At 41.1% G+C, this 72,089-nt stretch overlaps 3 protein-coding genes and 1 long non-coding RNA gene across 11 annotated transcripts in view; 1 reads left to right on the forward strand and 3 right to left on the reverse strand.

Annotated features, from left to right (window-relative positions):
- Window positions 1-1,046: 1,046 nt before the first annotated feature.
- Window positions 1,047-6,455, reverse strand: LOC306828579 (uncharacterized protein; the record flags this gene model as incomplete). Its single annotated transcript, XM_079351100.1, has 3 exons — window positions 6,242-6,455; window positions 5,372-6,029; window positions 1,047-4,555 (listed from the first exon to the last, which is right to left on the reverse strand). Exons 2-3 carry the CDS (start codon window positions 5,745-5,747, stop codon window positions 1,047-1,049), a joined length of 3,885 nt encoding a protein of 1,294 aa, XP_079207226.1. The 5' UTR covers window positions 5,748-6,029; window positions 6,242-6,455.
- A 1,693-nt stretch (window positions 6,456-8,148) lies between these two features.
- Window positions 8,149-57,617, reverse strand: LOC306827892. Of its 2 annotated transcripts, none has more exons than XR_013779685.1 (3): window positions 57,547-57,617; window positions 56,454-56,528; window positions 8,149-8,910 (listed from the first exon to the last, which is right to left on the reverse strand). It is a non-coding gene; the product is annotated as an uncharacterized lncRNA (long non-coding RNA). The 2 variants fall into 2 exon arrangements; XR_013779686.1 differs by lacking the exon at window positions 8,149-8,910 and adding an exon at window positions 10,753-10,792.
- On the forward strand, window positions 47,855-55,255 carry rgmd (RGM domain family, member D). The gene is made up of 3 exons (XM_079350363.1): window positions 47,855-48,134; window positions 50,929-51,440; window positions 53,528-55,255. The coding sequence occupies exons 1-3, from the start codon at window positions 48,041-48,043 to the stop codon at window positions 54,224-54,226; spliced, it is 1,305 nt and encodes a 434-aa protein (XP_079206489.1). The 5' UTR covers window positions 47,855-48,040; the 3' UTR covers window positions 54,227-55,255.
- A 3,998-nt stretch (window positions 57,618-61,615) lies between the features above and the next one.
- The window catches only part of celf5a (cugbp, Elav-like family member 5a), a 176,047-nt gene continuing 165,573 nt past the window's right edge, over window positions 61,616-72,089 (reverse strand). For 4 of the 7 annotated variants that reach the window (XM_079349918.1, XM_079349915.1, XM_079349920.1 and 1 more), the window contains 5 exons: window positions 71,057-71,269; window positions 70,659-70,751; window positions 69,642-69,785; window positions 66,534-66,697; window positions 61,617-66,089 (listed from right to left, as the gene is read on the reverse strand). In XM_079349918.1, coding sequence (XP_079206044.1) covers window positions 66,570-66,697; window positions 69,642-69,785; window positions 70,659-70,751; window positions 71,057-71,269 — 578 coding nt within the window. In that variant the 3' untranslated portion in view covers window positions 61,617-66,089; window positions 66,534-66,569. Of the gene's footprint in view, window positions 66,090-66,533; window positions 66,698-69,641; window positions 69,786-70,658; window positions 70,752-71,056; window positions 71,270-72,089 lie in introns of all 7 variants that reach the window. The other 3 variants (XM_079349921.1, XM_079349917.1, XM_079349916.1) reach the window with 2 other exon arrangements.

The raw sequence follows: 72,089 nt of genomic DNA on the forward strand, positions 1-72,089 counted from the left end.
TGCAGTGTTGCTGCAAATCAGGTTGATCTGGGTCACATTGACCCTAGTAAAACACGGTGTGTGTGCTGCATGATGTGAAGTTGACCTTTGAATTCTAGATACATCAACCAAAAGCCTATAAATTTCAAGAATGATTAGTTAACTTGTGAAGTATATGACCTGTATGTTCTTATAATAGCAATGACAAGAAGGATGTAGCACTTACAAACAGTTCTCCACTAGCTAGAATGAAATGGACAAGTAATAGGAAGAAATGTGTTTTTATGAAAAGCAGATGGAACTAAGAAGATTTAAGTGAATACACGCCTACAAGAATCCAAATTATTTATCCTGACAAAAAACAGGATAGATAAAAAACGTACAGAAAGCAATGTCTGTGTAAAAAATTGCAGAATACAAATCAAAGAGTACTTAGCATTACAATTATGGGGACTATTAACTGCAGAATGCATTGTGTAATGGTCTCACTAACTGCTGAAGCTAGCTCTCCAATCAGCTAAACAGTCTCAATAACTCCACGGTGAAGAAGGTTCGCAGACGTTTATTGAGGTCCTTTATATTTCTTATTTTTTGTGAAACTGAAACACAATACAAACAGAATGCCATTGTGAGCTAACAGTATTGAACCAAGAATGAAAATGCAAATATATTAGCTCAATAGCCTAATGCTAACGGCGTTAGCTTAGCCACGTAGCGATTAGCATGTATATAATATGCATTTAAACACTACTACAAACACAAGATATACAACGGTTAAAGTCAGTATATGTTGTCAACATAGTATACTCACAGACGTTGCTTGAGCAAGAGGCAAATGAAGAAACCCATGTACAGTAGGGAGCTAACGATCGCTAATAGCGGACATCGCGGACTTTTCTACTTCCGGTTTAAACAATAAAATGACAGGAAGTAACACTACTAACCAAGATACCTGCAATGAACATACCTGACCACAAGGTGGTGCTGACACAAAGAACAATTACTCAAACAAGCTTAAACTGGAGGCATAACACTCCTCGCCTGGGGTCGTTCAAGAGCCCACATACTTAACTACTAGAATCAGTCTTTGGAGACAGAAGCAGGACCACTTCTGTCACAGGACGTGAGAATGTCTTTTTGATGCCGTCCTTAATGACAGCCACTTCAACCTTTCGAACAAGTCCATCTCGTCCTAGTAATGTCTTTGTAATGACAGCCATAGGCCATTCGTTCCTTTTGACCTGATTGTCCTTCAAGAGAACGACGTCATCTTCTTGGATGTTTGACCCAGCGGCTATACGCTTGAGCTCTTCCACATAGCATGTGCTTTGGACGCTTTTCACAATGCACACTTTAGCCCTTGACAACTCTTCGACTGTAGGATAGCAGATGTGCCAACCATGACAGTTACTATGGACGGAGTGAGAGAACGAACGGGCTATGTGAATGAGTCGTGCCATTGCCGTGACAAGAGAGCTGAAGCTGGAGAAACGTTCAAAGCGCAGAGGGTGGACTCCACCTCTAGCAACATGTGTGAGACTTGCCGTTACTTGTGGGCGTATTTCAGAGTCTGTGGTAGGACTAATGAGGTCGTAAGTCTCTTGAGGCTCTGATGTGTGCAAAGGTGCATCCTGAAGGAAGCTTGGTCCTGTGAGCCACGTCGAGCTGCCTAAGAGAGCTGCTGGTATGAACCTCGATCCAATGTCAGCTGGATTCAGATCTGTATGGACGTACCTCCACTGGTCGGGGTGTGATGATTGGTGGATGCGCTGGATTCTATTGTGGACGTAGACATAGAACCTCCTTGATTGGTTGTGGATGTAGCCTAGCACGACCTTGCTATCCGTATAGTACTGAATGTCATCGAACTTCACGTCCATCTCGCTGACTACCAGCTCAGCAATCTCTACAGCGAGTACGGCAGCACACAGTTCCAGTCTAGGAATGGTTAAACTAGGCTGTGGGGCTAACTTCGCCTTTCCAAAGACGAAACCAACTTCAGTTTGTCCATTGTGGTTTGTCACCCTTATGTAGGCCACAGCTGCAATGGCCTTCATTGATGCGTCTGCAAACACGCACAGTATCCTTTTTTGTGCACCTGCGGTGGAGAATGATGTATATGGACGCGGTATCTGGAGCCCTTGCAGGTCTCTAAGGGACTCTTTCCATCTGGTCCACTCAATTTCCATGTCTTTGGGAAGTGGTGTGTCCCAGTCCTCTGCTTGGAAGGTGAGCTCTCTGAGTATAAGCCTGCCATGAACAGAGACTGGTGCGACAAACCCGAGAGGGTCGTACAGACTGTTGACCATTGACAAGACCCCTCTGCGAGTAAAAGGCTTGTCATCGTTTGCAATCTGAAACGTGAAAATGTCTGTACAGATGTTCCAGGACAACCCGAGGCTACGTTGGAGAGGCGGGTCATCAACGAAGAGGTCTAAATCCTCAATGTCTTTGGAGCGATCTTCAGGCGGAAACGCCTCAACGACCGCAGGTCGGTTAGATGCAACCTTATGCAACCTGAGGTTGGATGCTGCAAGCATCTTCTGTGCACGTTTAAGAACACTGATGGCTTGTTCCTCTGTGTCAAAGGACTTCAGTGCATCGTCGACGTAGAACTCACGCTCGACCAATGCCCTAGCGTCACTGCCGTGGTCTGCCTCGGCACTTTGAGCTGCTCTCCGTAAGCCATACGTGGCCACAGCAGGGGAGGGACTGTTCCCGAAGAGGTGGACCCGCATCCTATATTCCACAATATCACAGGTAAGATCATTATTTCTGTACCACAAGAAGCGGAGGAAATCTCTGTGGTCCTCCTTCACTACAAAACAGTGGAACATGTGTTCGATGTCAGCAGTGATGGCTACCCGTTCCTTTCTGAACCTCATCAACAAACCTAGCAAGCCGTTGTTAAGGTCGGGGCCCTTTAGTAGAATGTCGTTGAGTGACACACCTGCATGCGACGCACTTGAGTCGAAGACCACACGTATCTTGTTTGGCTTCCTGGGGTGGTATACTCCAAACAGCGGTAAGTACCAGCACTCTTTTCCGGGTTGCAGAGGTGGAGCAACCTCTGCATGTCCTCGTTGGAGCATGTTTTCCATGAACTCAGTGAAATGAGCCTTCATCTGGGGCCGTTTCTCCAGCGTGCGACGGAGTGAGATGAGACGGTCATGTGCTTGTCTCCTGTTGTTGGGGAGTCGTTGCCTTGGAGACCGGAAAGGTAGAGGTGCGACCCAGCTGCCAGAGTGGTCTTGGTGGACCTCTGCATCCATGATCTGAAGAAACCTTACATCCTCCATCGACGGTGCAAGTTTGTGGTCATTATCAGTACGACTGAAGATGGTTCCACCCAGGTTGTCTCCAACTTGCGCTGTGCTGGTGTAGGTGGAGATTAGTGCTGGATGCTGCTGGTGCTTGGGTGTCTGACTAAGCATCTCCTTCACCCTGATCTGGCTGTTGCATGGCTGTAGGTGGCTTGTACGACCATTCTCTAGGATGAACGTTTTGTAGCTGCTCACCTGTGATGGTCTGTGGGCACCTCCAAGGCATACGTCCCCGATGACGACCCATCCTAGGTCCATCTTCTGGGCGAATGGTGCATTGTCCGGACCATTAATCTGTGTGCGGACTTTATGTGCCCTTAGGATGTCCCTGCCCAGTAGGAGGAGTATGTTCGCATCTGGATTGAGGGCAGGAATCTGATCAGCGATGTGTCTCAGGTGAGAGTGATAGCGAGCTGCGTTTGGGGTGGGTATCTCAGACCGGTTGTCTGGAATGTGGTTACACTCCAGGAGTGTAGGTAGAGGAAAGCTTAACTCTCTGTCTGCAGACTCAATGATGTAACCATAGGCTCTTCTCCCTGTTGTTTCTTTAAGCCCGGCGCATGTCTTTAACGTGTATGGGTAGGAGCAACCAGAAATTTTAAAGAGATCGAAGAACTCAGACCGTGCGAGGGAGCGGTTACTCTGTTCATCCAATATTGCGTACATTTTCTTGGACTCTTCTTTAGATCCAGCTGGAAACACATTGACAAGACATATTTTAGCGCATGCTCTTGCACTCAGTCCTTCACCACATACTTGCGTACACTTTGAGGTGACTTCTTGAGAATCTGTCTCATCCTCCTCCCCGCCGTGCTCTGTAGCAGGAAGGGATGGTTTGAACCTCCAAGTGGCTGGCCCTGGGTGCAGTGCTGATACATGGTTAATACTCTCACATTCAGTGCATTTTATCATGGCTTGGCAATTCCTGGCAATATGATCAGCAGAGGAGCAACATCGGAAACAGATTGAATGCTCCTTTAAGAACTGTTTGCGTTCATCTAAGTTCTTACCTCGAAAGCTTCTGCATTTTTCCAAGGCATGAGGTTTTTTGTGCAAGGGGCAGTATTTATTTGGTTCAGCTGTTCTATTGTCCTTCCTAGCCTCAGGATTATCTACAAAAGCCACTTGTGTTTTGTGGACAGATATCTTTGTAGGTCTCTCCCACTTGCTTCTTCTTTCTGCTGGGAGTTGTGAAGCTGTGAAGAGGTTGAAGCTGGGGTCTGTGCGAGCCCTTGCCTCTCTGTAGATAAAGTCTGTAAACACACGAAAAGGGGGGAAACTGACCAAATGTTCTCGTTTGTACCTGGACCCAAAGGATATCCACTTCTCCTGGATGTTGTGTGGCAGTTTCTCAAGTATTGGGTTAACTCCTCTAGAGGTGTCTAAATATGAGAGACCCGGGAGGGAGCCGTCTTGCTTGGCTGCATCGAGCTCTAACAGCAGGTCTGCTATATCTCTGAGTCTCTGTGGGTCTTTCATGGTGATCTTAGGGAAGTTTTCTAACTTAGTGAAGAGGGCCTGTTCAATGGCTTCAGGTGACCCATATGTTTCCTCAAGCCTCTCCCATGCCATTGTAAGTCCAGTGAGAGAGCTTCTGATGTTGACTGCCTTTATTCGTTTAACATGCTGTGACGACTCTTTTCCGAGATACTTGATTAATAGGTCGAGTTCCTCTGAAGCAGACAGATCTAGGCCGCTGACAGCATTCTGAAACGATGTCTTCCAAGCCCAGTAGTTAATAGGCTGGTCATCATACGTGGTAAGTCCTGACGTGACTAATTGGCTGCGGGCAAGGTATTTGGCCAGGTCGTTGGTGTTTTGAGAATGCACATAATCAGCTCTATATGATGTATCAACAGGCTGCTGCGCAGGAGTTGGAAACTGTTGATATGACGCTGCATCATGGCGTAGAGCATGAGGTGAGTGCTGAGGCACAGTGTAGACAGGATCTGCGTTATGTGCTGGCAGAGATGGAGATTTATACTCAATCACATTTCCAGTTGACAGCGTGCTTGAATGGGATGATGTAGGGTTAATAATGTCGTTTTTTATCTTGATGTGTGGACCACCTGAATGTGTGCCGGCCTGTTCTGCCACATAAGCTGCTGTGCGCTGGTGTTGGCTGCTGCGCAGGGTCTGATCTGGAGCTCTGCTGGATTGTGCTGTGTCTAGTACAAGAAGCCCGGCTTCCAGTGTATTTGCTTCTGCTATGGCAGCATCTCGCTCCTTTTCATCTTTTAGTGCTTCAAGAGTAGCTTGAATGCGTGCTTGTTCTACTTTGAGTTGAATCTCCCTCTGTGAGTGTGCAGCTCTGACCTGGGCCGCTTCAGCTTTGGCTTTAGCGACGGCAATAGCAAAGCCTACCTTTGAGCTGGATGTTGAAGAGGTTGAGTGCGATGCTGTAGAGCGATTGTCGTCATTAGCTTTACTGTCTGGCTCAGTCATTTTGATTTGATGTGTTTAAAACATCAACAGAAGAGTTAAGCTGGCGTAAAGGCTGTCTTGCTGCTTTGTTTGCCACTTAGCTCTTGGAATGGCGTGCTGTAGCTCCGTAGGATGGCTGTTATCTTAACCACCTCGTGCTGTATTGCCGTCTTTTCACTGTAATGGTCTCACTAACTGCTGAAGCTAGCTCTCCAATCAGCTAAACAGTCTCAATAACTCCACGGTGAAGAAGGTTCGCAGACGTTTATTGAGGTCCTTTATATTTCTTATTTTTTTGTGAAACTGAAACACAATACAAACAGAATGCCATTGTGAGCTAACAGTATTGAACCAAGAATGAAAATGCAAATATATTAGCTCAATAGCCTAATGCTAACGGCGTTAGCTTAGCCACGTAGCGATTAGCATGTATATAATATGCATTTAAACACTACTACAAACACAAGATATACAACGGTTAAAGTCAGTATATGTTGTCAACATAGTATACTCACAGACGTTGCTTGAGCAAGAGGCAAATGAAGAAACCCATGTACAGTAGGGAGCTAACGATCGCTAATAGCGGACATCGCGGACTTTTCTACTTCCGGTTTAAACAATAAAATGACAGGAAGTAACACTACTAACCAAGATACCTGCAATGAACATACCTGACCACAAGGTGGTGCTGACACAAAGAACAATTACTCAAACAAGCTTAAACTGGAGGCATAACACATTGAGTACATAAAAACATGTGAATGCATTGAATATGCAATTTTTATGACTTCTGTCTGAATTAACTACATTTTAAATTAAGTTTAGTAAAGACCCTGTGTTATGACCAAGCATGTTATATTAGCGGAGAACTGAATAATATGACCAGGTGCCAAATGGAGTGCCAGGGTCATCTGTAATAAAATCAAATCAGAAGAGAACAGTGATAGCAAAGGATGGGAGGGAAACCAGTTGTGTCCATTATGCATCAGACAATCTGGGAGAGACGCATTGTAAAGTAAGCTCCTTTACATTAAGACACAAGAAAGTTGCCTAGTGGAAGTGATAGAAGTAGAGAAATGTTTGTTTTTTTAACCCCTGAAGTGGATACATCCCTCATAACTTTGTCCATTGACTCATAGTGTTTCATTGATGTAGAGAAATGTTGTACTCATTGCTGTACATTTTGATGCATTGTTGGCTTTTTACTTAGCAGATATGAAAACAAAATATAACCTCATCTCAAAAAAAAGTACATTTACCAGCTGCAATCATGACTTTAACATTATTGTATAAATCTAGTCCAACATAACCTCATTTACAATGACACTCAGAGTACATACATAATTGACAGTGAGTTGAAGCTACCACAGGAAAAAGAAACAAAATAACACTAGAGCAATAAGAATAAATCAAATCCAATAAAAATGTTCCAGGCAGATATTGGGCGATTAAAAAGAATATTCCTTAAGTGCTCAAAATGGGGCTTTTAGCTGCATTTTGGGGTTTTCCCACATTTAAGAGCAGAAGCAAGAGACACATTTGAAGTGTTCAACATGTTAGCAGGTTGCAACACAATGCCTGTAGCAATATGGGACTCTATGGAGCTAAAACAAAGCATGTTCTTTGGGCTGAGTTATTAAGGATTAAGTTATTTGCAATTACCTGAGAGGGGAAGAACTTTCCTCTACTCTCATAGCTTGCTACCAGTAATATGTAGCTAAAAGGTTAGTTTAAGTGTTAGTCACATGCAGCATTCTGCATGGCATACTGACAGCTGACAACAGCAGGGAGGAGAACCAGTATTTTCTAAAGTCTGACAACAGCCATAAGATGTGCCTGAAGAGTTCAGTACATAATCTGAGTGAACACGGGTGATCTATTATAAAAGAAACGGGCGGAGAAGAAAAGATTCGGAAGGATGGAGAGAGTGTGTTGAGATTAATTGAGGAATTAAATGGGTTTAAAGTACATCTGAAGGAGGGAGAGGAAAGTTGGAGATATAATGTGTTGGAGTGACGTGTAAAGTTTATTAAGAAAGTTAACAGTTTAAGTCAAACCTATAAATCCTGGTCACGAGGATAATAAGTGCTTTTAAGTCCATAATATCACGTCACAAAGCAACATCAACAAGTGTCTTCAACTGATAGGAACAACTCTTGACATGTTTGAGTGAAATGTCTTCAAATAGCTTTGTTGAATCGTTCACGCATACAATCTTAATTTTAAAAAAACAATTATGCTCAATACCATACCTGTCAAAAGGGCGCGAATAGAATATTTTAAACGTCCACATGAGGGCAGTAGTGCCAAAGTACTGATGTTAGACTTCATCCTACCTTCCAAACCCAGTGAAGTCCACTTAAAGTTGAGAATGAATGTAAAAAACAAAAAGTACTGTATTTGATGTCATTTAGCACATTACTTTGATTTTTTTTTTTTTTTACATTGAATACTGTCCTTCCCCATATGAATACTCAAGCCTCCTTTTCTTGTCTTCTATGCCCCCTTGATTTCTCTCCATCTTTATTCTTCTCTATTTCATTTCTTTTCTTCTTTCCAAAGCCGGCCCAGCACAGTAGGTATTGCAGACTTCCTACTGAGCAGGTCTTTCTCAGTGGGTTCCTTTGTGTCTTTGTTCATCATCCCCCAAAAGCACTGCAGGCTTCCTGTGAAGCTGTTGGCTCAATCCATCCTGGTGGTCTTTTCTTTATTGTAATACACCCGAGAGGTTGTACCCTGCTGATACAGTGGTGTTCTACTGTATTCCCAGTGTGAGTTGTCATTGTCAAAATCAAAATGCCTTGCAAGAGAAAAAAATAATTTGAATATCCGAGGACCAGAAATAAGAGCACATTGAGTCTTCAGGAGCAAGAAGAAGTGGCCTTGAATTTCTAGCAGTTTTGTGAACTTGTCAGTTTTTTGTTGGCTTTTGATCGTTATGAATGACGGTGGGACGTGATTGCAATACATGTTCTTCTTGTCCTTATCTTGACACTTGTGATGATTTGAGAGGTTTGTGGTGACGGTATAATCTCCCTCTAGATTCTGTTGAATGAAGCTTTTAAGAAAAAACCTCTCCCTTCTTTTCAGTCCTGTCTCTTCTCTGTCACACACACACACTCAAATGTGGTGGGGCCTCCTCAGGAGGAACGCAGGCAGTGCCTGGGAGAACAGCCAGAAACACCTGCAACAGATTAGTGTTCTTAATGCTAGGTAATAAATCCTCTCACCCTTCTCTAGCATCTCCATCTCCACCACACACGGCTCTTATAGGCTGAGGAGCATCCACCCACAACCCTCACTCGAACACACATGCACTCAATATTATATCAAACATTAAAACTTTCATGCATACATAAATCCACTTTTTATCATTCTTGTTTTTTGCCCTTCACTGCTATGCATGTTAGAAGTTAAACCTAATGACCCTGACATAATTTCTATCTTGTTGGTTCAGGCGTTGGTTCATGGCGTTTTGTTTTTGTGTTTAAGATAACTTTTGGGGCTTTTTTGACTTTATTAGATAGGAAAGCTTGAGACAGACAGGTAATGGAGAGATAGTTTGGAGGGGCCGGTCTCTACGTTTTTTATTTGGTGCACCAGTAGCCTCATTGCTAGTGCCCACATCCCTTGTACAGAAGCTATAGTCTTCCAAGTAGGCGGCCAGGGTTCAAATCTGACCTGTGGCTTAAAAACCAAAGCGGAGGCTGGTTGCTTTACTGACTTCACATCAAGCTTAAAATATGTCAGATTGGCCTTCTTCTTTCAGAGCTTTGAATTCTGCTTTAAGGCTGCTGTGAGTCACATTCGGTTTCATTTCATTCTTGGTGACCCCTATCAGCATGTCTTCTTTTGAAACACTCAAACAAATCACTCTCCTTTAAGCTTTGCACTGGAAAATGTAAAGAATGGCTGTTTTGACAGCGTGCAGTTAATCACCTTGTCTCCTGCCTGCCCGGTTGCAGCAGTAACAGACACTGAAAATAATTTTATAGAAATAGTCAATCTTATTGCTGATGGTCTTGGTTGCTTTTGCAGGTCATAAAGATGCTTCTATATTCATTTCAGTCTGTTTCCTAACCAGCAAAAATATCCTCTCAAGAGCTTTAATACATGTGACACAGCATTTTTTTAATCTCATTTTCCCCACATAAGAAAAGAAAATCTATCTTTGTGCTACAGTATACAATTTAGTGAGAAGGAAAAAAAATCCCGGTGGCATACAGAGTCATCTCATTTTTATCTTATTTTTTCAACATTTGCTGTGGCAGCAAAAAAATTTAATTTTTCAGATCATAAATAGACACCTATAGCCGAAGTGATTCGCTGCACCTCGAGCAAAATGCAACAGTCCCAATTTATGATGCTCTCTTGTCCTGCTTCTTTGATCACAAAGGCCACAGCTCCACAATTCTCTGTCCAGCTTAATCCATCAGTTACTTTGAGAACTAAAGAAAGAAAGGCCTTGATGTAGCTTGTGTGTGTGTGTGTCTGTGTGTGCACGTACGTACGTGTGTGTATGTGTGTGGTGTTTAACATTTATCGGCCACTAGCTTCAAAATGGGTGACCAATGGTTAAAATTGGACTTAGGTGAAGAGGCTTGTCAGGGTTAGGGTTGTCATAGAAAACCATGAATAAGGGGGAACACTGGGATGTATTATCTATGAGTGTTGGTGTAAGCACACTTAGTGACACATGGAGACAGTTTTTGTGGATGCTCAAGTTCTTATTCTATATATTTGTAGATTTTCCTTTTTTCTCCAAATAATTCATGACTCATAGCACCTCTTGGTTTGAATATCAGATTCATAATAATTTTACTGCAATTCTGAAAACTACTTTTATACAATCTCCTTAATGTGTTCATGAAAAAGTGCTATAGACTGAAGTTGCATAACCACATGTTCAGAATGTCATTGGCTAGAAAAAAAGTAAGTTACTGGCACAGTCATGTGTAATTGGCCAGGGACAGATCCATCAGAAGAGGGGCAGGCACTTCTTCTCACTCACACTTGAAAGGTGAGATTCCAGTTGCCATTGTCACGTATCGCAGTCGAAAAAAGTCCTTCATAAAAATGAATTATTACAATAATTACAGTGGGAAACCAGGAACAGCAGTGGCAAATTTGTCGCAATCTGTGAGTCTTAATAGATGTAATGTGTTCAAATTAAATCTTTTTACTGGATTTGGATTGTGGGGACCCTTGCCAATGCAGCAAGATGGTTTTTGCAAGGTTAAATCTGCACACACCGTGTGCACCTTCTTGTTAATGGGCATGTGTAATATCCTCATGAGGTCACCATAATGCAGAGTGAACGAGGGAAAAAAGCTGGATGGATCAAGATCTGTAATAGCATTAATGGTTACTGCAAGTGTAAAAGACAAATAGTTACATTACTTTGCTTATCTCGTGTTACAAATAAGAACATGTACCAATGAATGAAAAAAAGCTGTTTTTTCCCAACTTCATTTTAAAATGACAGAGGACAGTGATAAGAAACATTATTTAACCCTTAACAAGAAACTGTCGATGATTTTGGTCATCACTACTTGAAGGCTTTTTCAGTGTACTTCAAGTCATCTTTAAAGCTGTTATATTGAGTTGCAGCATGAAGTGTGTTTGTATTATAACGTGTACTTCAGCAAAAGGTTACTAAAATGGCAACTAAAAATAAATGAAATTTAGCAAATTGTGGTGCATGTGCTACAATGCAGTTTCCTTTTATCTTTTGGCACATAACATTGAAACCAGCCATTTATCTGTTGCTGTATAAGCTGATTAATTTTGAAAAGAATGTTAAGCTTCCTGAATACAGAGCTTGTGCATGACCTCTAAAAAGTTTTCACAAAACATTGAGCTATGATAACAAAAGGAGGGAGTGTACGAGGGGGGCGAGATGAAAACCTATGAAAGGGAGCGTCAGTGTGAATAAAAACTGTGGGTGTGAGAGGTGGCCCTATGACCCCTGACCTCTTCCCCAGGTCCATTCAGAGCGGCACAATGGTTGACACCTGTGTCCTTTCAGCGCTGGAACTATTATTATTTACATCAGTCGGTGGGAGAGAGAGACAGACAGAAAGAGGCCAGAGGTGCTGTGAAGCAGAGCGAACCAGCCTCATGCCCACAACACCCTCTCTTCCCCTCTCTTTCACAGACAGGTGCCCTCCTCTCTCTCTGTCTGCCAGTCTCTTCCTCTTAATTATTTCAGATAACTCCAAACACACCAGCGGAAGGATGAGCATCCTCAAGGAGGAGAGACAGGTTGTTTTTACATCCTGTACCTAATGGTCTGACTTTGCTCTTCTGTATCACCATTAACACAGAGGGCATCAGACGATGCTGTGTGGGGGAAAGAGGGGTTGTTATGTTTTGTTCAAAATAAACTGCTTTCTCTTTTGATGATCTTGCCGAAGAAGAAGAAAAATGTCACCCAATTAACATCCAATTACACACAAGTGGGGTTTTTTTTGCAACACACCCACAACACTTTGAGTTGCACCCAAAATGATTCACGACCGAGAGTTCGAGTTTAATGACGCTTACAGGACAATCTTTTTGTTAACTTTTTGTCATTTATCCGCCTCTAGCTGATCAGGCTGTTTGGGGGGAAATCACAGGGAGCATGGGTGGCAGGCTGGGGGTTACATGAATTCGTTTTTTTTTTTTTTTCATTGGGGGAGAGAAAGCCCAATTAACAAAGGATAAGAAGTGAACCGTAAACACTCTCAACAAGGCCCAACAAACCTACAAGAACAAGAGCTCTCTCTCTCTCTCTCTCTATCTCTCTCTCTCTCTCTAACCCCCCTCTGCTGACCACTCCTCCCCCTTCTTGCTCACTCACAAAAGGAAGGCTCAGAGCTTACAAAGTGCCAATTAACACTGAATGTTTGCCCCTCGCACCTCCCTCTCTGAACTGCTGACAGCTCTGGTGTTTGGGTTAATACCAAAGGCCTGCAAAGAATTATAATTCTCTTCCTTGCCCCATCCCCCCTTCTCTCCCTCTCCTATCCTTTTATTTTGTTTCCAATGGGGTGGTTTTACAGTTCAATGCACAGTCAAAGGGTGATATAAAATGACTTTCCAAAGAATTTCATTTAGGGAGAAGAGGGGCTGCTGCATTGGAGCAGCCTGGGGCAGGACCAGGGATAGGGTGGGGGACCTATCTGAGGCAGGGAAAGAGAGACAACCATAAATGCATAGGTGAAGACAATGAAAGAACACTTTAGGTAAAGAAACACTTAACCATGCTGTCATAATATATACTACAATTCCCTTTTATAATCCCCCCCCAAAAAGACGTTATCCCTTTAATTTAATGCACCGAGGAAAACACGTAGATGCTTTGTTACTTGTCCCTTTATCTCCAGCACATACTGTATGTTAAAAACATACATATATACACAGTGGGGCGGCTATGGCTCAGTGGTAGAGTCAGTTGACTTTCAACCTGGAGGTCAGGGGCTCAATCCCCAGCTAATGCAGTCACATTTCAAAGTGTCCTTGGGCAAGATGCTGAACCCTAAACTGTTTACCCTGCCGCGGTGGCGTGTGGATGTGTAGATTACTATTGTGCTATTATCTGCCTTTTACCAACAAAAATTCAACCACAAACCTATTTATTATCACACATATTTACAAGCACATTCACACTACCTACTGGAACTCACTCTAACCCGTTAGAACTACAGGTCCCACTTTAGATGAAGATAGCAGCGTAGGTCATTTATCACAGTGTGGCCTGATGGCTGCACTATGCTTGTTTTTCTCCCTTGTGAACACCAATAAATCAGTGTACTGAATAAAAGAGCGGCCAATGAGCAGAGGTGAGAGGGTTAAACTCTGGGAGAAACAGAGACCACATGAGTCTTTGAGGGAGCTTCTGCCTGGACTTAATTCCCTCTCCAAACTGGATCTGCCTGGACAATTTATGACCTCCTGGGACCAACCTCTCTACTCTTTCTTTTCCTTTAAATCTAATGTGCCCAATTGAAGTATGTTTTTTCTTCTTCTTGGAAATGGAATAAAGCTTGGATTGTATTAAGCCTAAAGGTATAATGGATCAAATCACAAAACATGTTGAAACAACAAACTAAATACCAAAAAAAAAAAAAAAAATTAAGATCAAACCTGTTACAGTTCTAGGGAGAGCGACTACATTCATTAGACATCAGACAGAGAGGTACAGAGGTTGATTAAATTCCCATATTTTAATTTGCTGGCTCACGTTCAGCTTGAAAAAAAAAATTGTGGTTCTGATTTGGCAACTTTGAAGACAGACAGACAGACAGACAGACAGACAGACAGACAGACAGACAGACAGACAGACAGACAGACAGACAGACAGACAGACAGACAGACAGACAGACAGACAGACAGACAGACAGACAGACAGACAGACCCAGTGATGAGAGTTAGCTTTTTTGTTTGCAAACAACAAAATCATTTGTCCATTGGCATTAGCCAAATGTATATTCAACGTAATTATTTAATTCCTTGTGGTGACAGTGGCTGCTCTTGAGCAATCATTAACTGCCTCCGTGCTATTAGATGGAATCTGCTAACTCTACAAATGAGTGTGAGGTGTACTCGTGGTGTGGAACCAACCCAGACTGGTTTTATTTACATTCAAGAAAGGAGAGCTGAGCAGGGAGCTGACATGACACGGTTCATGGTTCCACCACTGAGGGCTGTCTGGGCCTCAACCTCAACCCCAGGACCTCGGGGTCAAAATGCTCTGCAGCCTCTGGGATGAAGGTGACTGAAGAAACATGTGACTCAGGCCTCTGTTTATAATCCTCATTTCTGGGATTTAGTTAAGGATTGCAAAATGGGCAGTTATAACTTGAGTTGTGAGTTAAAAAACTTATGTGGGAGAGGGAAAAAAAAATATGCGCAAGGAATCCAATTTCCACATATCAAAACATAAGACCAAGCAACAGTAGATCATTTTTATCTGAAGATTTATTGGGAAACAGGTGCTCCTGCTCCAGCCAGCTGGGAGCCCTCTGTTTGCTTTCTGTAACATCTGATTCACATGAACTATAATTTCTGCTAGCCCAATCCAAAGGTCATTGTTGTGGCTGTGTCAAATGAGGGTCGTGAGAAACTCAGGAAGAAGCACGTGCCTTTCACAGAATCAGATGAATGTCAGAATTCTTTCTCAATAATGGACACATGTGAGAGGAATCATTCTGGCCAAAGTGCAACTGCAGGCCTCTGCAGAGAAACAGGATTTCCTCTTTGCTTCATTTCAACATTCTTCTCTTTTCTCCCTTAACATTGCATCCCTTATTCCTCCTGAACCCATAGGAATTTCCTCTGATGTTATTGGTGTGTGTATGTCTGGAGTCTGTGTGACCCATCGGCAATAAGCAGAACATAGCAGACCGGCCTCAGGGGCCAAAAGCCCTGTGGGACCCAGACCTGGCTCAGGATCCTGGACTGTTCTGCACCACAGTGGATCTCTGGCTGTAACTCACCCTCTGTCTGTGGTTTGGGATGGTTTGGAGGTCGGGGTGAATGGCAGGTCAGGCATGGAAAAGCTTGCTTTATTGTCTGTCTCGAAGAATGAGGGATAGAGGGTAGAAAGGGATAGAGAGAGAGAGAGAGAGAGAGAGAGAGAGAGAGAGAGAGAGAGAGAGAGATAGAGAGATGGTAGGAGGAGAGGGCAGATGAGAGAGGAGGGAAGTGGAGAGGGAAATACGAGGGACCAGGGACGTAGAGGAACGTATTTAAAAGATAGAATTAAGAAAAAAGAAGTTGTGACACGAAGATGTATGAGACAAAAATGTATGTAGCCTGAAATGAGACTGGATGAAACTTCTATCCCTCGTGCCCCTCTTCTTCAAGTTATTTTTCAGCTTTTCCATATCATGGACTGATAGACAGAATGGATGAAAATGTATGTCTATCTTTGAGCTGAACCGATTCTCTCGACACTGGATCAAATTGTAGATCAAAAGCAACCTTGCCTGACTCCCCCCTTCCAAATGCTTTACACTTCAGATGAAGAGCTATTGGAAGTTTTTTTTAATTTTTTATTTTTTTTTTAAACTGACAGTTTGGTGTGCTTTACAAAATAGCACTGACATGGGCCCTCACATGCAATGGGCAGATTATGATAAACCTTTACATAAGCAGATCAGTCAAGATCTCTGGGTTATCAAATGAGAAGATTTCTACCAGATTTGGGTGTCAAAGTTAGCGGCTGAAAGTGATTGATGAGTGCTAGGTAATTGTCCATTGTGAGGAGACGTCAGAGGGAGACAACATGTCACCTCGCAGTGAGAGTAAAGGAGCCGGCAAATGGAAATGATTATGTCTAATATTCTCCATCTGGGAGCGATTGCCTCAGAAGAGGAGTTTCAAAGAGGAGTACGGCGAAGAGAGAAGAAGGAGGCAACAGTAATTTGCACAGGATTTACAAATCTCCTGAATCGAATTTGGTTACCTTATACACATTTTCTCATATTCCCTTAAGATAGTAACTCATGAACTGCATGCACACATGCTTAAGTAGCTCAACAAGAATAACTCACACTTTTTATTGCAAGGATGTACAATATGAAAGGCAGCTTATTTCGCAGACAATCGAACAATCCCAGAAAATGAAGTTGTAATATCCACTGCAGCGTGCTGGATTTTTAGGCTCAGACATCACTCACTATATCTTGCTGTCTGTCTGTGAGCAATCACAAACCACCCAAGAAATAGTTGCCCGAGTGTGTGTGTGTGTGTGTGTGAGAGAGTTGAGACTGAGCCAGGTCAGACGTGATCAAAGGCTGCAGAAGAGAGAGGGGGGGGGAGTTATCTGGTCCCAATTACATTCAATCATGGGAAATTGGCAAAGTGCAAAGCAAGAGAGATCTTCATGATTAGAGCAGGAGGCCAGATGAGCTGAGGTGGTCCTTTGACATTTCTGACTTCACAGAGGCGACAAGAATCAACATTGGGTGATACTTTTCTAGTTTGAGTGACCTATTTATTTATTGTTATGAGTCATACTATTGACTGACCTTTCGCAAATTGTATTTTCATTTTGAAATGACCAAGGTGACATGAAAGAATGGTTTTTCCTACATCAAACATGATGTAAACTGCATGAGAAGCAACAAATCAAATCAGAACACCGACCCATTTCCAAAGAAATATCAAGAACTAATAAAATATTGCAATATATGCACTAATGTGTTGTTATATCCTGATATATATATATATATATATATATATATATATATATATATATATATATATATATATATATATATATATATATATATATATATATATGGAGGTAAGCGTGTGCTGTCTTTCTTGGAAGATCTGATTTTTGTTTCTTAAATAGAGAAAAAAACGTTACAAGTTTACAAGGCAGGTTGGAATGATGTAAAGAAGCAAACAAAATAGTTAAAGCCAGCTACAGGTGGTTAGTTAATGGATGTGTTGTGGGCTGGCTGTGAGTTTAACCAGTGTTGTCTTTTTGTTTAGTTGAATAGTTTGCAAGATAATCTTGTAGTTTTAACAATTTCATTGAGGCTTACTTGTTATTAGAGCACTGATAAGCAAAGTCAGGACTAAAAAACATTGTGAACCAAGGACTTAAATAATTAGCTGTTAAAAATGTGTGACAATGTAATAGAAAGTTAGGAAAGCTTAAAAAGACGATCAAGCTCAAACAAAGGCTTCTCTTTGAGTACAAAGGATTGGAACAGGGCACATTTCCCCACCTAATGAATGCTGATAAAGTGAGATGAGATAACCAAACAGGCATAACAAAAGGGATTTATCTCGCTCAGGGTTTCTCACTGATTTGCCAAGTGGTTCTTTCTCCTCCTCTGATTGGTCAGGAGCCCTCACCAAAGAATGCCAACAAAAAAAGTGACCCTGCAGTGAGCACCTCCATCCCCCACCTCACCCTCCCTGATCTGTGTCCCTCACCCATCCCCCTTTCCTCCTACCAGCTCCCCCTCTTTCGCTGTAGCCCTCGCCCTCCCTCTCTCCTCTCTCATGCTCTCTCCCTGTTGCCTCACGGCTTGCTGTGACCCATCTTGCACCTCCCGAAGCCCACAACAGACGCTTGGTGTGTGAAGAAGGTCAAGAGTTCAGGCTTGGCTGAGGCTCCATCCCTCCCTCTGCTCGGAGGAGGCCTGCCCTGCGGGTTTATAATTATCTGCCGTTGGCATTCAGTACAGGTTCAAGCACAGTGCAAGCGCTGGCACCAGCGTGGGGGGATGCGCTTGGCTACACACTTGGTGATTAGTTGTCCCTAATTGTCAGTTCCTTGTTCCTTTTTACCTTTCAATCCCACTCTCTGCTTCCCCTCCCACCCCTAACCAGTTAAAACATATTTAAAGAAAACTTTGCATCATGTTTATTGTCCCCAAAAAGCTTAAGTATTATTTTATGCTTATGCATTCTTTAAATCATTTGGTCACATTTTATATATCCTCTTAAAGACATAAAAAAATGGAACAATAGACCTCAGTAATTTGGCATGGACTGCAAAGAATGACGTCTGCCATTCAACAAAACCAATTTGTTTTCATCCCACTGACAGACAAATGTAAATTCAAAGACTTAAATACCTTTAAGACTCAGTGTGGATGAGTAAAGGATGATGTTTGACATTTTATTACTTTTTATGATACATTTAGAAGTACAAATGTCTTGTTCAAGGTTATCAACGTAGTAGGATGACTGCAGACGCAACTCACGTGAGAGTCAAGGGCTGTTTATTGGAACAGCTTACTATACTAGTGGTGCGTACTGAATTGGCCAAAACACAGCATGCAGTGTGCAGTAAGCAACAAATGCTTACATTAGTGCCAAAAATACTTGGATGTCATTCTGAAAGAAATTACAGTATGCATCAGACCAGTCATCCTTGTGCACTGTTTCCATGTAAGGTCAGAGATGAAATGATGGACAGCAACAGCTACCGTAACAGAGGAAATAATCACAATCACACCAAACAACACAAAGAAAATTCAACTACGTCTTTGATTCTCAAAAACATGAAAAGAAAAAGAAAAAAAAAAGAAGCTTTTTTTAATCCGTAAGTGGATGTTAAACTGTATTTGTCCTTTGCTGGGTGGTTGTTTACATTGTCCAAGAAAACAGCTGACTGGCAGTCAAACTACATACACACTTCAGTGATGGCGGACACAAGAGGCGAGCCAAATCAATGGAAGAGAAAAGCGAAAACTAAATGGAAGAGAAAACTAAAGCAGTCCCAGCAGATGGTCTCTATGGAAGCTGTCGAAGTCTTTTCCAAATATGTGTCTTTTGCCAAAATAGGAATTCTCTGTTTAGACCTTGAACTTAAAGTGTTTTCTTCTCAACTGTTTTTTTTACCTTTCATTTCTTTATAGAATTAAAAAAGATACACATCTTTCTATTCTAAATGTTGCACACAGTTTTTATCTTGTGATCTGCTGCAAATTTTCTCCACAGGTTTGACTTGTTTCCAAAGGTGAGGGTGTGCTTTCCATCAGGCATTTATATTGGCACTGACAAGCGGTGTGATAAATGACGTTGGATAAATCCATTCCTCAATGCCTTCTGAGATGTCTCCGCACCATTACTCACTCACACTAGCGATCTCTGTGAGAGTCCATCATTGCTGCTCTGAGAAACACATCTGCAGACCTTGAGACAGACCCTGAAATGGGCTGACAACTGAACCAATACTGTTGGGGGCTGTTTGGGGGGAAAAGAAAGAGAGAAACAGCGGTCAGACAGATGTGGAGACTGGATAGCTGCCAAAGAGCGCCCCGTCATCCTGCAACAGACCCTTCATCTCAATATGAGTGAGGCAGAAAGCAGGGAGAGATGTGAAATACAGCAGGGAGCAGGGGGAGGAAAAGGGGGGGGGACATGGATAGATTTTGTACAAAAGCTCCATGACTATTCCTCCATCTGAGAACATCCTCCAAAGCTCTTGGCATCATTTCACCGTGACTGCACACCCACGGTTCAATCAGCAGTGCCAGCTGATGCTAGGAAGACACACAAAAAAAATTGAATTTGAAATCATTTATCGTGCAAACACCTCAGTGTGTGCAGCACCTTGACTGGCCTATTATTCTTTGACATTTTAGTGGAAAGTAGAACTCGTCCTTTGAGCCTTCCATAAAAATCTATATTTAACGTGTGCACAGATGGTTGGAATAAAAGCCACATTTGCCCCTCTTCCCCTCTGCTTTTGGTATGCAGAAGTTGACATTTCTGCCAATTTCCAAGAGCTATGCGAGATGAGACATGGACTTTTGACAGGTGTTTGTTTGAATATCAAACAGCGCTTCGGAGGCCTGCAGATGGCAGGCAGATTGCATTCCGGATAGGCGCTTCAGTTTCTTTAGCTTCTTTGCTCTTCGATGGTTCCCTCGGGGAAAAGATGTTCTGACCTTTCGCCTGCATCATCATCATCAGCGTAATCATCATGAGCTTCACCTCTGGATCAGATGCTGTGTCCGTGATGGAACAACGCAGTTCAATGTGTTTCTATATAAGCTTGGTGCAAAAAGAAACAAGAAATTTGATGTCCAATGCGTGTATTTTGAAGCATCTATGTGATACAAAACATTCAAATTTATCTATAAAAAATACAGTTAATTATAATGCATTTCAATGGTCCCTTCGGAAAGAAATCTTTATAGAGAATTAAAAAAAGGAGAATGTAGATGTGATGAGCTATAGGAAGCTGTTGGGTGTGATATGTGTTTAGCTGTGCGCCACACATACAGAACTGCAAAGAGATACAGAAGTAGCAAAGCCTATTCATCTTGGAGAGAAAAGAAATTGCAGGACTCCCAAGGTTTCTGTGAGGTAAGGCAAAGGCATCATTGACATAAGAATAGCACAGCGGCCATGTTTTGAACAAATATGTGATGTGCTAGAATGGCGTATGGGGTGGCTGTGGTTAGTGGTTGAGTCAGTCATCTTTCAAATGGAAGGATTGGGCTTCGATTCCCAGCTCATGAAGTCACATGTCTGATTTGTCCTTGGGCAAGACACTTAACCCCAAGTTGCTCCTGCTGCTTAGTCAGCATAGTGTGAATGTGCATGAATGGGACTAGTTAAAACTAATAGACTCTTTACATAGAAGCCTCTGCCATCCGTGTGTGAATGTGTAGGTGTGACCTGTGGTGTAGAAGTGCTTTGAGTAGTCAGAAGAATAAAAAAGTGCTGTACAAGCTCAAGACTATTTACCCTTTACCATATTCTTCACTGAAGAAAATACATTTTAACTGAAACATATTAAACTCACTTGGTTGTAACATGACACACAGATTCAGGATTAAGTAAAACCAGGATGGACAAGGGTTCATTTTATATTGTATGGATACACACTATGAAGTATTTAGATCAAATAGTATTTTTTATTGTGAAAATATACAGTTAACGTGCAGAATCTTTTTTTTTTACCAAAGTACTACCTCCATAAGGTTGTCACCGGAAGGAAAAGTAATTCAATTTGTCTGTACTGTTTAAATGTGAGTCAAACCGTGTGCTTTAGTATTCAATTCCCAACCTGGGCAACTTGATTGCTCACTGCCTTGTTAGCTGGCTTACTGGTTGATTTACTGGAGAAATGAAATGAGAGTGGGATGAAGGTATGAGTGGCTGGCAGGGATCAGCTTGGTGAGTCAACAGACATTGGGCACTGCCCGAAGGGTCCATGTGGTGTGGGGTAATGAAGAGCCAAGTGAGTCCAGTTGTTTGTTCTAGCATCTATGCTCTGCTTCCTGTAACAACATTTATTTTACAAAATGTTAAGCTGCTTTTAATCCCCAGGTTGCATCCTTTAGGGAGTGCGATTGAAGACTGCTCAACCCTCTACAAAAGTTGAGTCTTTCTATAGGGCGTACGCACACTGTGCACGCTTCACCCCTAAAGTCCAGTTCGTTTCACTAGGGTGAGTGCTTCCATCTGTGCAAGCACGGTACACTTCCTTGGCCCTGTCAAGCTTGGAAGAGGTGTGCTTCAGCACGGTATAGTTCATGCACAAGCATGGGTACACAACGCTGACAGAGTATTATGGCTGTATCTGAGCAAAATGACTCAAAATAAGCCTCGACATTAGTAAAGTAGCTATCACGTTCTATGTGCAGAGGCGGACTCGACCGCTTGTCTTTTATTTCGTTATTTTCAAGTCCGTCTTTTATGAAGACTACAGACACTTTAAGGTCACTTAAAGCCATTGAAGTGTTGTATTATGACTTTTACAGAAGTAAAAAGGCTTGGTTAGTCCTGGAGCAGTGTGAGTGCTGATTAGCAGGGTAATGGGGAGGGGGGACAATAGTGCTTAGGCATGGTACGGGACAACTTTGCTTAGTGTGAGTGCACCCTTGGGCTGTGTCCTGAGAAGGATGCAGACCCTGAATTGGCACACAGCAATAGTTTACACAAACATACAAGTTCATGATCTTACACTTGTTTGTGTGGCGAGGGCCCAAAATGTTTCATTATATTCTGTTTAATTGCAGCAACCTCTGGTGTGCAGACTCCAGCACTTAATACTTTAACTTTATCTCGGATGTGCATGCCTTTTTGACGTGTTTGCATTGAGGCAACCTTCCATCTGTACAGTAGAACTCTGTTTTGAAGTGACTTACAATAATAGGAAAGACTTTAGGAGAGATGAGGGAGTTGTTAATGAACTCAGGTCAGATACTGCAAACAGATCCAAAGTCACTAAGAGTTGGGCCACAGGTTGGTGCTTCTGCCCACGCATACCACCTGTTAGAGTCATTACATAACCTCTTAAAAGAACAAATAGTTACATGTTCTGTTACTTTTACAAGGTTTTATTATGCAGACAACTGCAGCTTTGCAACTGTATTACTATTCACTTTCATATAAATTATCTGCATAAGAATTGAACCAGCATGAATAAATCCCTAAGGGAAAGTCAGAATTCCCCTAAGTTCTTTTTTGTATTATTTTTAGTACAGAACTCTAAAAAAGCAATTCAAGACTGTATGCACTTCTAGGGAAAAAAAGTTCAATCCCACACAACCTGTACCAGATGTGCTGTTTGGGCTCCACAGCCAAGTCTCCATCAGCAGCCGGCCTTCTCCTTCCCCTGAGGGTGGCAGGCCGGCAGCATGCATAATGCTTGAGCTGTTTCATGCAACAGGTAGCCTCAATTTCCACATTCAACTCAGCCACATTCTGCAGATCTCTTACTGTGAAAAACCCCACAGAGGAGTAGAGGGAAGTCTGTTCTTCCCAAAGCTGCATTGTGACCATCCCCGTGTTGCTTTCAACAGTAACAATGACCGATGTGAATGAATGCAAGGCCTCCAGCCCCAGCCCCCACCCTGCACTGACCCCGACCTACGCTGAGGTAAAGACATGGGGGTATTTTCTTAACCCTGATACAAGACAAATAGAGCTCCAAGGGAAAGGATCCGGGGCCAAATTTGTCTTTTAATTCTAAAAACATTTCAGAGGAGAGGGGATAGGCTGACTGGAATTTTTGACTCCCATCTTTCCAAGATTTAAAGGTGGTGGGGGGTGGTAGTTAGCCAAGCAGATCTGAGGTCTTACTGGCATTTTACAAGGAGCCTCGTCTCTTTGAGTTTGACAACTTCAATCAAGTTTCCTGAGCATTGTTCTTCCCTTTAACATGGAAAGTTTTCATTGTAATTTCACTCTGACCAAAACCACATGACTTGGATAATTGTGCAAAGTCAATAAAAAAGCCCACATGCTAATACCAGCCTGACATTATGACAACAGAACTTGACCACAGTGTGAATTGTTACAAGTGACTCCCGACGATCATCTGTAACTCAGTAAATATGAATCTAGTTTCAAGTGTTACATTTTGTGCCACAGATGCCAACAAACCGGCTTTTACCAAGCCTCACCCTGTCTGTGGTTGGTTAGAGCTTCTTATCTACAAAAAGAGTTCAAGGTGAGGAAAGCCCCTCAAACAAACACAAACTTTGAACAAAGAAGGGATGGAGGGAATCTGTGCTGAAAGAATGCGGCTCCTCTTTCAACTGTTGGTATGCTCGCGGCACCTTTTTCAGGAGAAGAAAAATCCCAGGAAGAAACAAACTGAAGAAATGCAAAACAATCCCTGCAGCCTCCTGCTGCCTGACGAGTGATTGATGGGGACTTGTCACATTTCTCTTCTTTTCTTTTTGCTGAATTGCTAAAGGTGTTGAAAAAGTCACTTGATATCTCTGTTTATTCACATTAACTGTTTATACGGATTACAATCCTTATAATGTTGTTCATTCGGTGATTCTGTGAAGTTTCACGTTGTCTTGTTAGGGGTTAAGCCAGTCACTCTTTGGCTTTACAGAAAACAAACGTAACTCTGTGTTATTTAAAACAAATTATCATAGCTTTCCGATTCTTTTTTATTGATAATTTGTTATATCTTTGAATCATTTCTTATCCCGAATTTCCCCATTGGGGATCAATAAAGCAATATCCTATCCTAATATGCTATTTGATGTTTTTGTCTTTACCACTTTCTTTCAACCATTTCTTTTTTTTATTTTCCTTTGTTGCTTTTTCTATTTATAGATTTCTTTATAATGTTTTTATATTTCTCAATTTTATTTATTTCCCTTATTGTTTATTACAATTGTGTTCCCCGTTTCCTCTGTGTTTTTGCTGTTTATTTATTTGATTAACTTTTATTTCCTTCTGGTTTAACTTCATATTGATCTGTAATAATTATATGAATCATAATAACTGATTATCTTTTATTGTTAGCCTTTATTTATTAATTGAACTTGAAGGCAAAAGAGAGAGTTTTTTTTTATCAGTGCTGTTTTAAAAAAATAAATAAAAGCATGACATTAGCATTACATCTACTGTCTTTTATTGTGAAGCAGACACAACTGTCTTTATTGGGGCATTTAAGTCAGTCAGAATAAAGCAAGTGGAACCAGCTGCAGTGAGCTGTTAGATGAGGAGATGCAAGCAACAGATTGCACAGCTCAATACCTCATTTACGCCACTCCGCTGTTGTGTGAACAAACCCTTGAAAGCTGTCCAGAATAATATATACATATATATACATATCAGTTACACTTATAGCTTTTGCACATTTTTTATTTGGTCAATGCAGTGAAAGTTTGTCCAACAGAAACTAACAGAACGAAACCTGCTGTTCTTTTGCTTTTCTTGTATTTATCTGCATTTCTTCATCATAATCATAGCTGTGTCTGAATCAAATACATCTGAAATATTAGGATTCGTAATTGTATTGGCAAGGCTGTAAAAATTGTTGAAGACATCCTCCCTTTAATGTAATATCAAAACCTACAAATTAGCTACTTTAGGAAGCATAAATTATTGTTGATACTTTTATGGAACTTTTTCTATGCAAGACACAATCCTTTCTGAGTTTCAAATAAGAAAAAACGCCTGTTGGCTTGTTGACTCTCCTACTCTTGTTTTGCTTTCCTGTCCTCAAGCTGCAAGTCTTTAGTCAGAGCTTTGCTTTGACAGGTGAAGATCAACTGGAGTCATCGCTGTTGGCAACCAATGTGAGATCTGAGGAAATAGGTGGCATCAGGGTCAGCAACAGCAGAGTTTGTCTATACCGGTGCAACAACACCTGCTTAGGACAGAGTTCACAACTTGGATTTATCCTCTTCCTGTTTACAAACTGCAGCACTTTTTCAGGTTCAACTCCAAATACAACAACAAAGAGAAACACTACATAGGTTGATTCAACCTCTGAACTGTCTGCAAAAACATGATGAATTGCATCCCTAAAATACCTGTACAAAATACTGTGAGAGCATTCCCCTTATTTAGAGAATACAAATATCCTGTATCCTGTATCCTGTGTTTTGATGAATGGTCATGGAGGAGCACTTAAACCTTATTGACTTCTGCTGCAGATACTTAAAACAGGGAAACAGCCATTGGAGTGATTTAGCAGCAATCACATTTGTAATTATGATCATGTCAATTGAGCTTGTCAAGGATGAATAATTTCAGTGAGACAGTAAAATATACCTAACAAGGCTTTTCTCAGCAGTAAACATAGGGCTTTTAAAACTGTAATTAGCCCTTTAATGTCTAACACATGGCCTACAAGCCATCCATGGACCAAACTTCCCTGCTCGCACAACCACTTTCCCCTTCTCTCTGTAGGACACACTTTTCAAATAGCTGGAAATCTAACCGCACAAATAGGAAGCTCCCTGAGTGGGGTGGGAGTGAGGCACAGTCGGGCGTAATTCAGCAATTGTGGGACAAATTGTTTTGTTCCTGTTCTTAAAATAGACACACAGGAGATGAAAAATAATGTTCTTACCGAACATTATTGGCTGCATGCATTTGAAAGAATTTCTGGATTTTAATGTGCCCTATTTTGTTCATTAACAACCTGAAACAAAAGCTGCATTGTCCCTGAAATCCCTCTTCAAAGTTTAAAGCAAAATAAAAAGACAAGATGAGAAATGGAAGAATGCAGCACCCAAGTCTCTAACCAACGATTTCCACAAATGCATCCAAGCTCTCTCTGTCAGACAACTGCCCCTTATGCATCGTCTCCATACACCCACCCAAAGTGTTCGAGAATTCCCCCTTGAGAAACAGACATGGATAATTGGTCACAGATTTTGTTGGCAGGACACAAAGGGACCCCCTATTCACCCCTGTGCAGCTGTCTACATCCCATTCTCGCATCTCTGCTCCCCACTTGTTGCGTCCCCTGAAACATTTCCCACCGCCACGAACAGCATCGGAGCAAAGCTGAGCTGCTCCTCGTCTCCCCAAGCACAGCCCCTTTCCCTGCCACAATAAAGCCACAAGGACACATGGCTCTCATGACCCTGACTCAGAGTCCCTCTCTCTTTATGCCTTGAGGCCTCTTTGACTTCTGGGAGACCTTTGAATGTTCTGTGTTCTCTTTGATCAACTTTTCTCAACTAATTATCTATTGACCTGATTTACACACCTGTGGGTTTGCTGAATAACTTCTCCTGTGTCAATAACAACTTCATGCAAATAACCCCTTAATATGTTTGTAGGGGGTAGGAACGAGGTAATACAAAAATTATTCTGGATGATAGTTTGGACTACGGTACTCTTTTTTTACATGTCCAGTCGTGACTGTAATTTGGATTACCTACTTTTATGTTGTTGGTGTTGTTGTTCTTTTTATGATGGCGAGATATAAGGGTAACCAGAAAAACAACAGCCCAAAACAATTCACACGGTAAGAAACAGGCTGCAAATCCGTAAGTGTTTGAGTTAAAACAACATTATGTAACTCAGAGTATCTACAACATGGTACAGTCAGCAGCTGGGTAGTTAAATGATATTTGGAATCTCTTCTACAGGTGTGATGCTCTGGTTTTTGAACTGTTCAGGATAATTTATGTCATCAACCATAAGATTAAGCTGCTGGAAGACATTCACTGATGTTGCAGGGGACCAAACAGTGTGGCACAAGACACAGGATTACAGTAATATTTAAAAAAAAAAGGATGACACCAAAACAAAGAAAACCAAATGAAAAGAACAAGGCCTATAAAATAAGTAAACTTAATATAACTCTAATAAACAAGACAGTAAATAAGGTGTAAACTCCAAAAAAAAAAAAAAAACTCCTCTTCGTTGGTTTTTAAAAAGCATCACTGCATCCAAAGAGATGCATAACCGCCCACCTCTGGATTTGAAGAAATACTATAGTTTCCAACGTCAACAATAAACAACATAGATTTAAAAGATGAGGGAGGGAAAAAGGAATAATAATACTCATCTACCCCTCATCCCATCCTCTATCATGGATTCTCATCCTCATATAGTCCTGAAAGCCTCATTCAATGGCCCCTGCACTTCCTCCCAATATTGTCTAAAAACTTCCTCGCAACATCCACAACAATTTCCAGTCCTTCGGACTTCTTTTTGCCTTGGATACATAGTTTTTAACCACCTAATCTCACATGAAAAAGTCTTCTTTATGCTTTGAACCTGAATTGTTTTCTCTTCAAGTTGGAGCTTTTCCTATCTTTGTAACTTCCACACACATTTTTGTCTTCTCTCTGATCTCATTCTAATTCTTTCATCTCTCTTTTTCTTTTCTGGCTGTCGGCTTTTCACGCTTCATGAGTCCCTCCACACTGACTGTATTTCGTTCTTTTTCACAGCTTGTACCAGTGCACATCTCGCCTCCACATTTCCAAAAAAATCTCTCAGTAATGCCAACACACAAAGACACTGTGTCCAAATTTCCAGCACTTTCTGCACTGCAGGGGCAAGTGACAGTGAAATTGAAAAGTGACATGTGGCATGCCACATGTGAAGCAGCAACATTTGCCTAAAGTCAGCAGCATGTGCTGTAAGTTCAGAGGCATACTGTATACCAATAGTTCAGCAGCATGTGCTGTCACCGATGGCATACCACTAAAAGCCAGCAATACAGTTTGTGCCTGTTGGTAGGCTGTATACCATTCGTCTGTCATACCAGCCATCTTCAATCTCAATGATAGACAAATGCATATAAAAGAATACCAGAGGCTTGCTTTACCATATGTACATTTTAACTACTGTAAATGTAAATTTTGTGTATTTATTGACAGTGTAAGTGCGTCATAGTGATGTTTTTATAGGTATATATTTCTCTCCTCTAATTTTCTCCTCATGTTCAATATCTCCATTCTCACACTAAAGATATTTCATTGACTATTCTTACCAATGATACCAGTAAGCACATTGCAAAGTTTGTCCTTGCTAATTAGGTTAGCCGAGCCATCGCAGCCAGTCAGGAAAAATCAATAGGAGAAGAGTGCAATCCAAGTTAGAATCGTGGAAACCTCAACGGCTATTCTGTTGCTATATCAACACAGCATTAAAGATCAGGGCAATCCAGCGCACAGCAGGAATGTTCAGATTTACTTAAAAGTTCATGCATATAAAACATTGGAGCAAACCCTGTTTTGCATTGTAGCTTCCTCAGGTTCACTCTTCACTTGATTGGTGTCAGATGTAAATTTTCAAAAACTTTCTCTGTCCCCAGGTGGTCATAATTACAATCACATGGTGACAGAAGTCATGTCTATGCACCAACTATCAACTTTCACATTATTTACAATAGTAGATTAAACGAACACTCAAGGTTACAATGACAATAATTAACAAAGTCAAACAATCAGTTCAAATATATATGGCAATATAGCAAAATATTTACACACACACACACACACACACACACACACACACACACACACACACACACACACACACACACACACACACACACACACACACACACACACACACACACACACACACACACACACACACACACACACACACACACACACACACACACACACACACACACACACACACACACACACACACACACACACACACACACACACACACACACACACACACACACACACACACACACACACACACACACACACACACACACACACACACACACACACACACACACACACTCTCAAGTGTGATCATGCAATTGATAAACCTTGATGATATATTGTTCACCACTCTGCCGCTGCCGTGTTGCGGTGACAAGCAGCAGTAATCTATGCTAGGAGACCTAAATCTAACAGATACCTGAAGTCGTTTGTCCCATCAGCTGTTGGGTTTTTAAATAAGCTGGAGGCATTGCTGGCTGTACATTTTTAGGAGGTACTGCTGGTGTTTGTGTCCCTCATCCCACTCACTTCCATCATGATGATATCCATGGTCTACTTTTATATGTATGAATCTTTATCATTGTGCCTTTTCTATGAATATATTGCCTATATGAAACTCTGCTGCAAACTAAATTGCCCCTCTGGGACAATAAAGATTTTCCAAATCCAAATCCACCTGTATGTATACTCAACAAAAATATAAACGCAACACTTTTGTTTTTGCTCCCATTTGTCATGAGATGGACTCAAAGATCTAAAATTCATTCCAGATACACAATATTACCATTTCTCTCAAACATTGTTCACAAATCTGTCTAAATGTGTGATAGTGAGCACTTTTGCTTTGCTGAGACAATCCATCCCACCTCACAGGTGTGCCACATCAAGATGCTCATCAGACACCATGATTAGTGCACAGGTGTACCTTATACTGCCCACAATAAAAGGCCACTCTGAAATGTGCAGTTTTGTCTCACAGCAAAATGCCACAGATGGCGCAAGCATTGAGGGAGCGTGCAATTGGCATGCTGACAGCAGGAATGTCAACCAGATCTGTTGCTCGGGCATTGAATGTTCATTTCTCCACCATAAGCCGTCTCCAAAGGCGTTTCAGAGAATATGGCAGTACATCCAACCGGCCTCACAACCGCAGACCACGTGTAACCACACCAGCCCAGGACCTCCACATCCAGCAGGTTCACCTCCAAGATCGTCTGAGACCAGCTACTCAGACAGCTGCTGAAACAATTGGTTTGCATAACCAAAGAATTTCTGCACAAACTGTCAGAAACCGTCTCAGGGAAGCTCAACTGCATGCTCGTCGTCCTCATCGGGGTCTTAACCTGACTCCAGATCGTCGCCGTAACAGACTTGAGTGGGCAAATGCTCACATTCGATGGCGTCTGGCACGTTGGAGAGGTGTTCTCTTCACGGATGAATCTCGGTTTACATTGTTCAGGGCAGATGGCAGACAGCGTGTGTGGCGTCGTGTGGGTGAGCGCTTTGCTGATGTCAATGTTGTGGATCGAGTGGCCCATGGTGGTGGTGGGGTTATGGTATGGGCAGGCATCTGTTATGGACGAAGAACACAGGTGCATTTTATTGATGGCATTTTGAATGCACAGAGATACCGTGATGAGATCCTGAGGCCCATTGTTGTGCCATACATCCATGAACATCACCTCATGTTTCAGCAAGATAATGCACGGCCCCATGTTGCAAGGATCTGTACACAATTCTTGGAAGCTGAAAATGTCCCAGTTCTTGCATGGCCAGCATACTCACCGGACATGTCACCCATTGAGCATGTTTGGGATGTGCTTGACCGGCGTATACGACAGCGCGTACCAGTTCCCACTAATATCCAGCAACTTCGCACAGCCATTGAAGAGGAGTGGACCAACATTCCACAGGCCACAATTGACAATCTGATAAACTCTATGCGAAGAAGATGTGTTGCACTGCATGAGGCAAATGGTGGTCACACCAGATACTGACTGGTTCTGAGTCCCCAGACCCTCAATAAAGCAAAAACTGCACATTTCAGGGTGGCCTTTTATTGTGGACAGTCTAAGGTACACCTGTGCACTAATCATGGTGTCTGATGAGCATCTTGATGTGGCACACCTGTGAGGTGGGATGGATTATCTCAGCAAAGCAAAAGTGCTCACTATCACACATTTAGACAGATTTGTGAACAATGTTTGAGAGAAATGGTAATATTGTGTATCTGGAATGAATTTTAGATCTTTGAGTCCATCTCATGACAAATGGGAGCAAAAACAAAAGTGTTGCGTTTATATTTTTGTTGAGTGTATGTGGATGGCAACAGTATTTGAATAAACATGGACCACAGCTATAGCTGCCATAAACTTCTTTAGAGAGCCTATTAGTTTGAACTATAAGCTCTTTGTTATAGATTTGACTTAAAAATCACTTATATTCTTGCGCCCTTTCTAACTAAAACAGATGCAAGATGTAGGACGCTGGGGTCACAGGTTAAGCCTTACCAATGTTTTCTTATGATGTTCTTGGAGTCTCCAGAGATATTGTTTTATTCTGGTACAAAGGGGACTTTGTTGCCTGTGCTTTTCTGATGAGAGTAACAGTAGTTCTTCTTGTTCCAGGCTTCTAGTTTAACAGACAACTTTATCAAGAGATCGATTATTACAACCGCAAAAGTGAGCTTTCATCTCTTTAACCATTAAGTCAAAGCCTGATTCTGTGTTGCACAAAGTCTTCAGTGTGATTAATTGTTTGATATACAGTTAATCTCACTGAAACTCCTGCATACTTTTTTTTTTATGGATATTGACAACAGAGTGAGTTCCTAAATCAACAAATTCCTTGTGTGTTCCTCTTGTTTTGGTTATCATTTAAAGGGATTTGTATGGGAACAAAATCACATCTCTGCTAACCAATACAGCAACCATAAAACAATGCAGAAACAGTAAAAAAAAAAAAGTATTCATACAGGAAACAGAAGAAAGTAGAGCAACACGTTTCACCTTCAGCTTCCTGCACTTTCTTCCTCTCCCACTTCGCATAATGGATTGCACGTGTGGAGGTAGTGTTGTGCTGAATACTGAAAGACTTCAAAAAGACACAAGAAAGAAAAAGAAGAGCAAAATATAGAAGAGTGTTGAAAAAGAAAAACAAAGAGAAAACATGAAAGTTCAGTTTGATTGAAGAAGAAGAATAAGATGATTAGAATTCCAGTCACATCCAGCGCAACAGTTTGTGCAGTGAGCCTAGATTTCTTGAGCAACTGAGCGAAGCTGTTCCCAAGGGGCTCATGGGAAGGCATAGGTCAACCACCTCTTTCCTGACTCACCACATGTTAAAGGAATTCTGCGGTGCATTGTGGGATATGACACCGTAACCCCCACAACTAAGTTTCCAAATTACTAACACACACTTTCTGAAGCCTGTCTGCTGTTTCACTATTGGAAAAATGACAAATGTTGATGTAAAATGGGAATTTGTAATGTCATAGTGTTAGTAAGTGGGAACATGTGTAGATTTAAAAATATGTAAAAAGGGAATAAAATGCTCCAATCTTTCTTAGTGTCAAAAATGAAAATCTTGTGTTGATGTTTTCTTTCTGTCACTTTAAAAAATGGCCCATGATGACCTCACTAATAGATGACTTACTAATGCCGTTCTAATTGGGGTCATTTAACAATTATTGATCACAATGCTCTGACTTTACTTTGAGAGATCAGTTCTTATCTGTTTACCAAGTGGAGACAGTTCAAGCTATTGTGGCAGAATGCAAGATAAGGAAGACAAACAAGATTGTTCTTTCGGAGTCGCAAATGTTTGTAATTCAGTTCAACATTCCAGCACGCAGCTGCAGGATTTCATTTATTTCTGAAACTCTTCCTTCTGTTCTCTTCATTACTTTCCCCCACGTCTCCCTAACACTAAACTGATTACAGTTTATTAGTTCTAATACCTAGAATTTAGAGGCTGTAACTATCTATCATTGTGCCTGATAACTTGATTATTGAGAGAATGATTGAAAACTGAGCCATTGGATGTCTCACAAAAAGAGCCTGGAAATTGCTTGCAATATGACGTGAGTTCCTGGTAAAAAAATTTTTTTTTTAAAATCCTTTCGTAACATTGTGAATTTGCAGACTTTTGTGGGAAAAGACTAGATAATTGATTATTTTGTGTCAGCTTACAGAAGTATTATGGTAGTTGAGTTCTTCATTCTGATCAGCACATACATGCAACAAATGTGCTGGAAAATAAGGACGGCTCATAAACATCTTGACAGCCAGAATACTAGGCGTCTATTTAAAGGGTTGTGTTTCATGGAGCAGTTATTGCTGGGTTTTCTTGTCATGCTGTGGGGCCTATAGGTTTGTGGGGGTTGGAGAAAAATTATGGAGCTGATGGACATCTGTCAGCCAGCCTCCACTGAGAAGAAACAAATCTGCAAGACTCAAATAAAGGAGGGGAAAGAAATAGAGAAACGTACTCTGATTTCTTTGCTTTTGCTTTAGATGTTAAGAAATTAAATGTTTACCAGACAGCTAAAGCAGAAAAATCCATCCATCCATGAGGGCTTTGTGTCTGTCCATCTCTGACATTCATCTCCTGAGTTCCTGTGAGCCCAGAGGGACTATTTGGAGCCACAACAGGCCTGAGGGAGGGTACAGCCACAGGTGGTGTCCAGCAGCTGCCATGGGTTTGTGTACACAAATGCACACAGCCTGCATTTACGCACATTCCCTGAACACACTCTGTCAACCACACATGCCATCACACTACATGTATAAGTGTGCTTAGTGCATGCCAACGTAATTGTGTCAAAGTAAAATTCATAGAAAGGACTGCAGCAGGTACGAAAATGCACGACACAGAGTTCACACAAACAAATTGAGAACATAGTATCAAATAGGGAATCATTAATCCAAAGATACTGACAGACAGACACACACATGCACGCTCAAACAGATATTCCCTCCAGAAACATAATCCACTGCTGAGCCAAATGAAGCTTACAGTGAACACACACACACACAAACTTACAGCAGGCCATTGTTTAAAATATTCCAGCCGCATCTGGCCTGCACACATGCCAGCACAAAGGCTGCCTGCCGCTCAAAACCAAAGAGAAAGAAATGATTCCCTCATGACACAATAGTATAAATAGTCAAACATATGCAGACACCACACATAAGTCGGATCAACCGCAAGCATTGCACACAAACAATCTCACACTCGAATTTGAGGGAAAAAATGCCCCCGTCTCAAAAAAAAGTGTGCTGTCGGCTCATGTGCACCCATTCTCACACCCACACGGATTCCTGTATTACTGCTGTCCATCTTACAACTGCAATGTAAGACACACACCCCAAGGAGGGAAAATCCTCAACTTCCCTGTTTTATTGTGTTGCCGCAAATTCTGGGTTGTGACAGTCTAAACCGCAAATGCACATGTCCTTTCTGTCCAGTGACTTAAGTCTTAACCTGAAATCAAGTCTGCAGAGATTCACACGTTTTGTTCCATCGCTGAGATACGCATGAAAAAGAGAGAATCTCAACCCTGATCTTATTATGCGGAGATACATTTCCACACGGTGGGTACAGTACATGCAGCGCATTTCAAATGTAATTATGTGCAAACATGGAGTGTTTGAGTAGTCTGTTTGACATTCCTTTTTCCTTAAGCACAGGCAAAAATTACCCCTGTTATGTAAGCCAGAACAACAAACTTTAATACATATGGTAAACACTCGCTAACATTCATAGAAAGACTACCCAGATGAACAGCGCTGGCAGTTTATCCTGGATTCCAGGGCAATGAGGCAACAAATTAAAACAGGCATTAGTGGTGAATTTGAGCTCCCTAACAGAGAAACAAGACACATGACTGACAGCAACGTTATGCAACTCCCCCCCGCCCCCCCCCACAATTGTCCCTTTCATTGCTCACAGGATTCAGACTTGTTGCCTTCCAAATGTGTGACTCAAGAAAAAAAGGGAGATAGTTTGGTCTTGGTGGGTGGGATTCATGTAAAAAAAGGGCTCGCAGCAATAATAAAAGCAAGAATTCAAATATGACAGAGAAACAAAGAAGTAGCTATAGGAGCCGCCAACCACCTCCACATGTTTACTTATTAGCATCAAGAGTGTCATGTGTCTCTCACGGTGCTCTAACCGAATCAGCTCTCGTCTGATGCTCCTGGTTTGCTGACGTATTTGCAGTCAGGCCTTCGTGACCACCACCCTGAGCCAAAAAATACAGTTGTCTCATTAGAGTAGGCTACATGTCTCTACCTCTGTATTTTGTAGAACAAATTCTGTTTATGTGATGGATAGCCCCTTGAGATTATCCATCTTGTTTTCAAGGGAGTCCAATACAAAAAAACACATCAGTGCAATTTCATACAGATACAGTTACATACAATATACACCCATCTGCCCATTTTAATTTCTTGCTTGCATGTAATTCCAGGCAAGGACACAAAAGACATTTATTTTTAATTATTTTTTTGTGCACTCCAACCTAAAGATTAAAGCAGGACCTAACAGAACTGCATGGGATCTAGTCCTGGCCCCAGGTAAGGTTCAGAGACAGATTTAGATGGAAGGGAATGAAGTGAATCAATGTTCACAGGATTCTTTCAACACCCACTTTCCAATCCCTTAAGCTGACACATTTTATAGAGTCCTTTTGAAAGAAGACCAAATAAGGCAGGAACAACAAAGCTTATTTTCTGACCCAGCGCCTATAGGAAAATTGATCATCTAGACTAGTTTTGGAAGAGAACCCGCTTCTATTTGCATATGAATAACAAAACTAAATCTGGACTGTTTTATAATAATTCAGGTAGGACACCAGCTATATTCACGTCTATTTAAATCTTTGCTTTCTTTTTTCTTGTTCAGAACATGAAAGAACGTTACCCACAATGCAACAGACTGGGTGGCTGGTAGCAGACATAAGCTGTGTCCAATTCAGAGCTTGCATCCTTCAAGGGAAGAAGTCTTGGAAAGACCTAGCCTTCAGCCTGCATAGAAAACTATGAGCAAATTGAAATGAGACAGTGTGTTTTACTTTTCTATTGCTCGCTTTTTGAATGAGTTGAAACAAATAACTTCCACTTAAAATGTTATCATCGACTTCATGAAGGCTTGCAATTTGTTTGATTGAATGAATCTCTATGTGAAGTAGTCATTCTTTAAATGCTTACTTTGAAAGGTGCAACACCTTCGTTTAGACAAAGTGGTAGACTTAACAAGATGGACAAAATGACTGCTCCCTTAAAGTGAAGCAAAAGAGTCAGCAAAGAGGCTGCTCCCTCTGGAGTCACAAAAGGCTTTTTTCCAACCTTTCGCACTTATGCAGCAGCACTCTCCCACACATTTAAACACTGAGATGTGTAAAATCTTCGACTTTTCTCTTGTTCAAGTTTTTCTACCTCTTTAGATTATGCATGTAGGAAGAAGGGTGAGCAGTGAAAAAAGTTGACTGGAACTTGTTACATAACCTTAAAAGTGAATCTTTAACTTAGGAGGTGCCTGGAGAAACTCAAGAGAACTTTTTTTTTTGTCTTTCCTTGTTTTGGTTGTGTCATCCAGGCCAAGTAAGAATGATGAATTTAGTGTGTGAGTGTCTCCTTTTGACTCCACGAGCAAAGAACAAAGACGTGAGCCACATATTTGATCCAGCGATGCTGATGCATGAAAGTTAGATAAGTGGTTATTTGTCGGTACTACAGGTCTTGTCTTGCTCCTTTGCGATCAGACATTTTACTGTATATCGCTCATCACATGACTGCGCTGCAGGCAAGGAGTGACGAGAGCATTCATGGGAGCTTGTTAAAAATGATTGTTGTGCTCCTCGGAGGTTTGTATTTGTCTTTCAGGAGGCATGGGGCTGAGGGGAGGGGGCAACTATTAAATCTGACAAATTGCTGAAAATTGCCTTCACACAGTCATTCCTGTTTGGACACACTTGGCACATCTGGTTGTGATCTGGCAACAAAAAGCACTGTGGCGAAGGGCTCAGCTCTCAAAGTGGTGCTACATATTATACCCTCCTCCTCCTCCTTCTTCTACTTCGCTCTCTCCTGGTTTGGTCTGCAAACATGCTCATCCCTCTTCTCCCTCCTTTCTTCCTCTTCCTGCCAGGAGCTCACAGTGTTTGAGGTGATGCTTGGCAGTTATCCCGCCAGAGCATTCCTGAGGTCCGCTCTAAGTTTAAGGCTAATAGTGAGTTTTAATTGAAGCATCTGTAAAGATTAATGCAGCACGGTGACACTGCAAGCAGAATATATTTCCAATAGAGAAGGCTGCACACAATTTGGTAACAGATTTCAACAATCCAATAAAAAAAGATCCAAGGGATAATTTCTTTGTGTTTGGCACACATGCCTCCACACACACAAGATGATTAGTGGTTCAAAAGTCGAGCATCCCAATCTGCAGAGATCCGTATGTCAGAGCGTATGCCTCTGATCACAGTGTGTGGTTCAGCAACATCGTCCAATAAATCTTCACCTTATTGCTTCACTGTATTCTGTGCTAATCTCTGCGCTCTGGACAGCATCTGCTAGGATGACTGCGTGTTTTCCATGCTATTGCTGCTCATGTTGTACTGTGTCCACGGAAAAACTCATGACATGAATAAGAAGTAAGCTGCTCCGCTGACTCAAACTGCTCTGGAAAAAGAGGCCAAGCATGACTTTCACAAGGCTTCAGATAATGTTCGTAATATTTCTAAAGGCAAAATTCAAGTATATGTGTCAGTTTTACATCATACAGCTCTTACACTCGTGCACTTTTTTTGTGATTCTTGTAAACGTCGAAAATAAGTTTATGGGAAAGTGGATTCTGAAACCCTATGTGTATTCTATTTCTAACATGTGTGTCAAATAAACACACATTCAAATCTAAAGTAGAGGAGAGGTCATGGGTAAATACTTGAAGTGTTGTCAATCCTGCAGCTGTGTAACCGAGAGCGAAAAAGTGAGTGCACAGCTGCAGACTGAGGCCTCAGCTTCTCAAATTGCTCCTGCCTCAGTTTCCTGCCCTCTTTACCGAGAAAACCAGGCTCTTATTAGACCCCACCCCCGCCTTAATAATCCATGATGTCACCTCCACATCACTTTTTTGTTTTTCTTGGGGGGTTTTTTTCATCCCGACTCCATTGTTTTTTAAATATTAACAGGTGTTAGACACTCAATTTGTTTCTTCTGTTCCCCCAGCATCTGTCTATCTGTCCATCTACTTCTATCACCACATCTGCTTCAGTTTTGACTTCCCCTGGTTTGTTTGTCCATCTGTATTTGTGTTTCTTCCCCTCTCTCCTTTTCCCCTGTCCCCCCTTTTTCAGTGGAGAGAGGCTAAGGAATGATCAGTCATGCTTTGATGCTGCTGGCCCCTGCCCTGGCTTTCCACAGCACATGAGCCCAGGCAATTACGAAAGAACTCTTAGCCGGCTGCTATTACCCTGTAATGCTCCTGTCTGGAGCAGGAGCGAGAGGAGAACGAGGATGAAGAGGAAAAGAATGAGGAAAAAGAGAAGAAGAGGTGCGATGCTCGATTTAGCATCCATTTGACAGAGAAAGATTCAAACACTCCAACACTGTGATTGGCAGCTCTCTTAGTCAACAGCTCTTCCTGGACTGAGGAAAGGAAAAAGAAAAGTATAGATGTCTGGATTCTGCAGCACACATGTGGCAGACAGGAAGCACTATGGGGGGAGAGCAGGAAAGATGATGGCCCCTTTATCCCCAGCAATCATTAGACAAGACTCCAGAGGAAGTCAGAAATCACCATTCCATATGATCCATACTTCCCGTCTTCCCAGAACGTGGACGAGTGCTTCTTTAAAAATATTCAGTATGTGTGGAAACAATTCAGAGTGCACAGCTGGCTAAAATCTGCCATTCAATGTATATATATAGTCTGACTTTTTACAGCCCTCAAAAATAAATCATGTGGATCCGCTTTATGCGCAGGGACTATAAAGCTCTGATGGCATCTTTCAGGGATTATTAACAAAGAGATAGATGAAATAGAAGAAAATAACTTTCTGTTTTGAGGGGGGAATTAAGTAAGCTGTCTTTTTCTAAATTAAACTTGTTTACTTATAGGCTTCATTGGTAGTTTATTGGACAGTAATTAGTTTTTTCTGTCAATATCTTTTGACCAACTCTATCAAAAGTCTGATGGTCCTCTTCTAAATTGATCAAACATCTGGTCTGTATATGGAAGATTGTTGTGACAAAATCAAATCTCCATAAAATGAATAAATACAATTATTCTGCTTACTGCACACACACTGAACCGAAACTTGCCTGGCATGTATTGAAGAGTCTTTTCAATCGCACCAGCTCATTACCTGGTTCATTTACAGAAAAGTAAAATACCATTTTGATTATGATAATGATGATAATCTGTCAAAGGAGTCAGAAAAGTAATTTCTTTATGCACTTTATGTTGTACATGTCCAGGTCTGAATATTAAATGTTTTGTGTTCTCAGAGGAGCTTGAACGGTGTTTAAATGTTACCCTATCATTGTCTTTAAATGTCAAATAATTGATATACGATTTCTACAAGAAACAACACTATTTCTGCAACTATTTTCTGCATCCCAGTTTGATGTCAGTGTCCTCCTATCCCCCTCTTCACATTGCGTTGAACTGACCCTGTCCTTTCAGCCTAGACCATATGACTGCAGCTGACTGAGGGCTTTGATGCTCACGCCAGTTTGGCACCATGTTGAGTGATGAGTATAGGACTGTGTAAGGACATGGATTACTGTGTTTACTATTGTTAGAAATGCCCAAAATGTAAGAACAATAAACCACAACAAGCCAAACATGACAAATATAATATATATCATAATTGTATGTGTCTATGCTTATGTTGTTTTGGAAACCAAACTGCAGAACCAAAGGCTTAATCCCAATACATTTTCCAAATCAATTCCAAAAGGTGCACACATGTTGGAAACAATAGAAAAGCTGTTCTTGAACACTGCAGATCACCAATTCACCCCCACCCAGCCCTGCTCTCTCACACCTGCTGTTTACCGTGAGAGGACCGAACAACTGGAGGCATGGACAGTGTGTATTCGTGTGCGTGTGTGTGCATATAGAGAGCACAACTGGGCATGCAGGCTCTTGTATGAATGTGTGTGTTTACAGTGCACAGTCCTATAAGAATGCATCAGTGCTTGTGGCACAAGGCACAGCCTCAGCTCGATTTAACCCTCCGCTGAATGCCACTGTGACGCCAGTCAGACTTTGTGTGGCCACATACCTTCGCTGAAGAAGATATGGAAAAAATCTGTGGACCAGTAAGTCTTGGAGATTACATGGCTCCTCTCAGTTGGGCCTGAATAATTCCTCAAATCCAACAGTGCCATGCAACTGCAATTTGGAGCTTTTGTCTGCAGATTAAAAAAAAAAAGGGGAATCTGCGTCACATGCCCCCATCATCATTGATCTTTGACACTCCTGATGTGGCTGTTCATGAGCATATGCCTTTGGGTATGTGTTTATGTAGAAAAGAAAGGAGGCCTGAGAGTGGGGATTAAACGTAGAAAATAAGTGGATCAACAGAAACACAACATTGGCTTGATTTTTAATTGCCTCTCGGTTGAAATAAATGGCCGACGCAGCTGTCTGCCTGAACAGCTGCTCGCTGAAAAAGAATGGACTGTAGAAACTCCATGGGGGAGGAAAGAACAATGCGAGATGAATCATATGTAGCCTGTGAGGTATTTTGCAATTTCACGACTTTGAGAAATGCTTGCAGGATTAAGAATCACTTTTATTTGTAATTCACATCTGTTTCAAGGCGCATTTCCCAGGGTGCTTGCAAAGATGCATTTTCTATGCTGTCTGGGCAAGACAGAAACAGTATGGTGTATTACTGCATTAAGTTAACTTGAGCAAACAGCAGCTCTGTTAAATGTGAAGTTCTTGAGTTTACAAGTTGCAATTTACAACTGAGGAAGAACCAGGGGGTCTGAAGATTTGATGGAGCAGTCTGTATGAATTTCCTGCAGAATATTTGCAAGACTTGAATTAAGCACTGTTGTTTTCTCTCTCTTTCGCTCTGAGCCTGAGGCCTTGTGGCTCACTTCCCCACATCTATAAATCACCAGGAACGCATGCTTATATATCCCGGAGCAAGCAAGCTGAGTCAGTCTGGCAAGGTTAATCACATTCACATCTCCTCGGCCTGTTTGCAGCAGCCAACTGATAACCCAACACACATTAGGGAGCATGATCCCTCCTGTTTGTGAATTCTGCTCATATCATGCTTTACTGTGAGACCACATGAAAGAGTTGCATGTAAGCAACGCTGTGGGTCTGCAGTGTTTTGGTGATTGTTACTATGCATAAACATCAGTATCTCGGTTGTTTGCAAAAGAAGAAGAACGAAGCCAAAACACAAAGATTTGATGAAAAAGTAGTGGCAGATATTGGGTGGAGCTTGGATAGTGGAGGATGAGGAGGGACCCTAAAAACAGACAGAGGTCTCATTCACACTGCCCATATGTTCAGCGTCGACCAGTGTTGGGCTGCAATCCTTCTGTGTTTGATGGACTTTTAGAGAATATGGGACCCTTTCCAAGTGTGACAAATGGTTTCAAGCCTATGAATATCTATCAATACAAGTGGTGTAGGTGTGGGTGTGTTGGCAAGTGTGCATGTTTTGGAATATGCATGCATATGATTGAGCTTCTTTTTTTTTTTTTTTCATTCGCTTCTTTTTTTTCTCTGTCTCTTCACAGAAGTGCCCAACCCAGATATGTGGGAATTAGGCCACATTGTTCACTACCATCCTGCACTAATCAAAGTGCCGATTCTTGAAACAGACAGCTGTTGTCATGTGCCTTGATTCCAGTGGCTATCTGTCCCCGTAGCTGCCTGGCTTCATAGTTGGCCGGCTGTAGTTGTAGGGGGAACGAGGGTTAGAAGTCTAGCAATTCAAAACGTCTACCAATTCAAACTTCTGTTAGAGCAGTGCTGTAATTCACAACATATAGACAACCAACACACTGGTCTAAGGTAAGATTCTTTTTTTCCCTTCTTTTTCTATTTTGTGAAGAAACCTCAAATTCATCCTTGACTGGATTTGAATGCTACTTTGTCACTGAATAAATGTTCCAATGATTTGGATAAAACTTTTGCAACAAACTTGAGGGTCCACTTTGGCATCATTATATACACAAGCATAGGAGGTAATGTGTTTTTTTAAATGCATCTTGAATTCATATCACCAGATAAGGATTTGCTTTTTCTTTCAAATAAATATAAGAAATGTGCCAAAAAGCAAAGAGTTAAAACAGCCACATACATTTCCTGATCTTTTAATGCAGTCTTCTCTGCATCTACTGTAGTCGATCTGTGCTCAGGGTTTTTGGCAAAGAGTCATTCAAACTGCATTCATAGAAGTGTAAACTCTGCTCCTTCCTCCATGATTCACTGTCTCAAACCAAGTCAAGCAGGGGGGCACATTCTCAAAATGCCTTCTTGGGTCAAAATTTGGTAGATTAGAATGGCTAAATTTATACACATGAGTTATTGTCCATCCATCTATTCCTGGTTCATAGCAGTTGTCTGGGTGGGCTGAGACAGAAACAAAACCAACAGTTGTAGTATAACAGAAGGACAAGTTTTAACTCAAATGAGCCTACAGATTAAGTCTAAAGCCAGCAGGTGTTAGGGACAAGTGTAAAGAACACATGGCAGAAAAACAAGCCAGCACATTTCGGGCCAGAGATTAGACGACAGATTTGAAACTAGTGTTTGTGAACCATTTACAAACACCTGAATATGTCTTTGATCTGGTCTTTTTTTGTATTTAAAATGGGAACTTTAGGCGCTATCAAACATTATCTAACGTGATTAAAACAAATACATGTGGGCTTTTTATGCAGTAGATGGGTGTATTTAATGGTTAAACGTGCAAAAAACAAACAAGAGAAGTGATTTTGTATAACTATGATCAAAACATACGAAACGTATAACAACCACAATACACCTTAGCCTTAAAGACTCTCCCAGGTCTCCTGTATTGGACACACTATAATACTGTGGTGTTATTCATAAAACATTGGCTCGGCACTAGTAATGGTTTGTGAAGTCTTTTGATGTGCCAAATGTGTAACATCAAGAGTACATCTCAGATACAATTGCATCTAGGACAGTTAAGACCGTTCTTTTAGCCCGCTTCCTAATTTGTTAGGTGGATTTAGAATTAAAAACATATCTCAAGCAGTCCCTTGTCTGTATGTGGCCCAAAACTTTGAAATAACCTTTGGCAAAATTTGCTGCATAGCTGTACATGCCTGGACTGCTTCACATTGTATTCTAGGATTGCGCTAATCACAGAATGCTCTACATGTCTGTTCCAAAAGTGAGTCTGTAATCTTCATTTTTTATTGTAAGTATTTTTGAATTTTGAAGTAAGCAATCACAACATGCTCAATGTAGTACAATCTGTAGGATGTAAAAAAAACCCAGAGCCCAGTTAAAGTACACCAGATGATGCAAAATGAGTGGGGTCCGATTGACACAGCAAACATCGAGCTGATACAAAGCTGGATAAAGTTCTGAAAGGTTTTCCTTCAAACTGTGACCTTTAAAATAAATCATTAAATAAACTTTTAGAAAACGAAAAATTAGGAAAATATTACTATAGTACTCAAAGATTGTTTGTTGGTCTTTTTTGTCTTTATTGCACTGAAGAGCTGAAGATAGACAGGATATGTTTGTGGACAGACTGACAGATGACATGAGGCACATGGCATTGTGCCATCACTAACTAAGCTAAACCAGCAACCCAATGAGTACTATTTTTCTTGAGCTGGTGGGTGCAGAAGTATCTCTCACATAGCAGTTTTCTAGAAGCAAAGAGAGTTGTCAAAGCTCATTACAAAGCAATTTGTTGCCTGTTTCCACAACGCATCCTGGCTCAGAAGTGAGGGAGGGGTGTCATCAAGAAAAGAAAAAGACGAGGCATGTTCAAACAAAACTGTGCATTAGACAGCTTCATAGGTCGCTCTGTGAAGCCATGCAAACATTTAACCGTTCTTTGCTACTTTGATTCATTTGATGGGTAAAACATTAAAAGAGTAAATAGTGGGAGTATTGAAGAGTAGGGACAGTTTTAACCACACACACACACACACACACACACACACACACACACGGTTTGGGTCAGAGATCAAACGGCCCTGAACTCTCTCCCTTTAGGCTGAGGACATCAGAGGTCCCTCTGTGTGCTGCTCTCCATTTATTTTACCCATCATCCCTCATCAGGCTGGGCTGACCCTGCGACCCTGGAGCTAGGGTTACCTGTCAGTTTGCTGTCTATTCACGAGCAAGGGGCTTGACGCTGTGTCAACATTTGCTCAGTGAGAAACGAGGAAGAAAGAGGAGAGGAGTTTAATGTGGTGGCGACAAAAGCCACAAATAGAAGAATGACAATGAGTTAGCTCAAAAAAGTTTTTTTCATTTTGAAATCATTTCATAGCAATCTTTGTTTCCACACTAGATATCATGTACAGTAGAGCAGGGTCCTTTCAGCACTCTTCTTACCCAAATGGCTTGCATGTGTGATGTGAAATTCCTGTTTACTTAGAGACAAAGATTCAAAGGAGCACAGTAAACAGATTCACACATGGATACCTACTGAGGGGTATCCCTCCCCCCCGCGTGCTGTCAGCTATCAATCAGGGTGCCGTAAGTGGGATCCTTGTGTGGAGATGCTATCAGCCCTGCCTCGTACACACTCACACCACAGTTTCCCTTATCAGTACTGAGATAACAGATCCCCTCTAACAGCCAGAGGTCTGAACCAGACACACACTCGCTTTCTACATCTCTCTGTCTCAGCTGCGCTAGAGGCCACTTCATTTCAGACAGGGGCCCTCAAAAAAAAAAAAAAACAGTCAATTTGCTCTGGTTCCTGTTTAAAATTCAATAAGTGTGTCGCTTACATTGCAACCGTGTGGTGCTAGCGGAGGCTACAGAGGGTGCATGCTCCTTCTGATTCCAATCTCTGATGTTATCAGCCCCTAGAAGAAACATGATACATGTCTCAGTTGACAAAGCTCAATGGGCGTGAAATTCAACAAAAAGAAGCATGAAACATCAACAATTTCCTGCAACTGTACTTTTAATTATTTTGTAAACATTGCATTTCCAGAAGAACTAAATTGTTTAAGCTTTAGGGATTTCAAGAGAAGATTGGTTAAGAACCGATGCTTTGTACATAAAAAGAAAATAATTGATCAGATTTGGGTTTGATTTTTTTTAATACATTTGAGTCTTTTGTGGTGGTATTACTTCAAAAAGAGCAGCTTTCAAATAGCTTTTATAACTGATTTGTTATGATGTACATATGTGAGGTCACTGCTATTATTTTTTGTCTCCGTTTGGAGGAATAAGAGAGTGGAGGAGATAGTCCGCGACGGGGTCTGTTTTTCAGGCTTCCACCAAAGCACCAGCACACTGGGCCTAATAACAAAAACAAGCATCCCGGTGTGGAGCTGGTCCCACAGTGTGAGGACTTTAATGAGGAACATGTGGAGCTGCCCAGACACAGTCGGAGGAAACCCAATACCTCACTCCCTCTTTTTTCTCCCTTCCCCCTCTTTCTCCCATTCTTTCCTCTAACTTTCAACATGTTCTATTGCTTGGTCTAAAGTTTTGATACATAGTGCTGCTTTTAGATCCCCTGTTCTTGAACGTGTCTTTGTCAGATATTGCTGATGTTTGACCGAGCCTCATCAGCACACTTGTCTCTTAAATCCAGAGAAACCGACTTTCATGCTACATTGTGCTGGAACAAGTGACCACTGTAAGCAGAAAAAAAATATATATGCTGGCCTTGTTTTACTTGATAAACATGCTTGCAGCGCACTCACTCTGTCCCTTTTGAGATTTAGTAGTACACATTGCTGGCTCATTCAGTGCAATATGTTCAGAAGGAAACATTGGAATAAAGAGGTCTTTCTCCACCCATCAAGCCTGACAGGAGTTTCTTTCATGTTCTGAATTCATCCTTAGCATCCACCTGGATCAATTAACTGTCTGCTTCAGTGGTCACCCGTCCTGCAGAGTGGAACCTCAGATCATTTAGACAGCACTATTATTGAGAAAAACCATGAATGTGATTTTGTCAGCTATGACTTGTTTTTAGGATAGCTATTATAAATACATATGCACTTCTGTCATAATTCATAAAAGCATCTTTTGGTGTTTTCTACTGCAGAAAATGTCCAAACTTGCCCCAGAAGACAAACATCATAACAGGTGAGACCTGCAAAGTTTTGTTTTTTTTTATTATTTGCTATATGGAAAAACCACACCATCAACAATTTTCTCTTCTCCCCCTGCGTCACTGTGTCCAAGTTGTGTGGAGGAATAAGAAGTGTAACATTTCTGAAGGGAGTCAAAATGTGACCGTAAAGCACAGTCATAAAGCAGATCAACCAAGCAAGCCTCCAAAATTAGCTGAACAAACAGAGTAAGGTAGAGCCCTCTGGGGAGATAAACTTGGCACACTGGGTCCAGTGTGACAGAGGCCCTTCTGGCAGCTCAGAACAATCCAAACGTTCCACTTGGGTTGAGCTGTCTTCGTTTCCCCCTCCACTATATATATCAGCCCCACATCAACATGGGCCTGTGAAGACCTCTCACAAGACTGACAGGCCACCTGAATCACACAATTGTGCGGCCAGAGGAGCCTGCATGTGTATACGAAAACCAGTGATCCAATAACTGTCTGGGTTCACTTCTCTCTCATAAAGTCAGGAGGGAGGCGCAGAGGGAGACCCACAGTCAGCTATACAAGCCAAATGTTCCAGCTGCACCAAAACAAGGCCTTTGTTTCTAATCCCAATCTAAAAACTATGCTACTTCTGACTGTTGATTTTCTTCAAACCAATATTGTATTCAGTTGGCTGTTGCATTCAAGTTCTTTATTTGCATCGCACAAAAACCACAATGTGTGGTACAGCTAACACGGAAGCTATAGGCTAGTGAGTCTTTGTGCATTGCAGATGGTACGGCCTCACAGCAGCTGTGCAAATGAAAGACAGAGTGTCGTTGAAGCGGTGAGAGGGATGGAAAGTTGGCCACAAAAGGAAAAGAGTTGCACTCAAGTTGCTAACTGAAAATGTAATGGAAAATGAATAGCACATTAAGATTTGCTGGAGGAAAATGATTGAGTCAGAGTATTTCTCTGAATGTTGTGAATAAGCAAAAAAGGGACAATTCCTCCCATGAGTTAGGGCAGGTAAAACATCACATTGCAACCTACAAAACACCAGACAAAAAAAACCCAACATTTTTTAGAAGCATCTATTATTTTGGAACAAATGTCCTGCATTTAAGGTAACAAATGCATTACTCTTTAACGTTATATATCCCTTTCCAGCCATTCATTTAACGTAATTCTGATTTCTCAGTTAAATTTGATCTTAATAATGCACCTGTTGAAGTATTGACCAGATATTGTCAGCAAGTGTATATGAGCTTGCAAAGACAATAGTAAATCTAACCCTATTATTCTAGGGCAAAGGCTGGAGTGAGAAAACAACAGGTGGGAGAATCCTGCTTAATGCTGAAAACACTCAAACATTTGTCCTGGTGGTGGTGGTGGTGGGGGGGGGGGGGGGGGGGGGGGGGGCTGGCCTCTGAGTGCTTTGAAGTGCAAATAGTTTCATTTACTAATAGTGTTACAGTTCTGTATGGTGTTTTGATGAAGGTCACTTTGTTACTTCTGAGGTAACTGAATGTTGGAGTTGTACTCTCTATACATCTATACACCCTGTCATGTATTCATTAAAATCAGGGCAATTATAATTTCACACCGACCCCTCTGTTTGTTGAGGGCACTTTTCCACTGTCCTCAGCCCAATAATTGCCACTACATGTAGATATCAAGTGGTTAGTGAATAATTAGTGTTTCATTGGCCAGCATACACCTCTGGGCCCCGTCTGCTCTTTAGACCCCTCCCCTGTAGAGCCGCCCTGAAGACAGGGGCCCCTTTTGACTGACAGCGCTTGGGAAGGAAGACGAATTCTTGTCTGATTTCCCGCAGCCGCAGCGTCGATGAGAAGCAGTCGAGGGACTCCATTCTAACTGAATGGATTGGTATGGGGAGAAGCGGACCACAAATCACGGCTAAGCGGCAGCTGTGGGACTGTATAACGTTGACCATGGTTTTACTTTCGCTGCTGTTTCGACCAGGTAAGTGGCGCTTTCTCAATCCGTGCTGCTCCACTCTTCTCCCGCATGCAAAAAGGTTGTGTCCCGCTCTCCTCGGAAGGAGCGGAGGTGAAGATGGAAAAAAAAAAAAAGTTAACTTTTCCTGGCTTTGTGTGGCTGAACTCAAACTTTAACCCCCGCAGACATATCTTTCTTGATGACTGTGAGTTTGGAGTGTTTTGGGTGTGCTAAGAAGGATAAATAGTCACTGTTTTCCAAAGTATCCCGTCCTTTGCGGGGACAAAGTAATGTCCTGTAGCTGCTCGGTATCCTGCAGCCTGCAGCCGGACAACACGAGTTAAAACACACTCTACGGGCGTGTTTTGAAAACATTTCCAACCATTTTCTCTTCAAAAACCCCCCACAGCAAACAGTTTATAACCAGCACAGTCACAGTTACCATATTTTGCATAACGCATTTACCGCTGCAGTTACTGTTTTACCAACTTTTGTAAAAGTTACGACTTAGCTTCCAGCTAGCATACATCGCTAACAACTGTTGTCCAGCACAAACCACAAGAACACCACCGAGCTGTTTTTAAAAAAAAATTTCTAACAGATAGTTTCTGTAACCGGTCACCATTACTGCTGAAACCAACAGAACGACTTTAAAACGTAGTACGTTCATCATTAAAGTTTTTGGCGGAGCTGGAGGGGCCGTGGTTGATCCAATATGAATGCTTCAATTATGAACTTTGTTAGCTACCAGGATCAGGGTCCAGCTTTTTGGCCTCTGAACGTGTTGGTCCCCCCTTCATGGCAGAAACTCAAGGAGACCAAGGAGAAACATATCTTTGATTTTTACTTAACATGTTCGGGCCAGTTCGGAAAGTGTGAGCGAGTTTCATGTGTTAAAACAACGTTTTGTTGTAGCCTACATTTGGTGTGATATTAACGTAGGACTTTGAACATATAGCTATAATTTAATATTCATGACCTCTGAGGGAAGCTAACATAAAATCACACCTCATCACACCTAACATCATCTGATTATGTTACTGTTGTTACATTTAGACTGCTTTTCAGTAAATTATACAGAATCATGATCAATTCAATAAAAACACTAAAACAATTCAGGGATTAAAAAACAACAACCAAAAAAACAAGCCAGCATAATATTTAAATGCAAAGTAGAATCTTGTAGGATCAGTGAACATTAGTAAAGCCAGTAAATGATCATTATAAAGAACATTGGTTTGGTTCATTGTAATGACTTTTCACCTTAAAGTAAATGAAAATAAATTTGTAAGTGGGCAAACAAATAGATGCCTACCAAATAGGTATGGTAGGTTATTTCTTGTGTAATACTTTGGCTGAAAAATAAATGTATCCAATAATTTTTTTACCCACTACATAAGCAAATGTGTCAGTGTACAAACATGGATTTATCCTTATCTAACATTTGTGCTCTGAGATAGTTGGGTAACAATACATGCAGTCTAAAAGTGTCAAAAGCAATGTTCACAACTAGTTTTGAGCCGACCACGGGTCCAATACATTTTTGTTAAAAATCGAGTATTCAGCTTTTCTCAGTGTGAAACCTAAAAACAAGATCTGAGGCGTTTGCGATGTCTTCATCTCCAGCTCATGCTCCATCTTAGTTCTACCAGTTTAATTCACTAATACAAACACTTGCTGTGTCTTCACATTTCCTGTTGTTTTCCCATATTCCCATCATGGCCCTCACACTTAATGGTAACCCGCTAAGTGCTGTAACATAAAGACCCTTTAGGGAGAGGCTTGGTTGTTGATAGCTGTGCAAGCAGTGATTGTCAAAAAGTGTCAATCACAGCAGATATATGTGACCTTGCAGCCAGGCAGCAGGAATTCAGAGGAGGGATGGAGAATTTTGACCTCTCACACTCCATCTAGGTTTTTATCAATGCAAGCGTCAAAGTGCAGTTACTGTGGGAAGCATTAATCATCCGTCATGCCCCCTCACTGCATTTGACATGTATGAAAGAGAAGAAATTGAAAACATTCATGTGCACTGGTGTGGAATCTCCATGCTTATCGTGCAGTCTTTGTCCAATCTTTTGGGAGATTAGACACAGATTCAAAGATGATTCTGTAAAGAAGAGCAGTCTTTTCCGTCTGATGCTGGTTTTGCAATGAAAGTGATGCACGTTTTTTTTTTTTTTTTTTAAAAGCTGGCTATTGATGATGGAACATACACCCTCCCTCAACTCCAGTTTGTACCCTGAGTCGCTGAACAAGTGTGCTTCTATGTGAGTCGTACTGGGCATACTGTGATACTTGGAGTGTGGGGGCCGTTCACGTTAGCTGCTCCCATACCCAGAGCCCCGTCGTGCAATGTAGTTAGTTTAATGGACTTCAATTATCTCAGCAACAGCCAGACCACATTCAACACCCCGAGGCAAACAGGTTGGTTTCCTCCTGCAGTGAGGGTATGTGCTTTATCTGTGAGGACTCGTTGGGGGAAATAAGTTTTGATTGACTCTGAAGCTCAGTGTGGAAACATGGCCTCGTGAGCTGAGCTGGCGGAGTTGGCTTTAATGGCTCTCCTGATTGAGCTAAACTTGATAATGACTGTGCTACCTTGCAAACTGTGGTGAGGTAATGTTTCAGAATTATTGGATGAATGATCAGATTCCTATTAGGAAGGAACTTGTTTTTGGTCGTATTTGTAGATCTCGGCAGCATTTTTTTTTTCCACAAAGAGTTTACTAATGATTTATTTTGTTTGTAGACTGAGTGTGATTTATAAATGATTTTGCAGTAACAATATTGATGATGAGTGGGTTTGTTTTTGCAGCTCACTGCCAGCAGTGCCGAATCCAGCGCTGCAATGCAGAGTATGTGGCTTCTACCTCACCCTCTAGTGGTCTGCAGGAGGATGTGGCTCTGGATGTGGACTACTGCATCGCCCTGCGGGCCTATGCTCTGTGCACGCGGCGGCAGGCACGCAGCTGCAGGGGGGACCTGGTCTACCACTCGGCTGTCTTCCGCATTAAGGAGTTATTCTCTCAGCACAACTGTTCCAGTGACGGGCCCACCTCCTCCGCTAAGGTCCCGAGCACATCTCGGCCAGTGGTGTCCGAGCTGTGCAACTACGAGAATCGTGTACTGACATCAGGCTCAGGCGGTCAGCAGAAGAAATACGCCCACTGTGGATTATTTGGAGACCCACATCTGCGGACTTTCCGTGACGAGTTTCAAACCTGCAAAGTGGAGGGGGCGTGGCCTCTGATTGACAACCGCTTCCTGTCTGTGCAGGTGACCAATGTGCCTGTTGTGCTAGGATCCAGCGCAACGGCAACCAGCAAGGTAAGCTAACAGTGAAGCGTTAGTCATTTAAATGAGCAATATGTAACTCTAACACGTAGTATTTGAAATTGGTACTGCAGTCCAAATTCAATACGTTGGAGAGATTTGAGCCCCTTCCTCTCTACTGTAGAGTTGATGTGCACGTGGTTGGCTCTATGTGGCAGACACAGAAGTTTCAGTGTTTACCCAGCTCTGCATGGCTCTTTAAACCCTTTCTGCATTCTACCTTTTCTCCGTTTTTCAAAAGTGTCTCCTATATCTATCCTTATTTTTCCTTAATAATAATTGCCTTAAAACCGCCTACCTTCTCTGGTCCAAACAAATACCAGTGATTCAAGACCAGGAGCAAAACTGAGCAGGACATACTGCTGATCTGTTATCAGAGAAGCCAGCACTTAAACATAACATGTTTCCTTAATGGCCGACGATAAAGTTGGGTCACATTAAGATTTAAAGGTACATCTTACACATAGCGCCTTTTATGTTATTAGCAAAAAAGGCCAAATATTGTTTTCTTTTAGAAGTTTGCTGCTTTGTTTTTTCTTTTTTTCACATAACATAACAGAAACTTCTTGATTGTTGGTCAGAATAAAAGCAAAGAGACATTCATGATTTTATAATCCGAAGACGTACTTATAAGTACAATTGATGGACCAAATGGCACATAAGGGCTAATTATTCACTTTTAGCAACAATTCAGCGATGATTAAAGTCAGCTTCAAACGTGTGACTTATGAGAGCGGTGAGTTTTTATGTGCTGGATTTATAGCCAAAGTACTGCCATACGTATCAAACATGTGAAGTTAATAATCATTCTTCGGTGCCTCTCGAGTCACCAGCATTCCTCTTGTCAGGGAGCTCCTTCAGATCTGTGAGTGAGCAGAGAGAGGAGGGGACTCCTTCAGCGGTGTTGAATCACAGACATGCTTGAGCGCTCTACCTTTAATACATGGGTGGTCATATGGTAGTGATTAACGCTCGCTCGAGATTTTCCTCCACCACCACCACGATCTGGAATGTTTTTTCACCCCTCTGGTCAAATAATTAACTGGGCGCATTTTGTGTAAATATGGAATAATGTGGAAAAATAAAGGAGTAATTGGACAGCGGGAAAGGGTTTTCAATTTGGTGAATTAACTTGGTTGGTTTTGCACCAATGACCTCAGAACAAACTCCAATGCATTTTGCTGTGTGTTGTGCGTTTTCAGCTAAATGCAAACCTGTAGTTTGGCTTTGTCTTTGCCAGCACCTGCATGCCCCTATCATGCTTTCTGAGCTGTTTTCAACAGCCAGACTAAAGACAGGAAATCATCCATCAAATACAGTATCCCTGCAAGTGTAAACTTAACCACAGCCACCGCTTTGTCTGGGAACTTTGAACGGATGGAGGCGAGGCCCCTTTTTTTTTTTTTTTTTTTTTTTTAAAGCTCAGCTGTAATTTAAATCACAGTCATTCATTGAGTAAAGCACATGCACTGTCAGTGTAGGAGAAGGGTCAAAACATGCACAGAGATTCAAAGCTGTGATCAGCTGGTGATGTTACAGCGCGCATTCATGGAAGACTCTTGACTACAACCAGTCGTCCTTTTTGTTTTAGTAAAAAGAGAACAGGGGATTCATTGTGGTTCATAAGACGGTTAACTCTTTGGGTGAAAACCGCCCAGTGTCATTTTATGAAGCCCTCTAAACATTTTCTGTAAACTTTTTTGATTGGCTTCAGAGAGAAAAAAAAAATCACTATTTAAAAAAAAAAAAAAAAACCCAGTGTGAGTCTTTAACACGCTCTACACAGCCTCCTGCTCCCATCTTGTGGCTGTAAGTGGTACTGCTGTTTGTCATCATAATAAGGACTTTTTGTTGTTGTGCGCATCATTACTTTTAAACTGTGTGGCTGTTTGATCTAATAAGTCAGTGTCTCCAAAGCAGAAAGAAATATTTGAGTTACTCAACAGAAATGAAAAGACCTGACGGTATACTAATGGTTCTCTTTTTACACTAAAACATGTCATATTCTGTGTGCGTGTGTGTGTATAGATGTACTTCCAAAATACCTGATTCTGATTCTTTTTCCTCTCATTTATTTTCAGATCACAGTGATCTTTAAGTCGTACCACGGCTGCACGGAGCAGAAGGTGTACCAGGCCACCACAGAAGATCTGCCAGTGGCATTTCAGGATGGTACCCGCAGTGGCGGCGAGAGCGGCAGCCTCACCATAGTGGAGCGCGGCGGCTCCGGAGTGGGCCGGCAGGTGAGGATACAGGCCCGCTACATCGGCACCTCTATCATTGTCCGGCGTGTGGGCAGCTACCTGACCTTCGCCATCCGCATGCCAGAGGACACCCTGGACTTTTCAGAAGACAATGGCGGCCTGCAGCTCTGTCTGCACGGCTGCCCACGCAACGAGCTCATCAAAGAGCACACGCTTGGCCGACAGAGCCAGCAGCCCCGCCTGCAGGGCACCAACACAGAGCATAGTCCTCTGCGGCCCCCTCATCAGGTGTATACAGTCGAGCGGGCCACTGCGAAGTGTAGAGAGACTCTTCAGGTAGAGGACGTGTACTTTCAGTCCTGTGTGTTTGACTTGCTGACAACAGGAGACCCGGAGTTCTCTATGGCTGCTTACGGCGCTCTGGAGGATTTAAAGGCGCTGCCGCCCAGTAAACTGAAGCAGAACTCGCCGAGGACTCCTCGCCTTCACAACCGAGGGGCGTCAAACATGTCGGCGGCATCAGCAGCCAGCAGCTCACTGCTTTCACTCCTACTCCTCACTCTGCTGCTTGTGTGAAAATGCAATAGTGCATGCCTTTTGCACATTACAGTGTCCCATGTTCATTTCCAGCCACCCCTTATACTGCATGTCATCCCTTCTACCATTCCCACCTGTCTCCATCATAATAATGCAGAAATGCCAAAAAAAAAAAAAATTAAAATAGAACTATGGAGACGAACAGACCATGGAAGCATTAACAGCTTGAGGAAAGAGTGATCCGAGCTCAGATATTACATTTGATTTGTTTTTTTTGTTTGTTTTTCTGGGGGGGGGGTGAACTTTCCTGGTTTTGTCATTTGAAGAGTTTTACCATCTTAACAGATGGCATTTCTTCACACTTCACATAATCTGTGGAATCAGAAATAGGACTAATGATATGGTTCAACATTTTCACACTGTTCTTTGGTTTCCAGAAGTCTTCTGAAAAGTGAAACTTGTGTGTGCTCTGACAACTAAGCAGCTGAAAAGAATTTCTCTCTTTCTTTTTGTAAATATTTCATGCGCAACCTTCAAACACTTCACCATGTGTGATGCTGCATAAACTCCACTTTTAGTAAGCCGTTTCTGTGCAGAGCAATGTTACTTCCAGATCCTGTAATATTCCAGGTCAAATCCAGCACTTAATCTGTTAAAAAGCAAGTTTTGCGTATTTAAACGGTACCGCTTTATCTACTTCAAACCTTGTTCCAGAAATTGGCACGCTAAATACACAGGATCCAACAACTGTATGTAAAAACTACCTATGCATAATATATGATGCATCAGTTCATCTCATCTTCTGTGAAACACTCCTTCTTCAAGCTGTTTGACTTTAAGGTTTTAAAGGAAAAAAACACAAATCTTTATATAATAATATATTAAGAATGTATATATGTGTTTTATATTGTGTACATTTGCCTGTGTATAGATGTTTTAACTGTAATTTGTTTTACATTTGTTGTGTTTAGTAGCTTATTTGGAGACATTGTATAAACGGTAAACTAATATGTGTTGTGTTGTATCTGTAATTTTCTGTATTAAAGTGTTGGACACTTGAGAACAAGACCTATGTTTTCTTTTTTGTCAGTCTTGTACCTTATGTCTTTTATGGTAAAAGAATTGAGTAGACAAATAGTATTGTTGCAAAGAAGAAGGAATTTAAAAGAACTTGGACAGAACTTCACAGTTCTAATCTATATGCATGCAATGCCTCCTTTGTCCTGTTGAGGTCCTCAATCTATAAATTGTAAGAGCTCGCAGTATAAAGACAGTTTTGACAGGCTGGCTGTGTAGCTGTAGGGATCCACAGTATGTTCTCAGTCCCCTGTGTAAATGTTACTTCTGAGTGCTGAGCTGGCTGCTGCCTTTGCTATTGTCTGCCAGAGCGCTGTAAGGCTCCAAATTGGATTTAGTCTGTGGTTAACGCCAGGTTAGAGTCAAAACACGTGCACATACACAATGCTAATATTTGCACTATATGTGAACAAAAGTGTGCTATGATTAAAAAGAGAGATGTGATCACTTTTTATCTCCTTCAAAAATGCACTTAAGAAATCAGTACATTCTTTATGAGCACATACACAATTAATGCTCTCTAATTAGCAGGTGGAGATTTCATTTGTATATTGTATGAAGCTAAAAGTGTCTCTGTGCTTGTTTTACCGTGTGTCAGCATGTTTCATCACACATGCAATCACACTTAATCTCTCTGTGCCCCATTTCTTCAAATAGAGACAGAGCCACAGTCAGCTGTGGGGTTTCTGTCCAATGAAACGTGTCACCATTTTCAGCCATTATACAGTAAGTGAAGCACTTTCCTGGCCTGAATCAAGTCCTCCTTGGGTGACTCCATCACCTCATTCTTGATATAAAGAGGACAGAGAGATGAAGAGCGATGACGAAAGAAAGGGAAAGGATTATGGTTTGATGGTAAAAACTCTTGACAGTCCAATCTCTGGGATGCAGCCATTTAAAATGATGTAAAGTATACAGTTACTCTATATACAGGAAAGTATACAGTTTGTGCTTAAGCACAATATTGATGTACTTATTATCTGAGGCCTACCTTTTCATGTTTCTTTTCAGAGGCACAACATATTGTTTCTGTGATATAGTTACACAATCAATCTGTACTTGTGGAGCACCAATTCTTTACTTTGCAAAAAGAGCAGGTCTATACTGTACTCTTTGTTAAATTATTTACCAAGACCTAATGTTAATTCACATAGACATTTATATTAATGATAATAGACGTAATACTGACACTCAGTAGTTGTAGCAGTTGGAATCAGAGGGGGTCCTTATCTGAAGGCCATCAACACCAATGATCCAGAGGAACCTATGAGACAAGAAGATGTACAATAAGTAACTTCAATGGTACATGAAGATTTAAAGACAGTGCCATATTATGATGTGAATCCATAAAGATAGGTAGATATTTACTCAAGTTAAGAGACAAGGAGAGACAGGAACTCAAGTTGTCAGGAATCCTGGCAAGCCCATAGCAGCATAACAAGGAGCTGGTCCAGACCTAACTTGATGAACTTCATCAAAAAGGAGAGTTTAAAGCCTACCTTCGGGGGGGGGGGGGGGGGGGGGGGTTGTACCTCACAGACACTGATATTGATTTCAAAAGTCAGGGTCCTGATACCTTAAGGCCCTACCTCCCATAAGCCTTTTAGATGTTGGTGCCATGAGCAGGCCAGAATTCAGGGAGCATAATGTTCTAGAGGGGGATTACAGCACTATGAGTTTGTTAAAATAAGATGGTACCTTATTATAAAAAGCATTGTAAGTAGAAGGATTCTAAATACTACTGTAGATTTTTAAAAAAACAGGAGTAATGTGTTCTCTTGTTCTAGTTCTAGTTAGTACACCAGCTGCTGTCTTTCAAACCAGCTGCAAAGTCTTCAGAGACTTACTAGAGCAGCCTGATAAAAGGGAAATGACATTAATCCAACCTACTGGTAACAAAGGCACAAACTACTTTTTTCCATAATAAAATATGCTTTCCTTGAAATGCGTTTAATGTGGGAGTTGAAGGACATATCTTGATAAAATGAAACACTCAAATTCCCGACAGTGGTCCTGGATTTCAGGCTGATGCCATCTGGTACAGTTGTATCATAAGAAAAAGACTCCCTGAGGTGTTAGGACCAAGCACAATATCTTCAGTGTTGTCAGAGTTAGGTTGCCAAATATGTCTGGTCATCCAGTTCTTAATGTCCTTGAGGCATGTTTCTAATTTATGTAACTGGTTTGTCACGTGTGCAGTCAGAAAACAGGGAGGAGGACCCAATTGCAGGTAAAACTAAAGGAGCTGATTTATTTAAACAAAAGGCAAAACGATAACTTACTTAAATAATAAATCCAAAACGTCCAAAAACCACGAGGAGCAAAACAAGGTAAATCCAGGGAGCAGGGAAACAATCTGGAAGGAACACAGAGACTAAATAGACATGGGGTAATCAGACACAGGTGAGACTAATTAGACAGGTGAGGACAATCAAGGTAATCACGACAGGAGGGAAACAGAGAGCAAAGAACACAAGACCAGAACACTGAGGACAACTACAAAATAAAACCTGACACCGAAAACACAACCTAAACCATAAAAATGTACATTTAGGAAGTGTATGTGATTGGACAAGAGGCATTCCAGGAGTGTTGATAAACTAAAAACATTGGCAGGACTTGACTCTATAGTATCAGCCAGATGGTCTTTTAATCATCATCAGATTTTTTTTTTTTTGTCTGGATTGATTAAACTGGTGATTACAGAAATAGTGTTGTCGCTGATGGCCTTGTTTGCTTTTGTCAGTCATAAAAAGACATCAGTATTGATTTCCGTCTCTTTCACAATCATTTAAGATGATTACAGAAGTTTTTAGTAGTAATTACTCCAGTTGCAAGAATTTCTAAACATTGTACATTACTTTAGCATACATTTAAATACAAAACTTCTTCTGATCATACTATGACTGCTTGGCTCATCATCTGTCCTCTATTTATCTTCTATCTAGAAAATGACTATACTGGTCAAGTAAGCATGTGCAACATTTTGTGTCTCCTATTTGCTTTTTGAAAAAGCTCACAAGCTTCGAGCATTATCTGGCTTGATGTCATGTGTCAAGCCGTGTCAGGTAGAACCGCCCTTACATCCCATCTCGTTGTGAGCACAACTTCTCAGTCTGTTGAAAGAAGGTCAAGTTGTTCTGAAAATGACAAATGTTCTACTTCTGAAAGAACTGGAATAATACGTGAAGTCCTCCAAAATGTCAACCATTCACAGCCCGAATGGGAGTCCTGACCATTTGGTGGCTGTAACAGATGCAGCTTAGGAAACTGTTCAACCCTGTAAAGATTGCTCGTCCACCCTCTTTAAAACCATCCTGTCTTGACTTTCCCTGTAAACAAGGACAATTACTAAGCTAATGAGTTGAGGAAAAACTGCTTGAGTGATTGATACTCTCTATGGAGAAATTAATTTGATATTAATAGAGCACTTGGCAAGATAAATAGATAGTGGTGTGTGAGTCCTCTCCTTGATTGATAATGGATAGATTGATGGCTGTCTTAATGCAGGATGTTCCTTAGACTTAAATGAGATGGCCTTGATGAGCAGAGACTTGCACAAGGATAGGACAAAGTTATCAGGTAATTGCAACATAAGATTACTCCATATTATTCCATATTGGTTTGTTAAGGTGCAATATCGCAAGTTAAGGAAGTTGTGAGAGGTTGAAGATGCCTCTAACGTCGAAATAACTTTAATAAACATATCACATAAAGGATGATTAGATTTTCAGGAGATGTGTTATTTATAGTCTTGCATGAATTGCAAAAAATGTTATTGAAAAATGTAGCATTACATTTCTGTAGATGTGATTTACTGATGTCAAATGATGCGTGTGATGTTGGTCAGCCATAGTTGTAAACTCATTCAGCTGCTCCTATAAAATTGTGTTTGCCTTCAGTTTCACAGGCTGCATCTTAAACGACCATCACTCCCACAGTTCCCGATGACTCCTAAGAGCCCCTTCAATACACACTCTCTAACCTTCATCTGGATGGAGCATTTTGTTTAATGATGCACTAACAGTCTGATTGTTTCAGCAGGCGGAAGACGTGCAACATACACATGCATTAACACCCTGTTACATGGGTCACTGCTGCAGAACAAAGTGCAAGAAGTTACCCAGTTCTTAGTCCGTTTATCTGTATAGGAGAGAGACTGTGTGTGTGTGTGTGTGTGTGTGTGTGTGTGTGTGTGTGTGTGTGTGTGTGTGTGTGTAGGTGTATGTGTGTTATGTTGCTGCCCTGGATGAAGTGATTACACAGCTCTTTCTCACACCTGACCAGTCCAATCTTTCCTCAATAATCAAAGTGACAGTAAGCAACAAGACATATCTCACCCACCGGCTAACTTCAGAAGGGGTATTGACCTACACATCAAATCATACGCTCCTGCCTTATGAAAAAGAGGGGGGGGGGGCACTGAATGATTGACAGTCCTACTTAAGTAACCATTAAGTGACAACAAAGTAACCGTTAAGTATCCATTAAGTAACCATTAATTAACCATTAAGTAACCATGAAGTAACAACTAACTAACCACTAAGTAACTTTCCATTAAGTTAACCATTAGTTCCTGGTTTTACAAGCACTATTGATTGATCACCATCTACCCATTAACTAATAGGTTAACTATGCAACAATTTGGGAGTGGTCTATCCAGCATTATTATCCGTTAAATAATCATGACCTACTGTAGAACATGTGATGAAGAAGTTCTAACTAGCGACCCATTACTTACGTGCTTAGTAACCCATTCATTGTCCATTAACTATGCACAATGTGTGTTCCTTATTGTTAAGTGTTAGCAATATTTCACTCACTTCAAATTCCGCCACTGAGCTTAATCAATATTTGGTGTTATTTAGCAACTTTTTTTTTGATAGAAGAGAGATGTATTTGATGTGCAGCTTTTAAGAGTAAGTAGCCTTTTTAAATCAGTCACTGTGACAAGCTGCTGCGAAAACAGTTGTTTTCATCTCGTGCCTTGTCTCCATTCAACTTTAATGAAAAAAAAAGGAAATATTCCCGAGCCTGCACAGAAAGATCAGCAGTCCCTCTGCGCCACAGTCATTAAGTAACCGTTAAGTAACCATTAAGTAACCATTAATTAACAACTAAGTAACCCCTCAGTATCCATTAATTAACCATTAAGTAACAATTAATTAACCATTACGTAACCATCGAGTAACCATTAAGTAACCATTGAGTAACCATTAAGTAACCTTTAATCAACCATTAATTAATATTAAGTAACCAATATTTAACTATTAAGTAAACATAAAGTAACAAATAAGTAACCCCTAAGTATCCATTAAGTAACCATTAATTAACCATCAATTAACCATTAAATAAACATGTTGCATCCCTCGGGTTTCTGCCTCTTCGTGTATATTTATCTCTTTTAGGTAAAATACCCTGTCGGAAGGAAAATGTCCTGTAAATCCTCCAAGCAATGACTTCCTGCATCTACAGCACTCTTTTCTCTGCTACTGTAACAGTAGCTCACAGCTGAGAACACCTGGTTGTATAACTGTGTATTTTTATTAACAAGCCTGTGTCACCAAACTTTTAACAAATGGCCTCCGGCACCCTGACGCCCCAAAAAACCCAGCTCGGAAATTAGGCATCTGCATCATAAATCTTGGAAAGTTACAATAATTTGCAATTCACTCCCTCATCAAAGGCAATATTACCCTAATTTATTATCTCCCCGCACGAGAGGCCGCAGAGATAAGAGTTTATCAGGAGGGGGATTGATTTTCATTAACTGATTGTAATAAAGATGAACTGCCTGCCGTGCTCGCTGACCAAGAGCCACACTTTATTGTAATTGGGACAATTTATATCATGAACCAGTGGCTCTACTTTTTCACCGCACCCCCTCCCATCCTCTTTTTTATATCTGTCACTTGCTCTTCAAAACGCTAGTCTCAGCTGTGCTGCTTCTGATGCTACAGTAGCTTCTGCCGTGTGAGGGGGATCGAGGTGTGTGTGTGAGGAGAGGAAAGTGTCAGCAGATGTTGAATCAGATTTCAGCTAACTTCAGCATCAAAGAAATGCTGAAGTTACTGTCCCTAAACTGTACTCTTTCTATACACCATCCTGATTTTAATGTACTCCTTCTGCTTGTCAAACTGCTTTACATTATTATGGGAAGATTTCTTCCTACTGTCTGTGAGGAGAGCAGCATTAGGTGACCCAAAGCCACTAAAGTATTTGGTGTCCACATTGATATATTCCCTTCATCCTACATACGGAGCCCTTCACAACGTATGAAATGGGTACTTTCTGTCTTGAAACATTTTCTGATTCACAGCAGACTCCAGTTGTGTAAAAGTGACTGAAAAGTGACCCTTAATGTCTAAATGTTTTGTAAACCTGTGAATATGCAGCATTAACACAGTTCTCTGGTACTCCATTGTCCACAGTACAATGACTTGACAGACACCAGGCACCAGCAGGCTCCTTAAGATGTCCAGTGCAACAGCTCCCCCTGTCTTTGGAAATTGGTACATCACTCTATTTAATATAACTGGCAGAAACGAAACACCCAGTTTGAATTTTTATTGTAAAATTGGAAAAAAAGGAGAGAAAGAGAGAAAAGCCCCAATAAGCAATTCTTTTTGATACATATCTTTATCTTACCATAACCATGAAATAAAATCAAAACAGAAAAGGTGGATAAATTAATAAATAAATAAATAAATTAAATAGATAAATAAATTAAATAGATAAATAAACATCAAGTTACATACTTGACCAAATAAATAATTATAAAATTATTAAATCATCAATCATTTATATGACATAATCTAAGCAGCAAGTATTAAGAAATTTCAACAGGGGAAAAATGTTTGGTTTCTCAGGCTAATACAGAACACATTGTTTTTTAAAAGTTTATTTTTTTATAAAAAGATACTGCTTTCCCTGTCAGTTAATCCATGCTGTACTGATGCTGCCACAAAAAAAACAAGTGGCGTTCTTCTTTAAACCAAAGAAAAAAACAATACAACCTGTAAACTGCATTTTCTCCTCCAGGTTCTAAAGATTAGTACTGAGATTCCTCTTTTTGCGCCCTGTGTGTCAGTAAAGTCTTCTTCACAGACTCCATACTGCTTTTTATATGTTTTTGTTTGCTTTGTGCTGAGAAACCAGAAAGATAACATCTTTATAAAGCGACCCCTGCCCCCCTCTCCCGCCCCCTCCCCTATTTCAAACCCTAACCTCTACGTACCCAAAGAAAGGTCCTGTGCTGATTTTTCCATAATATACAGTTTTCATATTTATAATAAGCTACTATCCTTAGCATTCAAACCATAGTTAAAGAATCATACTGTTAATACGAATAGTACCATAATCTTTAACCCCCAGCCCCTATTGAGCATGCTCGGAGATTGAAAGGGCACCATGGTAGGATGACAAAAATAAATACAAAACATGATAAAAGAGATGTTAGAGTAAAAACAATGTAGTAGATACTAGTTAGAGAAACACTATTGGAGTCCCTACCGTCTTTTTTTTTTTTTTCAAACAACATTTCCACTTCCAGTTGTTAACTTAATTTAGTTCTTGGATTTCAGTCATTTCATTACTCGTCATCCTTTTTTCTGAACTTTACAGTAGATATGCATTTTCAGGCTTATATACAAACTGTTTCCACCCCCAAACCTTCCCTGATTTTAATTGTGTTCGATCAAATTTCTTTTCTTTTTTTTCTTGGCAGTGAAATTAATTCAGCATCTTCTCAAACTCATTACAGTTCAGCCACAGCTGGCATCTTTAATTTGCATTGCCCAAGCTGTTGTGAAGGCCAAATTTAATTTGATTTTAATAATTTAAGAAACTCTCCAGTGGAAATCCCATAAGAAAAGATTTTTGAGTGGGTTTATAAGGCCCCTTATGGCCTGGGGAAAAGAGGGCGTATATCACCGCTTCCTAAAGCCGCTGGGCCCTGACAGCAAAGTGGAAACTAACAGTAACTCACCAAGACGGGAAACGAAGCTGTCTGCTGGCAAAATATATATGAAATCTAACCTTTTCACAGGAAAACCCTATGCTATATCATTACAGCCTGAAATGACCCGTCTCCAAGAGAACTATGCCACATCACAAAATCAATTATTTCTTTCACCTATCAACATTTCCTTTTTTTTTTTTAACAAACTATGTTCAAACTTTTAAAGAATCTGGCACATTTTCTGATGAGGAGATACAGTGGATATGTTTGCATGATTTGGCAATTTCTAACGAGAGAAGGCATTTGAAAGACTTTCTTAAAACAGCATTTAAGTATTTCAGAGCGTTATGAAAGTAATATTTGTTATCAGTGTCCTGGAAATAACACATCCTTTTCTCCTAATACTGGGCCTGTGAGTCAGGAACGTACACGGAAGGAGTTTTAAAAAAAGAAGTAGTTCTGTTGATCACTTTAGTTGTACCAGACTACAGAGGCAAAGTAGTTGTTTTCTATAGACTAGAATCAAGCCAAAGAGACAGAGCGATGATCAGAGTGCTGAGGTTTCACGCAGTCCTGAGAGGCAAGGTGCTTCAGAGCAAACAAGTTCATAAATGGCATGACAAAATATCTAATGAAAGGAAAGAAGTGGATGTTAGTTTAACAAATATGAGCAAAATAATAAAGAAAAAATAAATAAAGTGATTCAGTAAACGCATATAACTCATGAGAAAACAGGTTTCATCTTGGACGAGCTGTCTATGTTTGTCTCAGTGGACGCATAGCCACAGAGGATGCTAGATTAGTTAATTTATCATATCAGATACGGCGTGATGTGTCATGACCACACTGTACAGGAGCCGTGTGTGACCGCCGCTAATGGTGAGCTGTCGTCTCGTTGAAGCAGCAGCAGCTGCAGCGGCTACACTTACAGGCCTGCTGCTGTCTAATTGATGGATCATTTTGCTCTTAATTTGACCTCCTACGGCTGCTAATGCCAGGCTGTTCATCACCGTGTACAAGCTCTTACTGTGCCAAAAAAACCCTATGAAGTACATAAATAAATAAAAGAATCTAAAACTGCTCTCGTCTCTAGAACTATTCATAAAGTTGCTGTCACCTCAATGTAAAGCTCGCAACTTTTTCTGACCTGCACATTTGATCATACAAAATTCGCCGCATCTGTTAAATTTTGGTCGTCAGATTTGGATTTTGAAATCTGAGACTGTATGAAAGGGAGACGAGGAAGACTCCGATCCAACCGCTGGGAGAAAAATGGACTCTGTCACTCAGTCAATCCGTTCAAAATGCCAATATGTAATTGATTGCGCATCTCTTGCCCTGTGGCTGTGTTCCCAATCTAATCAATATTATCATTACCCTAATTATGCTGTGGGTTAGCTCTTGGCCCACTAGAACTGATGGTCCCTATTAAGAGAGAGATATGCTGGCATTTGGAGGTGAAGTTCGGAGGAGGAGGAAGAGGTGGGAGACTGAGCGCGCCTGAAGAGAGCAGCTGGAGGAGCCTGTCAGTGCAAGAGGGCACGACCTGGATGGGACCACTGTGACACACGGATGGAAATTTTTACAACTGATGTCAGGCTCATTTGTATATTTTATTAAGCGGTTCCTGATGCTGCTCATCCGGGTGGCACTCTCATCACACTGCTTTATGGTCAGAGTATCTGTAACACCAAGGTGCAATGATGATATGGAGTTGGTCTTGCTTCAATTATTATATTCCAATGTGCTATCCGAGACACAAGACAGCATAGCATAAAGCTAAAATCACTGCAGATCAGTGATGTACTGTTAAAAAGGCTGTTACAGGATCACTTTTGGCACTATGAGACTGTTTTCTTCTTCAACACAATAACAGCGATAGATCACACCTCCGAGATGAAACGCTGAATTTCACACAAAAAAGTAACTCGAAAAAGAACACATCTGAACATGCCCAATTCAATGTCTAACCCACATATTCTACGCCACTAAATTGGTATAGCTTTTTTTGTATACATTTTTTTTCTGTTTTGTTTTAATATCCTCAAACCCAGTAGCTATAAATGTAAAAGAAAAACAAACAAGAAAAACCTTTCCTCTTTTTTTTCAACCTGAAGCTAGTATTTCTTCTTTAAGTTAACTTGTAATATTATTAGTAGTAGGTTGTAGTATTAGAATCATTAATACTATATATTACTGCTCAGAACAATAAAAATGTTTGGTCCTTTGGTCCCTTAGGGGTGAAAGATCTGCAGTTCTACTGTTGCTAATGGAAACCTCAGTGACCTCCAAGAGTCATAGTTCTGCGCTTGCTGAAAGGGACGGTGAGAGAATAAGAGAAAGAGGGAAAGAGAAAGAAAGTCTGTCAGTGGATGTGTAGAATAGCTTCTTTTTTTCCACTGTTTTTCTTGATCTTCAAGTTTTAACCCTCATTTGTCCAGTACAGTAAAAGCGACAAGCGCCTCTTTCCTTATATATATGTGTATATAATATGTATATAGAAATCTATTTGTTGTTGCTGCTTTTTTGTTTGTTAGTTTGTTGCTTAATTAACAATTCAAGTCTCAAGAAAAAAGTTCTGTTGTTCAGTCTCATCACTTCTTTTTTCAGTTTTTTTTTCTTCTTCTTCTCATCTTTCTTGCACTGTGCCATCTGTTACTGTTAAGTCCCCTGGTGAAGTGCCTCCTCCTCCTCCTCCTCCGCCTTTTTCGCGTCTTCTTTTTGCTGCCGTAACCTATATCTTCATAAGTAAATGCTGATATGTCTTCAAAAATTCCTTATGTGTTGATTTTTTTTTAAACATATTTCGCTTTCAAAGAAAAAAAGTTTAACTCCTCCGAGATATCTTCGAGTGTCCTCTAAAATCTGAAAAAGAGAAAGAAAGGGGCAATTTAAGATCTCACTGCTCATTAAACTGTCATTTCAAAAATCCATTTCTTCTAACTTTGAGTATTTCAATATGGCTCGATTAATTCAACGTAATGGTCTGGAGAAAGCTAAACCACACTGGCACACCAATCAATCTTTGTCAATCACAATGATGACAGATTTGCCTATAATTAAGACTCCTGCTGTGCCACATATACAATCTAACAGTATAGTTTCTATAGCAGACTCTCAACTTCAAAGCTTTACATTTACTGAACATGTTTTTTTAAAACATATACTAACAGATCAGAAAACTCTAAGCTTTCATTTGAATTGGAAAGGGGCCATCATGCAGGAGAAAATTAGCCTCCACTCTTTTCACCAGAAATTAACATGAATCAAATCTAAATCTAATCACAATGAAAGGTGTTGACGCTCCACCTGTGCTGCTGCAATGAATACTGAAGGTAGGCTTTGTCAGTAAGGGCGGCTGGCATCCTTCGGTCTCTTTAGCTGGACTTTCAACCTCTTCATTCCAATCTGAAAGCCATTCATGGCTTGAATAGCTGCCTGCGCACTACCGGGGTTGTCGAAGCTCACAAAGCCTGTGAAAAAATATAAAACACATAAGCTTACTCATCAAATAAGATGATTATAAATAAACAATCTTCCACATAAGAATTGTTGTAAAAAAAATATTTACAGATGATTTCTACTGCCAATATCCTAAAAGAAAGCCAGTAAAAAAAATAAAATAAAAAAAAAACAGTTTTGAAAAAAGTGAGAAATATAAACAGCTCTGAGGGTGTACACTGCTTTCTCATCATGGTCTGTCTTTCTGCTGAAGGAGTCTAGATGGTGCTGTTGAGGCAGGAAGCACATGAGCAGCTGGAAAGAGCTGTGTGCTCATGACAGCATGTGTGATTGTTGTTTTAAGACCAAAAGAAAATTTGGCTCAGAATAATGCTTTTGCCCAGTGCCTGTGTATGAACTCAGGGGTGTGTTTATTGTTGATTTTGACCAGCTGCTTGTTGTTGCAACGCTTAACATTCGTTTTTGCAACAGCTTCAATAATTCACCACTTTTGGACTCAAGATGCAACAAAAGTGGGGGGTGTTACTGTCATAAGACATCTCTGTTTTGATGTTGCATTGTGGCTGAAAGTTATTGTATCAAAGAGATGTAATACTAAGCTGTTTAGTGATTCTGCAGAGAGGCATTAAGAAGAGCAAGGCATATCAAGAAAAAAAAGGACAGGAAAGAGATGGTTGTGCTGGTTTAATAGGAGAAAACATTATGTCATGAAATTCTAATACAAAAACCGTGAAGGTTTGACATGAAAATACAGGAAAAAAAAAAACGTTATTTATCAGAATTTTTTCATACAGATTACATTTATTGACCAGGATGGCCAAACTGGGCCACCGACTTATGCAAGGGTAGCATGCAGTTTAATGTGGACACACATGGATGAGAGGTATTATTGAGCCTTTTCATCTGCACTCATCATAAGGATGTTAACTTATAAAATTTAGTTTTGTAAAATGTGTAACAATCCTGCACAAAAACATGTAAACCACAAAAACCTTTTGAAAGCCTATCTCTTTAAGGTTCTAAAAAGAGAGAGATAGATTTACTTACTTACTAACAAGAGGAAACTGCTACTCTACTGGAAAAAAAGCCAATATCAGTCACCGACATATAGTTGATTTTCTTTAACATGTGTCTACTCTGATTTCAGGGGAGGACACTCACTGGCTCCGCCCCTACAGGGAAACCTATGTTCTGTGTAAAATCAGATTCCAGGACACTATCACAGGATTATGCTCAAGCAAGTCCAGCTGTTTAAAAAAGGGTCATTTTTTATAATACCCTTTTTAAAACAGCTTGAAGACATCATGTGAAAGGCTAAATTACCTACAAAATTAGCAAATGTTACTGTGAAAATAGATCGACCAATTTAACAGTAACTATAGTTCATCGAAAGACGTCAAATCTGCTGCTGGCACATAAAACTCCTCGACGCAGCCCTCCACAGACCTATGCTGAACATCCTGTTTTCATCATGTGTAAAAATAAAGCCTTGAGGAGTCAGTGACCAGAAACTGCAGTGGAGTGTGTCTCCGCTTGATGCGCTCCCCTGTGTCTGTGGTGTCATTAGGAACAGTCGATGACCCGTGCAAAACAGCAGGAGCCTCTCCAGGTCCACAGTCACCTGGGAGAGATGTCTGTCGGCCTGCTTGGCTCCAGGTTTGGCCCATTAGGGTGAAGGCTGGACAGCATGAAGAAGGACTGAATGAAAGTCTGAAGAAAGTATACTGGCAGGGAAGGAGGTGTCCTCCTAACCCGCCATCAGGTTAACACATTCTAGCTAGGAGTGGAGAAAAGATGGAGAGGAGATGCAGGCTTACAGCTGTAAGCCTTGCTCTCTGTCCTGTCACACATTACTAGTGTGCTTTCTCTCTGTTTCCTTGTCTTTCTCACACCATCAATCTAGGTTTATCCCCTCTCTTCCATTCTAGATTAATTACACCAGTGTGCTCCCTCCTTCCCCAGGCCTAACATTATGTTGTAAATGCATAGTGTATAAGTCAATACTGCAAATAGCTCTTCTTTCATGAATTTATATGTTATTAAGTTCCCCCAGGGAGACAGGACTGGCGATCAATTTGGCCCAGGGTTCTGTGGTTCCCTGAAGTGAAAACAAATGCTGATCCATAATTGTCCTTTGCCCCCACCCCCACAATCCCTGCCTGCCTCCTCCAAGTTTTTATAAGCCCTCAGGCTTGTTGGTGTGTGGAGGCTGACGGAGCTAAATGGGACAGGAGGCAAAGAGGTGTGTGAATCAGCCTTAGCAGAGAGGCTATTGACAGATATTGGGGTTACAGAACGGTGATGTGGATGCTGATACAGCACCTGGAGGTTTGCAGGTCACACTGCTGCCAAACAGAAACAAGGACAGAGGATCTGATCGACTGCATCATGGCTAGTTTGGCTACAATGTATTCAGCACTTCTTTTTTTTTTTTTTTTTCTTACAGAGCTGACACAACACAAAACACAACAGTCATCAAGATGCAAATTCAGGTCAGTCAGTCAGGGGTAAGATCATTCAATCATCTGTGTCTGTTTCTGTCAAACATCATCAAAATCTACAGCACCTCAGAGGAAACATATCAGATGTCCATTGTCTGCTGTGCAGTGTGAATAAAAACCCTTTTATAATTATGGAAATGTAACTTATATGTTGACGCTTCACACATTAGCTGTGAGTTTTTTACACCTACACCTTTGAGAACACTATGAGAGACCAGACCGTATTTGCTCACTTCGCGTTGTTTATTTAATGTATTTTTTTTAAATATGTGCTGATTTGGCAAGTATTTCTTGTACTACTTTCTACAACAAATCATTATTTATCATACACATGTATGATAATGGCTGAAAAAGAAACCTATTATAAGCAAAAACAAATCTACCCAAAGTTTCTCTCTACAATAGTTCAGGGAAAATCCACAAAAAGTGGTGAAAAGCTGTGTGAGTCACTAACCGAAGCACTTGCTCTGGTTGGTTGCTCGGTCCATGAAAACCTTAGAGGAGATCACAGTGCCGAAGGGCAGAAACATCTGCATGAGTTCGTTGTCTCCAAACTCCTGTGGCAGGTGGTAGATGAACAGGTTACAGCCCTCTGGACCTGCAAACACAAAGAGGGGGAGAGAGAGAGAGAGAGAGAGAGAGAGAGAGATGGGGAGAAAACGTGTTTGCTGGTTGAGGGATAGAGACAAAAATCTTTGAAAATGTTCAATCTTTGCAGTCTTTTATCAAATTAAGATAAGTGGACATAGATTGTCAGGACGTTATCAGCAAATGAACGTAGCTGTTCTTAAACACAATCAAATTGAAAAATGTGTTCTGTCATTTAAAATGTATTTATAGAATTAATTAACATTTCAAATGTGATAAAAAAGGATTTAATCTACAGGATGGATCACATTCTCTAACTAGCAACAAAATGACAAGATCAGTGGGCTAATAGAAAAATCAAATAAATCAAATGGAGGGATATATATATATATATATATATATATATACCTAAATCCAGCCTGCATTCATTTTCATTGTTAGTTATCTTTACTTTTTTTCTTTGTATTATTTATGTCTGGGATCAGTGCCACTCTTCCTGCAGCCAGGGATTTAATTATACAAGCTTATGAAAAGCATGGGACTATGATTATGATAATGACATTATCTGTTTTGAAGATATGGAGTGTGATAGCCATTAGAACATGGTCCTATCTTCCTCATGCTTTATGTATTTATTACCTGAGACGAGATGTAAACTGTCTTTTCTCAGCCGTTCTACTCTATTTATCTATCACAGACAATGAAATGTGTGCATTATCAGAGTCATTTTCTGCTCTAGCCCTTGCATGCTTTATATATGTGTATCACACAGACTGAGGTGTTGCAGAGCGAGCGTAATACTGGCCCCGAATGCTTGTCTTTTTTATGTGTCTATTACATAGGATGAGATGTGTGAAGTATAAAAGTAATAATGTTCTCTCACCCTCACCTTCTCTCTGCTGCTGCTGCTGGATGACCTGGGGTGGTTGGGGCAGTGTCTGGCCAATGGGAGTCAGCGTGGTGGCTGGATAGATTGCTGCAGGTGGAGATACAGGGGGGAGGAAGGAGAGAGAAAGAGTGTAAAAGAGAGAGAGGGGGAGTGTTAAAACAAGGATCCCACAGAGAATGGTGTCAAGGATGCTTAAGGTCGATCACACAGGCATAACATGTGTAATCAAAGGCTGTCTGATGTTCTGTTCTAAGGCACTGTACACCACAGTCTGAATACATACAGCCACACACTCGTGCTGTAGTTACCCTGCAGTAATTGTCCCATCGCTGCTACATTTACGGCAGATTGTAAAACCTCAGAATGGCAAACAAAGTTTTCTAGTCTCACACCTGTGTATTGCTGTACTCCGGTGAAGGCTTGCTGTAGGGTGTCAGCAGCCGTGGGGCTCTGGGTTGAGTAGGGAGGCAGGCCGTTGGTGTAGACAGTCTCCACAGCAGGATGTCCGTTGGGCTGATGATGGATGCCGGCGAATCCGTTGACGATGGGTGTGACGATGCTGGGAACGGCGGAGGTGTTGATGTTGGCTGGTGGAGAACTAAGGCCTGCGGGGAAAGATGTTAAACATTACTGGATCATGGAGCACTCTACAATATAAAACAAAGCAGTTGTAATACATTAAGACGTGGATTAGTGCAATCAAAGACATGCTTTTATTTATGCTTTAAAAGGAAGCAAACACGAGCACACAACCCACAACTATAAATCTGCACACACTTGAACAAACACACAGCTCGTGAACGAGAGCTACACTCAATCTCCTTACTAATGCAAGGACACGGGTGCAACGTGAGTCTGTCACATATCCGCCATTTGTCGTGACACATCCTGCAGAATAGCTGGGAAGTCAACCTGTGAAAAATGAGCCTGTCCATAGTGTTTGTGTGATACCCCGCTGGCTCCTACTGCTCAAGATGATGAAACCACTATGCAACTTCAGAGAGAGAGAGAGGGGGGGGGATCCGGACCAAATAGAAGGAGATTACAGAGGGAGATGTGCTTGAATGAGCAGGTGGTAAAATCAAAAAGATGCCTCAAACTTTATACATCATAAAAAAAAGGAAAAATAACAACTGTTGGCAGGTTGACAAATGGGTGGTTCATGACATATATGGTACACACGGCTGAAAGGCAGCTGCAGGATGGTTCATGAGCAGAATTGAAATTGGCTGCTCCCTGTCCTCTCTCATTCAATGCATTTTAAAAGGACCCTCCTTTGGAAAGTGTTTCCAATTATGCCGGGAACATCAAAGTACCCATTTTGAGCAGAATCTCACTGTGTGATGGTCTCTCTAAAAGAGCTGCTCTGTGGCAAAGCATCCAAGCTCGTTGAAGTACGGCTCCCCTGAGGACCACCTCTCAATC

The sequence above is a fragment of the Symphodus melops genome, assembly GCF_947650265.1.
Source record: "Symphodus melops genome assembly, chromosome: 8".
Taxonomy (NCBI): Eukaryota; Metazoa; Chordata; class Actinopteri; order Labriformes; family Labridae; genus Symphodus; species Symphodus melops.

Coding starts and splice junctions, on each gene's coding strand:
- rgmd (XM_079350363.1), top strand. CDS start 48,041: ATGGGGAGAAGCGGACCACAAATCACGGCTAAGCGGCAGCTGTGGGAC. Junction 48,135..50,928: donor TTCGCTGCTGTTTCGACCAG/GTAAGTGGCGCT, acceptor TTGTTTTTGCAG/CTCACTGCCAGCAGTGCCGA. Junction 51,441..53,527: donor GCGCAACGGCAACCAGCAAG/GTAAGCTAACAG, acceptor ATTTATTTTCAG/ATCACAGTGATCTTTAAGTC.